The sequence below is a fragment of the Phragmites australis genome, chromosome 18 (genome assembly GCF_958298935.1).
Source record: "Phragmites australis chromosome 18, lpPhrAust1.1, whole genome shotgun sequence".
In the NCBI taxonomy this organism is placed as follows: domain Eukaryota; kingdom Viridiplantae; phylum Streptophyta; class Magnoliopsida; order Poales; family Poaceae; genus Phragmites; species Phragmites australis.
This window is the reverse complement of record NC_084938.1, coordinates 13,676,577-13,748,665: the sequence shown is the minus strand read 5'-3', so window position 1 is coordinate 13,748,665 and position 72,089 is coordinate 13,676,577. Positions and strand designations below refer to the sequence as shown.

The window sequence follows — 72,089 nt, the reverse complement described above, 5'->3', positions numbered from 1 at the left end:
CTTAGCCATCTCAGTCAATAGAAGTTTAGGTCCGGAGGGTGCTGGTAGACGAAGGCAGTTCGGCGGACCTTCTCTTCATACACGCCTTCAACCAACTCCGCATTTCGTGGAGCTAGCTTTCCCTAGCCCACAGGTCCCTGCAGGGGTTCAACGGGACCCCTCTTGATGCCCTAAGCCAAACAGAATTTCTGGTAATCTTCAGCGAAGGCTCCACAGGTGCGGCTTAATCATGAAAAATGTGTATTCAACACCAAAGCCGGCAAGCTGCTGCAATACCTTGTCTCCCGGAGGGGCATCGAGGCCAATCCTAGCAAGATCCACACCATCACAGAGATGTCACCCTCCACTAATGCGAATGGGGCCTGTCGGTGTATCAGGAACTGGGGGTCCCTGAGTTCCGTGGCCAGGCCAGCCGTCCGCCACGTGTCACCATCCCACGAGGTCCCTCCTGCGGGGTGAGGAAAGTCCAAGTTCCGGGAGAAGGTGCTCGGGGCCACAGTCCCTGGTCCCTGAGCACCCCAGTTCCCCGATGATCCGCAGAATCTAAGTACCGGGAAGAAAGTGCTCGGGGAGGTGCCCGGTCACCCCTGAGCACCCTAGTCCCCCGACGATTAGAAGAGCTAAGTTCCGGGAGAGGGTGCTCGGGGACTGCGGGCGGTAGTCCCCGAACGCACGGTTCCCCGAGGGTCAGTATGAAAGTGCTCAGGAGAGAGTGCTCGGGGCTGCACGTGGCAGCCCCCGAGTTCTCGGTTCCCCGAAAGATCTATGCAAGAGTGCTCGGAAGAGAGTGCTCGGGGCGGCACGTGGCAGCCCCCGAGCGCTCGGTTCCCCGAAGGTTCGTGCAAGAGTGCTCGGGGAGGTAAACAGTGCCCCCGAGCACCCGGTACCCCGAGGGCAAGGATAGGCATTCTCGGCAGAGAGTGCTCGGGGAGGTGAACAGCACCCCCGAGCACTCGGTGCCCCGACGACCCAAAAAGGCCCCCGAGGGGCCCGCCGATGAGGTGTCAATCAGTCAGAGGTCCGAGGCCGCATTTAATGAGCGTGCGTGGCCTGACAACCCCAACTGCTCCCACCGCAGTGTCAGTTCCTGCCATGCTTTGGCAGAGAGGCGTGGGGCCATTAATTGCACGGGTCCCGTCCCGTATCATCCGGTGTGTCTCGGGATAACGTCGCCAGGATCAAGGCGTTCCGCCTGCCGCCCTGCCGTGGCAGAGGAACAAGACAGGGGGAGCACGCCGGGTTGCTCTGTGGCTGCCCGGTGGGCCCTCTCTACGGCGCCCGTTGCCAGGGCGTTTATGGTGACAGGTGACCGGGCGTGCACCGCGTTTTCCACCCCCCGGTCACTTCACCCAGAAGAAAATGATGACGCCTTTCCTAGTCATGGCGTCTTGGAACTTGTGCCCCCCTCCTTCCCATTTGGGGCATGTCGCAACCGGCGAGTGCTTAAAAGGGCCGGCAGCACAGAAGAGAAAGGGAGATCGATCCGAGAGAGATCCGAGACACATCCGGGATACATCCAGCAATCATCCGAAATACATCCAGCAAAACCACCAATCGAGCAAGGGATCGCAGGCATCGAACACAGAAGCACCAAGAATCGAACCATAGACCAACCAACTCAAGGCATAGTCCCTGCCCAAGAACAAGGAGCCTCAAGCTCTGAGTTAGACAAATATTCTTGTAACCAGCAACATCCTTGAGGGACTTCCTCAGGACAGTTACTACATCCCTACAGGAGTAGGGTATTACGCCCCCGTGCGGCCCGAACCTGTCTAAATTTCTGGTGCATTTACTCCTCTTTGCACTAGATCATCAATCCCACCACCGGCTGTTGCATTTACTCTCATTCATTTCTCCGATGAACTTATTCAGGATCATCCCCCCGGCCGAATCTCTAAAAAGGGGTCTCTCGGGATCCCTGCGACAGGAGTTAATCCTCCGACAGCTGGCGCGCCAGGTAGGGGGGAATATCCCTGAATCTGTCTGTTTGTTTTCTTCAACAGGAAAGAATGGCCGGTGGACACCGCCTCCAGCGTTCCGGCTCCAGTTCCAGTGAGGAAATGCAGCCCCTCGCACAGGAGGTCCTAGCCGCTGCTGCGTCCTAGCAGCAGCCGCAATCTGCACGTGCGGCTTTCCTCTCCCAAGGGGACCAAGGCGCTGGGCCCAGCAGGGCCGCCGTCGGTGCACCTTCCGACCCCCATCAGGTGGCCAAAACTTCGGCCGCTCGGTCCGCCTCTGGACAGCGCTGGGTGCCACTCCGGCGTAGACTCGCTTTCAGCGAGGCCGGCCCCGGGAGCGCGCTGCTTGCGGTGCACGCTCTCCTCAGGCATCCGCCTGTCCAGGCGACTCCGGAAACCCCGGAGGGTCGCTGGATCCAAGAAGTCGCTACCCTGGTCGGCACTGCTCGCCACCAGGTACTGGCCGGCAATTCTCGCGCCACCACCCAGCGTGGTGCCACCCGAACCGACCCATCAACGGGCAACGTTCGCACAGGCTGGGGGGCCTCCAGGCAGAGCGCCACCCCCCTGGCCGCGTCCGAAGCCCAGGACCTCCGCTTGCATCTCAACGAGCGGAGGGGCCACGAAGATGCGCGCGTCGAGCGCCAGCGGGAGACCCGACAGGAGGCCGAGGCTGAGGACCAAGCTTCCTCTTTTCCGGCCCACGATCGCCAGGATTCCGTAGCTCACTAGCGTTCACCGCCAAGGAGCGCCGCCCGCGCTACGGGGTACGGCACCGGCTGCCGTGCTTTCTCTAGTGAGCTCCGATGGGTCAAATGGCCCTCCAAGTTCCGCCCTGAGCTGCTGGAGAAGTACGACGGGTCCATCGACCCCGTCGAGTTCCTCCAAATATACACTACGGCCGTCTAGGCGGCCGGAGGCAGTGAAAAGATGATGGCAAATTATTTCCATGTTGCCTTGAGGGGCTCTGCCCGTTCTTGGCTCATGAACTTACCCCCAGGATCTATTAGCTCCTGGGATGACCTATGCCACCAGTTTGTGGCTAATTTTCAGGGCACATTCACGTGCCCCGGCCTGGAGTGCGACCTCCACGCCGTCAAGCAACAGGAGAGGGAGACGCTGCGGTGCTTTATTCAGCGTTTCAGCCAGGTCCGCAACACCATCCCGCGGATAGCCCCCCACGTTGTCATCGTCGCCTTTCGACAGGGCGTCCGCGACGAGCGGATGCTCGAAAAGCTTGGTACGCACAAAATTGAGACCACTGCGGAACAGTTCGCACTGGCCGACAAGTGCGCCAAGGCGGCGGAGGCCCGGGCGTGGCATGCTCCGCGCCCCGGCCTTCGCCGCCCAGCCAAGTTCTGCGCGCTCTGACAGGCGGGAAAAGAAAAAGAGAAGAAAGCGCGAGGCCGCTCCTGTCAAACCGGCCCAGGGCCCCGCCCATAGGCCAGCCCAAGAGCCCGACCACCGGCAAGAACGCCGGGCGGCCGCCGATAGACAGCCCGTGCCTGCGAGGGCCCCGGCCAGGGCCCCTCCTCGGGCCCGGCTCCCGCAAGGGCCCCGGCACCTGCAAAGGCACCAGCTCCCGCAAGAGCCCCGGCTCCCGCCCGGGCTCCTGCTCCAGCGAGGGCCCCCGCTCCCGCGGGGCCCGAGCCAGGCAAATGGTGCCCCATCCACCAGACCAGATGGCACGATCTCACGGAGTGTCTTACGGTCAAAGGCCTCATCGAGCAGCACCAGCGGGAGCGCGACGAGTCCCGCGAGGGAGGCGACGCTGAGGCCACCCCCGGCAACGCCGAGCTCAGCTTCCAGGAGCCCGAGCATACCGTCGCCTTCATCGACGGAGGCGCTTACACGCCTTCCTCGCGGCGTGGCATCAAGACCATGCGGCGCGAGGTGTGCTCGGTAACCCCGAGCGAAGAGGCCGCCAGGCCCCTGAAGTGGTCGGACGCTCCGATCACATTCAGCATAGCCGATCATCCCGCCAATACTGCAGCCGTGGGGCGACTACCCCTGGTGGTGTCCCCCACCATCTGCAATGTTAAGGTCGGCAGAGTGCTAATCGATGGGGGTGTAGGCCTCAACCTCCTCTCCAAGGAGGCCTTCGAAAAGCTGCAGGTGTCCTCCAGGCGCTTAAAGCCGTCGCTTCCATTCTGCGGAGTGACGCCCGAGCACTCCCTGCCCCTTGGGCAGGTCGAGCTACCCGTAACCTTCGGGAGTCGGGACAACTTCCGCACGGAAAACGTCCTCTTCGACGTCGCGGAGCTCCCCCTCCCCTACAACGCCATTCTCGGGCATCCGGCGCTCGCCAAATTCATGATGGCCGCGCATTATGCATATCTCACGGTTAAGATGCCGGGCCCAGCAGGCCCCATCTCCGTGACCGCCGACTCCGGCGGCGCTGTCTCCTACGCCGAGCAGTCGTACATGGCTTTGGTCTTAGCCCAGGCTGAGGTCGAAGGCTGCACAGGGGGCCCGGGACCCTCTTCATCTAAACACCGACTCGTCGCCGATGCCTCTGTTCCTACGAAGGAGGTCGTGGTGGGCGAAGGCGCTTCCCAGGTTGTCCGAATCGGCGGTGACCTGGGCAGCAAATAGGAAAGCGCGCTCGTCACCTTCCTCCAAGCTAACGCCGACGTGTTTGCCTGGCAACCGTCCGACATGCCCGGGATCCCTAGGGAGGTGATTGAGCACCACTTGGCTGGACGCCCGGACGCGCGCCCGGTGAAGCAGAAAGTACGGCGGCAGGCGCCCGAGCGCCAGGAATTCATCTGGGAGCAGGTCAGCAACCTCCTTGATGCCGGATTTATTCGAGAGGTCCTCCACCCAGACTGGCTGGTAAATCCAGTTATCGTCCCGAAGGCCAACGGCAAGCTCCGCATGTGTGTGGATTACACCGACCTAAATAAGGCTTGCCCTAAAGATCATTTTCCCTTGCCCCGCATAGATCAAATTGTAGATGCAACTGCAGGATGTGATCTTTTATGTTTTTTAGATGCAAACTCTGGGTATCACCAGATTCGCATGGCCGTAGAGGACGAAGAAAAAACTACTTTTACCACCCCAGTGGGGACTTATTGTTATATGTCTATGCCTTTTGGTTTACGCAATGCTGGGTCTTCTTTCCAGCGCGCCATTCGCATTACCCTTGATTCGCAGGTTGGCCGCAACGTCGAGGCCTACATCGATGATCTCGTGGTCAAGACCCGAGACCGCGCCACCCTGCTCGACGACCTTGCCGAGACTTTCAACAGTCTCCGCACTACCCTCCTAAAGCTCAACCCCGAGAAGTGTGTCTTCGGGGTACCCGCGGGTAAGCTCCTCAGTTTCTTGGTCTCCAGCCGAGGAATCGAGGCCAATCCAAAGAAGATCCGGGCCATCGAGCAGATGCGACCCCCGGCTCGACTCAAGGAGGTCCAGCGTCTCGCCGGCTGCATGGCGGCCCTCGGGCGCTTCATCTCCAAACTTGGAGAGCGGGGGCTCCCCCTCTTCAAGCTCCTGAAGAAGACCGGTTGTTTCGACTGGACGCCGGAGGCCGAGCAGGCCTTCCGCGATTTGAAGAAGTACCTCACTTCACCGCCCATGCTGGTGGCTCCATCCGAAGGCGAGCCACTACTACTCTACGTATCGGCCACTCCTCAGGTCGTAAGCATGGTGTTGGTGGTGGAGCGCGACGAGTGCGCGGGGCCAGGTGCTGGGTCCCAGCTCCCGGCCGCCCCCGGGCACTCCCCAGTCCTCGCGGCTCCCCCTGAGCAGGGGGTCGAGCCCGAACACTCGGTTCCTCCCAACCAGGGAGTCAAGCCCGAGCACCTGGTCAGCCCCGACCACATCGCCGAGCCTGGGGGCTGTGATAGCCCCTCCAGTGAGGTCGCGGTCCGGGCCCGCCGGGTACAGCGACCGGTATACTTCGTCAGTGAAGTCCTCCGGGAGGCCAAAACAAGGTACCCCCAGGCTCAAAAGCTGCTCTACACCGTGTTCATCGCTTCCCGGAAGTTGCGCCACTACTTTCAAGTGCACAAAATCTCGGTGGTTACCACGTATCCACTGGGACCCATCCTCCGGAACCGAGAAGGCACCGGGCGTGTTGTCAAGTGGGCGGTGGAGCTGGCGGAATTCGACCTGCACTTTGTCAGTCGCCAGGTGATCAAAAGCCAGGCGCTCTTCAACTTCGTGGCAGAATGGACACCCGTCCCCGAGGTCGTCCCAGATGAGATTTCTGCGTGTCCCGGGCACGACGCGCCCGGGTACTAGGTCATGCACTTCGACGGTTCCCTCTCACTGAAAGGAGTGGGGGCCGGAGTGGTTCTCACCTCCCCAACAGGTGAAGAGCTCCGGTACATCGTACAGCTGCAGTTCCGCGCATCCAACAACATGGCGGAATATCCAAAGCGCGGTGGGCCTCGGGATTCGTCGCCTACTGGTCAAAGGGGACTCCCAGCTGGTGATCAACCAGGTATCCAAAGAGTACCAGTGCACGGATCCTCAAATGGCGGCGTACATGGCAGCAGTCAGGAAGCTAGAGAGGCGCTTCAATGGCCTGGAGTTGCGGTACATCCCTCGCCGCGATAACACTCTGGCCGACGAGCTCTCCCACCTGGCCTCCTCCCGTGCGCGCGTCCCTGCCGGAGTCTTTGAAGAAAGACTCACACGGCTTCTGTCCTGCCTGTCGAACAAAACGAAGGGGAAACCTCAAACTCAATTCAGGGGACCCCGGCGGTGCCCTCAGTGGGAAGCCCCGTCAGGGTGCCACCGTCCGGCGAGTGCGCTGCACTTGCTGAATGTTCTCAAGATGCCTCGTGGATGGACGACATCCGAGGGTACTTGAAGGAAAAGTTCCTTCCCGGGGATGAGGCGTTTGCCGAAAGAGTTGCTCGGCAGTCCAAACGTTATGCCATAGTAGATGGGGATCTCTACCGGCGTAGCGCAGGAGGCATCCTCCTGAAATGCATCTCCCGGGCAGAAGGCGGCGAGCTCCTCGCTGAGATCCACGAGGGCGAGTGCGGTGGCCATTCATCGTTCCGCACGCTGGTCGGGAAGGCTTTTCGGCAAGGTTTCTACTGGCCTACAGCCCTCCAGGATGCTTCCGAGCTGGTTTGGCGCTGCAGGACATGCCAGTTTCACGCAAAGCAGATTCACCAGCCAGCTCAGGCTCTCCACACCATCCCCCTGTCATGGCCTTTCGCGGTCTGGGGGTTGGACATTCTGGGTCCATTCCCCCGAGCAATCGGGGACTATGAGTACCTCTACGTCGTCATCGACAAGTTCACTAAGTGGCCGGAGGCGGTCCCAGTCATCAAGGTGACCAAGAACACGGCGCTCCAGTTTATCCGCGACATCACCAGTCGCTTTGGTGTCCCGAACCGGATCATCACCGACAATGGAACCCAGTTCACGAGTGCCCAGTTCGGGGACTACTGCGAAGACCTCGGCATCAAGCTCTGCTTCGCCTCCGTCGCTCATCCTCGGAGTAACTGGCAAGTTGAGCGCGCCAACGCGGAGATACTGAGGGGCCTCAAAACCCGAACCTATGACGTGCTCGCAAAGCACGGGAAGGGATGGGTGGACGAGCTGCCCGCCGTGCTATGGGCTAATCGGACCACGCCAAGCCGCGCCACCGGGGAGACTCCATTCTTCCTCGTGTACGGCGTTGAGGCGGTCCTCCCATCCGAGCTCACCCTAGGCTCCCCTCGGGTGCATGCCTATTCTGAAGGCGAACAGGAACAGCAGAGGCGCGACGACGTCGACTACTTGGAAGAGCGCCGACGGCGTGCCGCTGTCTGGGCAGCTCAGTACCAACAAAGTCTGCGGCGCTACCATCAGTGCCACGTCCAGGCACGGTCCTTTGAGGTGGGGGATCTAGTTCTCCGACGCGTCCAGTCGCGCGAAGGAAAGAATAAGCTATCCCCTATGTGGGAGGGTTCCTTCACCGTGATCGGGGTCCCGCGAGAAGGTTCTTTCAGGTTGGCGGCAGAAGACGGGCAACCGCTCCCCAACCCGTGGAACATCGAGCACCTGCGCAGGTTCTACCCGTAGATGGCCATGCTCGTGGCTCAGGTCAACCAGGCCGGGGGCTTCCCCCGCCCCCCCCCCCCCCCGCCCCCCCAAGTTGATCGGGGGCTACCACTAGCTGGGTAAGTCACCCAACCTTGTAAAAATTGTCAATTCAGTATAAATGTTAATGTGCAATCATGTGTAAAATTTCGTTTTTCTGGATTCCATATGTTTAATCTGTCTGGTGAGGTGCTCGATTGTGCGAGAAAAGTTCGCTCTCTCTTTTTCCCCGCTGATAAAAGAATCCCGATCGGTATGCGCATGGGCAGCTGCCGCTGACTTACATCCGGTGTGGTAGGCTGTGGTGTTCGGTGTCGTGGCAGATCTCCGGGCACTACCGAGTCCCTGGGTGCTCTAGGTAATCCTATCGTCCGAGCCGCTCGAGTAGTCTGGAGCCCAGGCCCCAGGGGCGGGCTGTCGGTGCTCGGTCTGGTCTGTCATACCCGGGCGCCACCGAACCATAGGACCTCTGGGTTATGCCTCTGCCCGCTCTTGTCCGCCGGTCTGGGTATTCGAGAGGTCTCAGGTCGAAAACGAGAGCAGTCTATAACAAGTACCGCACTAACAGAGCGCACCAAACAAGGATTTTCTCCTCTCTCTCTTAAGTCACAGATCGGCAATCGAAGCAAAGGCAGCTCGACCGCGAGGGCCTCGATGCCTAGGTCGCTGGCCCCAAGGGTCCTCGGGTGGTCCTACCGCTTAAGCATGAGTGGTCGAGATCACCCGACCCCGGGCTCCTCGTGTGCCCCTTGATGCTCGGGCGCCCCGGCTGCGGGAACCAAGTCCCCGGGCACCCCGAGCTCGGAGCACACGCCCCTCCTGGATCGGTTGGCCAAAAGGCCGACAGCTGTCTGGTGAGTGGTTAAATTCAGGCGGATTTACATTCAATAATATTTTGTTCCCGAGTCATCATCGGGGGCCCTCGCATTCTAATCTGCCCGGTGAGATGGTCTCCTCGCGCACAAAACCCTACCGCGTGTCCACTTTTTCCTAGAACGACAGAACGGTCCGCAGAAAGGTGCACCATGCGTGCGGTAATGTCTGATCGAAGTCTTTCATGGTGGTCAAGGTGTTCGGTCCGCTTTTAAGGGCCCCGAGCACTACCGAGTCCCTGGGCGCCCCGGGTAATCCTATCGCTCGAGCCACTCGAGTAGTCCGGAGCCTAGGCCTCAGGGGCGGGCTGTCGGTGCTCGGTTCGGTCCGTCTTAAGCCCGGGCACCACCGAACCATGGGGACTCTTGATCGCATTTCCACCCGCACATGTCTCCGGTCTGCTGATTGAGTGGTCGCAAGGTGAAAAAGTGTTCACCGGCCATGGCGTGCTCCGTGCTGGATCGACCTATTTCCCGAGCAAGGAAGTTTGTGTCTTTGTCTTTTGACTTAGCCGATGCGGACTCGCTAGGGCTCGGGGGCTGAACGCGCCGAGAAGGATGATCGGGACGACTTCGTTCTCTGGGACGGATAGGTCGAGGTCGAACCGACTAAGTACTTCCCGGGGCATCAAGGCAAAACATCAGAAAAAGCACTAAGTACTCGAGAATATCGGAGTTGCGAGCCCGAAGAAAAGCTTCCATTATATTTACAAGGGGAATACAAGCATTTCTGAGGGATCACTCCCGTATTTACATCAAGACAAAAATAAAAGAAGAGGAAACTACTACAAAAGCCTAATCGGAGGCAGAGTTGGCGTCGGAGTCGTCTCGGCCATCCCCGGGGGCTGGCGGCGGCGGCACTTCCCGCCTGAAGCCGGCCACCACCTCGGCAGTGGTGCCCCAAACCGCTTCCAGGGCGGCCTCTCACTCGGCTTCGACTACTCCTTCCCGCGCTGGCTCCAGCGGAAAGTTCGAGTCTCTGCTCCGGTAGCAGGCCAGAACGTGCTCGGCCACCGCTTGGGCCAAACCGCGTCCTTCCCGGGCGGCAAGCTCCTGGACGGCCCAGGGCAGCGCCTCGAGGTGCTCGCAGACTTGCTGGACCATCACTTTACCAGTAAAATCTAAATCAAAAGTAATCTAGTCTTTGAAAGACCCATCGCAGAATTCAAAAGAAAGATATCATATATGCCAATAGACTAGAAATAACCGAGTTTAGGAGGACTAACCTATCACCCGATAGTAGATGCTTATCCAACTGCTCGACTTCTTATCAAACTTTTCTTTAACTCATTTCCGCTCTGCATTTTTCAACTTACGATAATAGATTATAATACCCAAATAATGGTAACTCGCCCAATACACATTAAAAAATTTGGCCATACTGTGGTATGACTCCCATATATATTTCTACTGCTACGACTCAATTCTCGAAAGTAACTCATGCGGTGAGTGTTGACCACTTGAGATTAATGATGATACTCCATGCAAGCGTGTAAACTGCTCGAAGCCCGAGAGATTCCAAGAATTTTTATCGTGGACACTTTCTCAAGTTGCCTGGTCATGTCCTTCCGCAGAAACTAGCCGGTGTCACGCACCAGCTGTTGCAACACATTAGTCAGGGAATCGTTTTCCTTCACTAATATAGCAGCATTATGGGGTTAATTACTCTCTCTAATTATAAATATATATTATTTTAAAAATATTCAATTAAATTTTTAAAATGTCAATTAATAATAGCTTTTAAAATATTTAATTTAAAAATTTTAAAATTATATATATGTAGATTTGTCTTGAAAAATAATATCATAATATCACAAATTCAATAGATTTTATAGATATATTTTAATAGAAAATAGTGATCAAACCTATGCATAGGATACCGTGTCTTATAAAAACATATGTATTTATGGCTAGAGGGAGTATAATTTATTTGTTCAATAATTAAAGAGATGCATTGTTATTTAATATGGAAGTGTTAAATTAATAAAATGAATATTTAATTAGGTGCATAGTTAGGAAGAAGAGGATACAATACCTCGAACCAGGTTCTTGAGCAGATTAGGTGCACAGTTAAGAAGAGAATTGACAACCCACTCTTGCGCAGATGAAATAGAAAGGAAAGCACGACAGGTTCTTTGTTCACCAACAGGAAGAAGAAGAGTAACAACCCGAACAGTCTCTTATCTGAAATCTGAGTCATCTGTTTGGTTCTCGTCTTCTCTGTACATCCGTTGGCATTTTCTAACCGTTAGTGTAACTGTACAAACGGATCAGAATAATACAAAATTCAGAAAAGCTCTCTTTTGCACTACTTGCGTTGGCGACCGGCCAAATCCCATATCGGCACTCGGCAGCATCCTAACAACACAGAGACAGAGATTGGCCTTTATCAAAAAAAAAAAAAAAAAAAACCATAGAGATTGGCATCTCAGGAAGCTTCTGCTTGTCAACCAGCTCTAATAATTCATTAATCGTAGCAAAGTGTACCTATCTATCCACCTCTGATCATCTGGTCATGTCGGACCGGCGACAAAGCACGTGATGGGGCACGAATCGGTCTGCTCTGCTCCGTCCCCGGTAACCACCTGACCTCACCGACCCTCTGCTTTTTCGAACACGGGGACTGACTGGCTGGTCGAGGTTGGAGAAGCCGTGAAGGGGTCCGCGTGGCCTGACATTAGACTGTTAGCAAATTTAAAGTTTGTAATTGAGTATAAGTTTATCTTGATTTTTTAAAAGATTTGATTCTATCTTTTTAAAGTTTTTATACTATATATACAAAACAGAACCTCTTATTATAAACACAGATAAATAAAGAATAAACAGTTTTTTCTCTACATTATCAGCACGAGGCTCTGCTGAAGATCAAACTAGGGAATCTAATCGTCTCGTTTTCGCAAGGATTGAAAGCTACGAGATCGTTCGTTACATTTTTCTCGCTGCTATTGCTTTTGCGTCTAAATAGATATGTGAATCGCATAAACAATAGCACGTATTATATGAACAATAGTATGTATGTATGAAGAGTACATCGTAGCATGAACAGTAGCATAAAATAGATATGTACGGCGTAGTACATCTGGTGGGGCTCGCAACCACCATCACGCCACCAACCACCCTCAAGCATAAACGCGGTGGCTCAAAGGCCACCGCCACATATCGAAAAAGGAAAGAGAAAAAAAGGAGGAAGCCGGTGGCCTTCCTGCCGGTGCTCGTCATGCCGCCCACAACCTCTATAGGGTCGTGCCGCAGCCCACAAGTGGTCAAGCCGCCTCCTTCAGTGCGTACGAAGCTGCCATGAAGCCGCCATGGGTCGGCAGCGCTGCTCCGCACTGACCACGCTGCATCCGCGGGTTGACCACATCATCCTGGCCGCCTCCGCACGTTGCCGCCCTTGTCGCATCGCCACATCACCACCCAAAGCATGCCCCGCTGCCCTAGTCATGCATCGACCGATGGCATCGCCGGCACCGCCCTGCACCAGTCACACCACCACAAGCCACCCGAAGCGGCGCCGCCCTGCGTCTACATTCACCAGCCAGAAGCCGCTGTCACGCACTCGCTTCCCCGCGTGCTGTGCCCTACACCGCCTGTATGCGGCAGGGCCACCGCTAACTGCGTGTTGTGTCTCGCGCTAGGACACCGTGTGGCGGCCGTCGCTGGTCTGAATGAAACCCTAGCCGCCCCTTGTATAGGAGGCGTGTAGGCCTAATGGGCTGGGTCAGCCCAGTATGGGATGAAATCCAGTGGACTGTGTGGCGGCCGCCGCTGGTCTGAATGGCGGCTAGGGTTTCTAAACCCTAGCCGCCCCTTGTATAGGAGGCGTGTAGACCTAATGGGCTGAGCCGACCTAGTATGGGATGAAATCTAGTGGAAAACAAAGAAAAATCTAATTTTTTGCTTTTAGGCCCCTGGTTTTTTCTTTAATTGAGTGAAGCAATTGTATTTTTGTGTTTAGGACCCTAGTTGTTCTTAAATTTATCCAGATACTCTGTGTTACATAGAAGTACCTCTAGAATTCAAATTTTGTATATGTTTTAGCAATTATGCAGTACTTAATTATGTTATTATTGTTTATATGCTATTAATTATTATTTTTACTGTTTAAATTGTCTGTTATGCATTTAAATTTAGTAAAATTTGAATAATAGCATAGAAAATGTCGAAAAAATTTGTAGTAACCCTATTTAGCAACATGATACAACTTTACTAGTAGTAATGCTTGCATTATTAAATATGTAGATGGCTGGTATCACGAAAAGGAGTTCGTTGAGCTTAGTGCTGATGGCCGCAACTATCTCACTTGGGCGTCGGATGTTCGGATTATACTTGGAGCGAAAAGGCTTTGCGCTGCTATTGGCTAAGGAACAAGTAGTGTAATAGTTACCATGGAAGATGAGAATAATCAAGCACTTCATTTTCTTTGCCACCATCTCTCTCTCACTTTAAAAGATGAGTACATGGCAATGACCAGCGCCAAGGCACTATAGGACACCCTGCTAGAGCATTTTGAGCGTCTTAATTACACCATCAAGTCTCTTGCAGAGCAAGAATGGGTCCGACTCCATTTCTGTGACTTCAAGCATGTCAGAGAGTACAACTCCACATTGCACCACATTTGCACACTTCTGTGTCTCTGTGGGAAAGAGATCATAGAAGAGGGGAAAATTGAGAAGACTTTCTCACTTTCCACCCGAATACAGTAGAATCGTACGCAATCACCGTCAATCAAAATAGAAGAAGTATTCTGAATTGATCGATGTGTTGTAGCTTCATAAAGTTCATGACAAAGTCATAAATAAGAACTTCTTATCCAAGCCGTAAGGAAAGAGAAGTGGTCTAGAAGTCAATCACAGCTCTTTCAAAGCAAGCAAAAGCCGTAATAAGGAGCAGGGGAAGGGAGGAAGGAAAGTAGTAGCAGACAAAGTCAAGCCTGATGATGATAATGGAAAGACAAAGAAAGAAGTCAAGCCATATGGTAAGCAGAACCAGACATGCTATAAGTACGGTGTTTGGGGCCATTAGTCCCGAATCTACAAAGCACCAAAGCATGTTATGGAAGCATACCAGAAGAAGAAGAAAGAGCAGTCATAAGCACACCTCACCATTGCAGTAGGGATGGAGGTGGACAAAGCTAACACAGTTGAAGGGGAAACATTTCACATGGAAGTTGATGACGCTCCCGCACTGGCAGTAAATGACCTCCTAATGAAGGATGCATATATCTCTACTTTGCCCTTCTCCACTACCATAGAAGATGCCATGAAGGACGAAGTAGAAAAGAAAGACATAGAAGATGAAGTGACCGGATATTTCACAGACTCTCTCTAGAATTAGAGTGATTAGCTATTTACTTAGTTGCTGAATTTAGGAGGATTAAATGAATAAATGTAAGCTCTAGAAGAGCATCTTAGCTACAAACAATATTTTTCAATAGTTAATAAAACATTTAGTCTTGTTGCTACTTCCTCGCATGTGAATGATTGAATATTTTATTTATAGAATATGTGTGGCACTCGCATGGAGGAAGTGTATATTGTGGATAAAACACCATCTTAAGAGAAAAGATGTATTTTAGTTTAATAGAAATAGCTCTGGAAAAGTGATGAGTGTCACTAGTAGTAATAAATGTATAGTAGGTTCTGGTAGAACCACAATCATACTACCTATGTGAACTACTTTGCACATCGAAGAAGCATTTTTGTATCCTGAATCTACAAGAAATCTCTTAAGTTTTAAAGAATTCGCGGTAACAATTTCCATATAGAAACCAGTAAAGAAGATGGTAAGGAGCACCTACTCATCAAAATGTGTGATAGTGAAATGAGAATACTATAAAAACTTCCCTCCATGAGTAGTGGCTTGTACTACACTAGCATTAAAGCACCTAAAGTATTCACTACCTTGAAGATTATGTTTCGTAGGACAGAATTACTCTCCCTATACCATGATAGATTAGGTCACCATGTTCTTAGAATGATGAGGAACATAATTACTAACTCACAAGGTCATGGCATAAATGTGAAGAATTTCCCGAATTATGAAGATTTTGTATGCCCTGCATGTGCTAACGGGAAATTAATTATAAGATTGTCTACCTTGAAGATACAAGATGAAATCCCTGCATTCCTGGACCGAATCCAGGGGATATTTGTTGTCGTATTCGGCCGCTTTCTGGCCTGTTTCAATACTTTATGGTATTGATAGACGCCTCGAAGTTATCGCATGTATGTCTATTATGTAACCGCAACCGCGCCTTTGTAAAGTTGATCTCGCAGATCATACAAAACAGAAATAATTTTTTGGATCATCACATGAAATTCATTAGAATGGACAACGCTGGAGAATTTACTTCTAAAGCATTCAGTGATTACTGCACTAGTATGGGAATTAAAGTTGAACATTTTGTATCGCACGTCCATACTCTGAATGGACTAGCCAAAGCACTGATAAAAAGAATAAAATTCATTTCTAGACCTTTGTTGTAGCACTGTAATTTGCTTGCTACATATTGGGGACATACAGTCTTACATGCTGCAACTCTCATTAATTATAAACCATTCTCATATAACATCCATTCACTTATGCAACTAGTGTAAGTGGTAATTCCAAAGATTTCCTATGTACGCAAATTTGGATGCATGGTTTATGTGCCAATACCGCAACCACAACGAACCACTATGGACCTTTGCAAAAAGTTGGAATAGATTTCAGTTATAAGACTACATCCATAATCCGATACTTAGAACCAACAAGTGGAAATCTACACATGGCCCGCTTCGCTGACTGTATTTTTGATGAAAATAATTTTCCATCATTAGGGGTAGGAAATATACCCTTGGATGAAAAATACTGGGAAATTATTTTACAGACCGAAGGAATTGTGGTACATGATCCTCACAATAGTAAAACAAATGATGAAGTATAGAAAATTATTGATTTGTAGAAATTAGTAAACGTGCTGCCTAATCATTTTTGTGAATTGAAGAGCGTGACTAAGTCACATGTGCCTGCACGCAATGCACTGGAGAGGCTAGAAGCACCAAAAGAAGGTGCCCCTCATGTTGCCCTAGGAGCTCTGAAAAATAATAAAAGGATAAAAAATTTGGTTCCTCAAGTCCCAAGTAACCAGAGACGTCTGGCGAAAGTGGAGAATGAAAGCTTACCATAGCCAATCACAAAAATACCTCAAAGAAAGAAGAAGGGGAGCCAATTGAGACCTGGCGATAGTTGGAACCTTAGGAAGTAGGCATACCGGATTTGAATCTTCCCACGCAGGAAGAAACTAGTGAAAATGCATGTGCTGAAATTGACGCTGGTAAACTAAATAACTTTGCTCCAACAGTAAGAAATTATGAAGAGCAAGATGTAGAAGCACTTAAAAGTGCAACCCATGATGAAATAGCAATAAACTATGTGAATTTAGGGGAATCTTGAAATAAAGCAATCACAATAGTTGACTCATACTTTGCAAATAAAATTGCCACAGATATAGATCATGACCCTGAGCCTACATCGCTCACTGAATGTAGAATGAGCTCACATTGGGAAGACTGGTAGAAGGCAACAATAGCTAAACTGTTATCTATGAACAAAAGAGATATTTTTGAGCTAGTACGCCGCATACCTCCTCGCATCAAACCAGTAGGATACAAGTAAGTTTTTGTTCATAAGAGGAATGAAATGTCACACCCAATTTTAAGATTAAAATCAAGTGTAAACTATATGTATGCCAGGATCAATTTATTCATACATATAGCGACGTCATCAGTGCATAACAGATACAGTGCTTCTTATTACAACGTTATTTATTACAAAATGACCACACACGGGTCTAAAAGAAAATACACCACAGTAGAACAGAACATAGCGCAGCTCCATGCCAACAGGCAGTCGTCCGGAAACTCCACAAGCCTAGAACTCGGCATCATCTTCAGGGAAATCTTCAAAAGCTTCACCTTCTGAAACAGCAAGCGTGAGTATTTCCAATACTCAACAAGTGGGGAAAAACTATGATATGGTGGCTTGAACCAAGATTTCCTATTCTCTAGGGTTTTATTTGCATAATAGCCTATTTTTATCCCTAAACTATGGAAAAGCAATTTTATTTTAAAAAAGAAAAGATGTACAAAAGATTTTCATTAGCCTCCAAGAATCCAACCAATTCTCAACCATATAAGACATCCACCCGACTAATCATGTGAGGGTCCATGCCGCTCATAACCGCACGACTGAATATTCAGTTTGACACTCTGCAGAGTTTGTACACTTTACCCACGAGTCGTGATCTTCTCTGTTGCCAGTACCTGTCGGTACCTTACACACTTTCGGGGTGTGCGCCAAGAGATCACTACGAGGCTTTTTGAAAGAGTCTCCCGGTATGCACTTGCCCACTGAGATTTCACCGCCGTACATAAGTGGAGTAACCCTCCACCCCAGAAGCCCCCTCTTGTGCTAGGTAGAATCGGGAAGTGATCCTTCCTTATCTACACATCCAATTGGCTCATACAACACTGGGAGAACATCTAATTACTAGGCCAAACCGTACCATATTGGTCTCGTGGTTGTTCTGTTACCATGGATGGTCGTTCCATGAACCGGTCCTTAAAAAGGTCTAGGAAAGACCGCCAATAACCCCATAAGGGTAGATTACCAAACATCTCCATTCAACCAACCATGCCGAGAATAACCCTTTCTTGCCCAAAACCCCAAATATACTTGTTGTTAACTCCCTTAACAACATTAGTTTTCATGTCATACTTCCTATATCAACTTTTAGTTCATAACTCATGATTCATCACCTACATGCTACATGTTCATCTAAAAGCATGGCTAAGCATAAACATGATGTTATTTTAAGGATAAAATATCTACAACTAACACTAGTGTTTGCTATACTACCCATTTTGTAAAACATCATGCATATTTGATAAAGACTATCTTTATGTAAAAACTGGGTTCGCAACATGGTCAAGACACTTGCCTTCGTCGAAGTGATGCACAGGTCCTTCAAAATCTTCTTCCTGGAAATTCTCGAACTCTTGGACTGAATCGTCTACATGAGCACACAATCATACATAAGAACAGTACACCAAACAGTTCTTAAACTATATAAAAACCCTATAAACAGATTCTATGCGACGCTACGATCGTTTGAGCGCAAAAATCACCTAAAACGGAGCTACGAGCAAAAAGTTATGATCATTTAAAGTTTCAGGGGCTTAACTATAAATTTTAGTTAATTTTGAGAATAGAACGAATTATTTTTATACTGGAAATGTGATTTATGATGCAATAAATATTTATTGATTTATTCTTCTATTAGAAAAGGTTGTGAAATGGGTTCATGAGCCCGTGGACCAGTGCCTGAAGGCCGGTCCATGGGTCCACGGTGGACCAAACTTCAAAAACAAAGGGGTTATAATCCTGGCCGTAGAAAGGAGATCGGACGGCCGAGATTGATCTGGGTTCAGTCCGGCGGCGCGAACGGCGGCCGACGGCGGCGGGGTGGTCGGAGCGCGGCCAGAGTTAACCGAATTGGGCTCCGACAACCGGGTTGCTCCAACGAGCTGCGGAAGGGAGTGAGGAGTCCGGTGAACTTACCCCGGGCAAAAAGAAGGCCGGAGGGGCGTTAGGGTGACTGAGCGACGGTGAGGATAGCGGCAGCGGTCGGTGCTGCGGTGGAAAGGAAGCTCCGGTGACCGAATGATGACGACAACCCGTGGAACCGACTCCGGAGGGTCCTGCGAAGATGATGAACGGGTCAATTTGGCCGGAGGTGGTTCGGTCACGAAGAACGGCGTCGGTGGAGCTCCTCACCGGAGTTGGCAAAGAAGAGGCCGACGATGACGAAATCGGCAAGGAAAAAGTGTGGGAGCTAAAGCAAAATGCGAGGGACTTTGCCACGGAGAGAATGGGCGGCTTAAATAGAGGAGAGGAGGAGTAGGGTGGCTGGAATTGGAAGAGAAAGGGGGCGGCAGCCATGGATTAATGGCCTATGGTTTTTCTTGCTTTTACCGCACAATAGAGAGGGGAAATGAGGGGGAAATGGCTAGGGAAGCTTAATGGGGCTTTAGGGCTCGGATCCGGCAGTTGTTGGGAGAGGAGAGGGCGCGGGAGAAGGGAAAACAACCGGCGGCTGTTGGAGCTCGGGCGCGGCCAAAGGAAGGAGAAGAGGTGCCGGGGCGGCTCGGCTCGGCGTAGCCGGCTTGAGCCGAGCCCACCGGGCAGTGAGAGCGGCGGGGTGAGGCGGCTCGGGCCGAAGCGGAGCAGGCCGGCTAGTGGCTTTGGCTGGCACTGGGAGAAGGGACCGGCCCACGCGGGAGAGGAAAGAAGGGAGGGGGAAGGGGGTGAGCTGGGCCGGGAAAAAGAATTCGGCCCAAAAGCATTTTCTTGATTTTCAAAACCTTTTCCAATTGAATTTCAACACATTTTCAAAAGAGGTTTTAAAGCGGCGAATCCTAGCGAAATTTTGCAAACTTCTTTTTTTTTTCACCCAATAAAACCTTATTGCACCTACAACGGCATGAATGCATTCAAACATTTATCCTAGGCCAAGTTAAATTTAGAAATTAATTTCCTATTGAACTAAGTTGCAACACCTGATTAAATTTCTAGCAAAATTTTAAATTATTGCAAATATTGAATATTTGGGTGTTACATGAAAGGAATGAAATTGTGAGGTACAAAGCACGACATGTGGTACAAGGTTTCACTCAACAACCAGGTGTTGATTATGAAGAGACCTATTCCCCGATGATGGGTGGTATCTCCTTTAGATATTTAATCTCAATGGCAGTCAACCTGGATTTGAAAATGAATTTGATGGACGTTGTGACCGCATATGTTTATGGGAGCCTTAATTTGGATATTTATATAAAGGTACCTGAAGGAATACTATTGCCAAATCAGGATAGAGGAAATAGACATCTTTATAGCATACAATTGAAAAAGTCACTATATGGGTTAAAACAGTCAGGTAGAATATGGTATAATCATTTGAGTGAATTTCTCGAAAAACAAGGCTACACAAATAGCACTGATTGTCCTTGTGTATTCGTAAGAAGGTCAAAAAAATGAATCTTGCATAATATCTGTATATGTAGATGATTTGAATATCATTGGTACAGGAGAAGAAATAGAGGAAGCAAGCTCATACTTAAAGTCTGAAATTGAAATAAAAGATTTGGGTAAAACCAAATTTTGCTTGGTCCTGCAGCTAGAGCATGTGGCAGATGGAATCTTTGCATATTAGTTAAACTACACTCAGAAGGTGTTAGAGAGGCTCGGTTTTGAAAAAATCATTTCCCACTAAAATCTTCATAGTCAGAAGGTCATTGCAAGCACATCAAGATCCCTATAGACCTAGAGAAGAGGGGAGGAAGTATTGGGATCGAAATTACCATACTTAAGTGCAGTAGGTGCGTTGATGTATCTAGCTAATTGCACTAGACCAGACATAGCGTTTGCAGCCTACTTGCACGATACAGTGTAGAGCCCACTAAAAGATATTGAAAGGATTTGAAGGATATTCTGCGTTACTTGCAAGGTAACAAAGATATAGGTCTGTTCTACAGAAAGAATTAGGATTTAAGTATGATTGGATACGTAGATATTGGGTATCTGCAGACTCGCATACAACAAAATCACAAACTGGCTATGTTTTTCTATATGGTGGAACTGCAATTTCTTGAAAATCGTCAAAGCAAAGTCGTGTGTCTACTTCGACGAACCACTCAGAAATAATAGCTTTTTATGAAGCCACACGGAAATGTGCATGGCTTAGAAGAGTGATCAATCATTTTTAACAGTCATAGGGTTTGAACACTACTAACACCCCTACCATTATCTATTAAGATAATGATGGATGTGTTGCACAAGTGCAATTAGGATATGTGAAAAGAAATTTAACGAAGCATATCAACTCCAAGTTCTTTTATGCACATGAATTCTATAAGATGAATGAAATAAACGTAATACATACCAGGTCATGTAAGAATCATTTAGATTTATTCACTAAGTCTCTCCCTGCATCTAGTTTTGAAACATGTGTTCATGGCATTGGGATAATGAGGCTTAGAGAGTTGCACATTTTAGGGAGAGAATTTTCACATAATACTGATATGAAGAATTAAATCCTAGTCAAGAAGATTAAGTTCCCAAAAGTTAATCATGAAGATCATATGAAGTATTTTGGGTGGATTGTACTCTTCTTCCCTTAGATGAGTTTTCCTGACGTTTCTCATGTTAAGGTTTTAACAGGCAATTCATGTGACCATGTCACAAACTATGTACTCTTTCTCCCAATTTTTTCCACTGGGTTTTTGGGGAGTTTCAATGAGACATACATTTCGTGATAAGTGCCCAAGTGGGAGTGTTAGAAAATCTAAAGTTTACAGCTGAATGTAGGTCCATCTCGATCTCTTGAAAGATTCGATTCTATCTCTTAGGGATTTTAGCACTATATACACGGGACAGTACCCCTCATTGTAAATATATATGAATAAAGAATAAGCAGTTTATCCCCTACATTGTGTCTCCTTTGCAATTGTTCTTTCGAGGGATCATTGGACTACACCCAGTAGCAGCGGTTTCTTAACATAGACAACCGCAGAAGCGCTACATGTTGGGTCGCATTGGGATCATCTAGGGTCTTCAACCATTCAAACAGTTGCATGTCCAAGTTTGAGCTACACATGAAGAGTAAAAATGACTGTCATGTCATATGGTTATACTACAATGAACATAAAACATGTTAGAGTTATAGAGGTCCATATAATTTTAATAATTCTCAATAAATCTTAAAGACCCATATTCTGAAGAGACAGTCCATGATGAGCTCCATCATCTATTAGTATCATATTGCTAATAAAGGTGGAGGTGGAGGGTTTTCCTCCCTAAGGACACCCACCTCATTGGGGAGATAAGATATACTATTAATGAAAGTAGCCCTCAATTTGGGAACGCTCTTATTACGCGAGTCTATATAAGAATTAGGGTTTTGCCTCTTCCTCTTGATATTGCGCTACCACTATAGTCTAATACATCCCAGCATCGGCGTGTACCAACAACTGGGAGAGCAGGTCTTTGAAACCCTCACTCTTGATATCTTGCACCGGGAGAGGGCGAATAAGGTTTTTGAGAAGCGCTCCATGTGACTGCTCAATTTCTTCACCATGGCTCATCTTCCTGGTCACTTGGGCACCGCCTGCTATTATCATCAACAAATTCGGTGCCTCGTTAGCAAAATCGGTCTTGCCGTCAACACGGTGCAACCAACATCCTCAACAATCTTCACAGTGCAGGATCAATACGTAAAAACTATGTCACTCATACTTTATTTCCTACGATCCCTAATTTCGAGTATAGTAGATCTAGGTATATGTAATGCTATCATACACTTATCTAGATTATACTCTGATGATATGAACATGTTAGTTTATCAGTTTACACTCATGAATTATTTATGGATTAAATTAAACCTAAAAGTGCCTTATTTTCCAACAACCCAAAACCTTAGGCAGTTTGGTTTATCAATGGCTAGATTTGTCGATACAGTAAGGCCAGACAAGTTTTCTATTATGCACTATAAGAGATGGCAAGTCAAGGTCACTATGTGACTGACGGATATGAATGTCTACTAGGTGGCTAATGGCAAGCCAGAAGAAACCCTCACTGCTGAGCAGGAAAAGGCATTCATGGATGCTAATACACTCTTTGTAGGATGCATTCTTAGTGTTCTAGGTGACCATCTTTGTGATGTGCACATGCACATACAAAGCGCGAAGGAGCTGTGGGATATACTTAATGCTAAATTTGGTGCATCAGATGTAGGAAATGAACTGTATATCATGGAGCAGTATCATGACTACAAGATGGTTGAAAATCGCTCTATAGTAGAGCAGGCTCATGAGGTTCAGTGCATCAAGAAGGAACTCGAACTCCTCAAGATCAATGTACCCAACAAGTTTGTAGCTGGAGGCATCATTACTAAGTTACCTCCTTCGTAAAGAAACTTTGTCACTGCTCTAAAGCACAAGAGACAAGAGATTACTGTTGAGAGTTTGATCGCATCTCTTGATATTAAGGAGAAAGCTCAGGCTAAGGATGCAAAAATAGGCGAGGGACAGACTAATGCCAATATGGTGCAAAATCCCTTCTACAACAAGAACAAAGGGAAAGATAATAAGCCAAATAAAACTACCACCTTCAAGAAGAAGAAGATGAACACAAAAAAACTACCTTGCTATGTGTGTGGTGAGATTGAGCACTTCACCAAGGATCGTCCAGACCGCAAGTGAAGAAAGGCTCTATAAAAGTAGAACTCGAAGACTGCCAATGTGGTGACCATTTGTGAAGTTGGAAACGGAGCTACAGGGTATGGTAACTTACCTTCAGTGTTTTCAGTGTTCCAGTCTACTAACTGGTGGATTGATATAGGGGCCAATGTTCATGTGTGTGTCGATATCTTAATGTTCTCTTCTTATCATGTCACTTGGGATTCTTCTGTCCTAATGAGGAATGGGTCACATACTTCTGTTCCTGGTGTTGGCATAGTAGATCTGAAGTTTACTTCGGAAAAGATCATACAACATGTCCCTATAATAAACAAGAATCTAGTTAGAATCTTTCTTCTTTGTAGAGATAGGTTTAAGGTAGTGTTTGAGTCCAATAAAGTAGTAGTGTTAAAGAATGGACAATTTATTGGTAAAGGCTATGAGTGCGGAGGCTTTTTCAGTTTTTCTCTTTCTGATTTTAGCAATAAGTCCGTGAACCATATTTGTGGCAATGTTAATGATGATTCTAGTGTTTGGCATTCGCAGTTATATCATTTAAATTTTGGTTCTATGTCTCTACTTTCCAGCATGAGTTTAATTCCGAATTTTTCTATGGTCAAAGGTTTTAAATATCATAGTTGTTTGCAATGAAAACACCCTCGTAAGCCTCATAAGGCAGCTGAGGAGAGAAATTTAGCACATTTAGAACTCATATATTCAGATCTGTGTGAAATGAATGGTGTATTGACAAAGGGTGGATAGAAATACTTCATGATGTTAATTGATGATACGACTAGATTTTGCTATATATATTTGTTGAAAATGAAAGATAAAGCTCTAGATCACTTCAATATCTATAAAGCAGAAGTTGAGAATCAACTAGAGAGAAAGATTAAAAGAATTAGGTCTGATCGTGGTGGAGAGTATTTCTCTAGTGAATTCGATTTATTCTGTGAGAAACATAGGATTAATCATGAAAGAACGCCTCCCTATTCACCCCAATCAAACGAGATTGCCGAAAGGAATGATCACACATTGACTGACTTGGTTAACGCCATGTTAGACACTGCGGGATTATCTAAGACATGATGAGGGGAGGCCCTGTTGACTTCGTCTCATGTCCTAAATAGAGTTCCTCTCGAGGATAAGGAGAAAATCCTATATGAAGAATGGGAAGGGGGAATGTCATCACTTTTTTATTTGTTCACGTGGGGATGCTTGGCGAAAGTTAATGTGCTAATAACTAAAAAGCGCAAGCTTAGACCTAAACAATGGATTGTGTCATTCTGGGATATGCTCACCAGAGCATTGCTTATAGATTTTTATTTGTTAAATCTGAGGTATTTGGCGTGCACGTCGATACAATGATGAAGTTTCATGATGTAACATTTTTTGAGCAATATTTCCTATGAAAGATTTACACTGTATGTCTAGACTATCTTATGAGATAATTCATAAACCCACTCCAACTCTTGAGACTGTTGAACAAACATATGAGCAAGATCCTGAGGAGGATGATAGTGATGCTGCTAGGAGGAGTAAGAGACAAAGGAATGCAAAGTCGTTTGGTGATGATTTCACTGTGTACCTTGTGGATGACACTCCCAAGTCTGTTTTAGAAGCGTTTGCATCTCCTGATGCACACTACTGGAAGGAGGCAGTCCGCAGTGAAATGGATTCCATCCTCGCAAACAGGACTTGGGTGGTCACAGAATGACTCTATGATTGTAAACTTGTGAGTTGCAAGTGGGTGTTCAAGAAGAAGCTTATTCCTGATAGTACTATTAAAAAGTACAAGGCTCAGCTTGTGACTAAGGGTTATACCTAAAAGGAAGGCAAAGACTTATTTGACACTTATTCGCCTATTGCGAGATTGACTACTATCCAAGTGTTACCTTTTTTTGACTACCTCACATGGTCTTATCATTCATTAGATGAACGTTAAGATAGCTTTTCTTAATGGAGAGTTGGACGAGAAAATTTATATGGAACAACCTGATGGGTTTGTAGTAAAAGGTCAAGAAGGCATAATGTGTAAGTTGTTGAAGTCCTTGTATGATCTTAAACAAGCTCCTAAGCAATGGCATGAGAATTTTGACATGACTTTAACATATGTAGGCTATTCAGTCAATGAGGCAGATAAATATGTGTACTATCACCATAGTGGGGGTAAGGGAGTTATATTGTATTTGTATGTTGATAACATACTGATATTTGGGACAAATCTTAACTTAGTCAATGAGGTCAAGTCTTTCTAGTCTCAAAGCTTTGATATGAAAGATCTAGGTGAGGCTGATGTAATCTTAAACATCAAGCTAATCAAAAGAGAGAATGTGATTACTCTTACACAGTCTCATTATATTGAAAAGGACCTTATGATAACAAGCCTTCTCCAACACCTTATGACCTCAGTGTGATACTTCGAAATAATAAAAAAAGTGGTAGGGATCAACTTAGATACTCTCAGATTATTGGATCACTTATATACTTAGCTAGTGCTATAAGGCCTGACATCTCATTTGTTGTGAGCAAATTGAGCCAGTTTACTTCTAACCCAGACGATGAATATAGGCATGCGCTTGAGCAAATCATGTGCTATTTGCTTGGCACTATGAGTTATGGTCTTCACTATTCTGGGCACCCATCGATACAGGAAGGTTATAGTGATTCAAACTAGATATCTGATGCTAATGAGATTTACGCCACAAGTGGATATATATTCATTCTAGGTGGTGCTGCTGTCTTATGGAGGTCTTACAAATAGACCATCTTGATGAGATCAACTATGGAAGCAGAACTCACTATGTTAGACATAGCTATTGTTAAGGCAGAATGGTTGCGTGAGTTGTTGATGGACTTGCCTGTGGTTGAGAAATCGGTACCGGCTATCTTTATAAACTGTAATAATCAGACAGTTATTATCAAAGTAAACAGTTCTAAGGATAATGGCAAATCCACAAGGCATGTAAAGAGACGATTGAAGTCTGTGAAGAAATTGAGAAACTCTAGAGTGATAACCTTGGATTATATCTAAATAGCTAAAAACCTGGCATATCTCTTCACAAAGAGACTATCACGGAATGTGATAGAGAATGCATCGAGAGAGATGGGTATGAGACCTATGTGAGTTATACCATAGTGGTAACCCAGCCTATGTGATCGAAGATCTTGTGAATTAGGACCTGAGAAGAATAAGCTATTGGTCTAACTAAAGGAGAGTACTTTACAACCTACTCCAGTGAAGATGCAATACTCTTAGAGATCTGTAAGGCAGGTTGGCTATTGCATTAATGTGTTCTGTTGGCTTTAATAAGTAAAGATGTTGTCCTGCAGAGCATTCTTGAAAGAACACACATATATAAGCTCGACTGTTGGTCACGGTCTACGAGATTTGTGTAATCTCTATTAAGCTCATGAACAGACTAAGGAGTACGATTTATATGCTCCACCCGCGGGGTAACCTATAGGCAGCTAAGTATCAGTTATGACCTCTAGTGAAATTTGTTTGCACAAAACTTGCAATTCAAAACATAGTTCATTGTTTAAGTTGTGAATGAGTGTAGCTTGATGTTCTAGGTGGATGTTCAACTTAACAATCTCCACTAAAATACTAGTATATCAAACAACAGTGGAAAACATATAAATCTCTATGAAACTTTGAGATCTGGTAGAGGATTGTTAGAATTATATGGGCCTATATAATTTTAATAATTCTCAATAAATCTCAAAGGCCCATATTGTGAAGGCAAGCCATGATGAAGCTCACCTTGTACTAGTATCATATTGCTAATAGAAGTGGATGTGTGGGTTCTTCTCCTTATATATATCTAAGGATCTCACCTCATTGGAGATAGAAGATAGACTACTAATGAGAGTAGCCCTCAATTTAGGAACACCCTTATTACGTGAGTCTATATAAGAATCAGGGTTTTTACCTCTTCCTCTCAATGTTACATTGTTGCTGTAGCCTACTCTATCTCGGCATCGACGTGCACCGCCAAACAGAAAAGCAGATCTCTAAAACCCGCTCTTGAGATCTTGCACCAAGAGAGAACGAATAAGATTTTTTGGAAGCGTTTCGTATGGCTGCTCAAGTTATTCACCGCGACTCGTCTTTCTGGTCACTTGGGCCCCGCTCGCTGTCATCATCAACAAATCCGGTATGTCGTCAGTATGATCGATCATACTGTCAACACTGTGCAACCTACATCCTCAGCAATCTTCGTAACGCAGGATCGCTACGTAAAAACTATATCGCTCATACTTTATTTCCTATAATCCCTAATTCCGAGTATAGTAGATCTCAGCATATATAATACTACCATATACATATCTAAATTATACTATGATAATATAAATATATTAGTTTATCAGTTTACACTCATAAATTATTTATAAATTAAATTAAATCTAAACGTACCTTATTCCCCAACGAAACATGTCTAAACTATTTGTGCCAAACTGTTCTGTACATCCCTAGGATCATGTACGTGTCTATGGAACCACTGATTGATCAACCTTATTTCCGTTCTTAAGATACGAAGTTAGGATCCGATGGACCACTGAGGATCCTGTCTCTGGTCTAAAAAGACCATAACAGGCCGTTTCCCCAATTGTGAGTTCCAGAGTGGAGCGACCAATGCTAGCTACGGTGGCAGGTCTCACTGTTTAGTTTTTGTCTCAACAGGTCAAACTAAAATTTAATCGGCTAAAATTTTATTAGAGCAGAGTCAAATTTTGGTTGTCAAAATAGCGAAGGTTTGAAGTCAAGCTAAAATTTGACCCGTTAAAAATTTTGTCGGACAATTTGGTCGTCCGAGATTTACTTAAAAACGCTATAGAAAAATTTTGACCGATCAAATTTTTTCAACACACGACCAAATTATGAGCTCAAATCAAATAAATGTCAAATTTTCAAGATACCACCAAAATTTGGTACGGCTCCCTTGCCCTAACCAAACAGCCCATAAGAGCCAGATTTTATGCACCCAATATTGATTTGGCGTCATTGATTTTCTGTGGCTGAGAAATAGCCACTTATACCAGTTTGTAATGCATGAACTTTTCCTTATCCGTCTCATCGAGTTCGGAGCTATGAGTTTGCTAGATGGTTTGTTGTGGTGACATAACAACCGGACCAGAAATTAAGTTGCTAGATTCTTATCCTCCATTTATTTCTAAATGACCATCATTGGAGCCATATCCACTCCACCAAGGATCCTTAAGCCATGCATCCCACTGCCACAGTGGTCACAATGGCTACAACAGCGTAGGCCCTGGCGTTTACAGAAGAAATATGCCGAATTGCCGACATGGTTTAGGAATTCAAGAATTTCGCAGAGAGAAAACGTATGTATCTCGTGAGACTTTTTTTTTATTTTAGTCTTTTTTAAAATTAATATTTTAATAATAACCCGTCGAAACCTAAAATTTCAGAAACTAGCCTCTTTGATCACGCCAAAGTGTCTGGTGTGACTCCCCAACGTAGTCACGCCATATTCATTGGCGTGATCAAAGTAGCCACGCTGGCGAAAATCCCGCACGTGGGTTCAATGTGGCAGCCGAGTCACGCCAAATTGGTTGGCATGACTCGGATGAATAGTGTTTTCTGCGGTTTCAATTCCCTTCTTCCGCTTTCTCTATTTGAGCAGTGGGGTTACCGTACTCTAAAATTCATAAAACTTTTTTTGTATGTCCTATAATTCATGATGAATCCATTTTAAAAGGATTCACCTCAATACCCCATCTAGATTTTAAAATAAAAAACTCCAAAAATAGTTACTTTTAAAAATTCTTAAGGCCTCAAATAAATTCCCAAAAATCTGAAAAAATTCACTAATATTCCTATCATGTGGCGTAATAATTTATAAAATTATTTTTAACCCTAGGTTAGTTGGTGAAAAAGTGAGTTCCTTTGCAATGCTCCATTTATATGCATTTTTATCATTTCATACTATTTAGCCTTGTAAACGCCCTCTAAATAATTAGCAATTATGTTCGATTTTCCTCAAAATTTTGCCAGCGCTTAATGCAACATGTACAGGTCATATTTGCAAACATGCACATCCAATAGAATTGTAGAATTTGAATTATTCAATTTCGAATGTTGGTATATGTTACAATTTGTTCTATAACAATAATACTTAGGTGACTTGTGGAGCCAAAAAGAATTGCCATTTGCGGTCTAAACCATACCAAATTTATTGTATGGATAGTTCAGAATATGTTTTAGCCGAACCACACACATGATTTTTAGGAAGACTAATAAACTTTAAATAAGTAGACTAAAGAGAAAGAATAAATGAAAAAGAGTAAAGATTGGTATATAAATTACAGTAAGTTATTTTATGTAGTTATATCTGCCATCCGAAATATAGAGATATCGTATTATCTTCTTAATGCCTTTGACATAACTTGTTGTAGCAGGTTCAATAGAGACCCTTTGTCCTATTGTGTCTGTATAATGTTAGATTATATGTTATTTTATTAAAGTTATATGATGGTATTATAATAGATAAAATGTATATTAAGAATGGTAGATGTAATATATAAATGAATATATAGTTACCTGACATGTCTCTAGTGTAATCAATTTTTGTTCTTAATGTATCAAAGGATGCTAGAGTATATGTATATTTGGGGAACGTTGGAGAAGCACCATAGAATTCAATTACCTCAGTGTGACCTGTGAATTTTATCATGTATATGTGGTCAACTGCTCGATAATTATTCTTAGCTGGGAACACTTGGAAAAACTTTATGAAATATACAACTCCTTCTCTAAGATGTGGCTTGAATTGATCTATATGGCGTTGTGGCACTTGAGCTTCCATTGCATTTCCCTATACATTTGCATAGAAAATTATTGTAAATGATGTATACTCTTTTATTTTTTTCTAAAGTACCTAATGTTTGTGGATACCTCTTGATCCAATAGTATAAAATCAAGTCTATGAATCTTTTCTGGTTTGTCATCCAGAATATATTCGGATAATCTTGTCATGACAGATGTGTTGTCATTTCATGCTAAAAGCTCTGTCGTGTAATCATCATCGGATGGCTCATTCCATCCACAGTTAAACTACTAATGGATATTCAATGTAACCTAAATTGTGTATAGATTCTTGATGAACATATCTCATGGCTTAAACCTAAGAACATTAATGTTATCAATTGCCTATTTTTAACAAAATTGAAAATTATTTCCTAATTTAAATGTACGTTTCAAAATACTTAATTCACCCTGTAGTATCAAAGGCTGTGGGTAGCCATAGCACTTAGCCATGTTTGAACATGCGCAATTTAAAGTTATTAGTCTTCCTAAAAATCATGTGTGTGGTTCGGCTAAAACATATTCTGAACTATCCATACAATAAATTTGGTATGGTTTAGACCGCAAATGGCAATTCTTTTTGGCTCCACAAGTCACCTAAGTATTATTGTTATAGAACAAATTGTAACATATACCAACATTTGAAATTGATTAATTCAAATTCTACGACTCTATTAGATGTGCATGTTTGCAAATAGGACCTGTACATGTTGCATTAAGCGCTGGCAAAATTTTGAGAAAAATCGAACATAATTCCTAATTATTTAGAGGGCGTTTACAAGGCTAAATAGTATGAAATGATAAAAATATATATAAATAGAGTATTGCAAAGGAACTCACTTTTTCACCAAGTAACCTAGGGTTGGAAATAATTTTAGAAATTATTACGCCACATAAGAGGAATATTAGTGAATTTTCTTAGATTTTTAGGAATTTATTTGAGGCCTTAAAAATTACTAGAATTTCTAAAAGTAACCATTTTTGGAGTTTTTTATTTTGAAACTTAGATAGGTATTGAGGTGAATTCTTTTAAAATAGATTCATCATGAATTATAGGACATAAAAAAAGTTTTATAAATTTTAGAGTACGGTAACACCACTACTCAAATAGAGAAAGTGGAAAGAGAACAATTGAAACCGCTGAAAACAATGTTCGTCCGCGAAAGTACTGTTCATCCGAGTCACTCCAAACAATTTGGCGTGACTCAGGCTGCCACGTCGAACCCACGTGGAAAGGCGCCAGGGTTTCCACCAGCGTGGCCACTTTGGTCACGCTAATGAATATGGCGTGACTACGTTGGGGAGTCACGTCAGACACTTTGGCGTGACAAAAGGGACTAGTTCCTGAAAATTTAGGTTTCGACAGGCTATTATTATTAGTTTTAAAAAAGCTAAAATTAAAAAAAAAACGCCCTCTCGTGATTACTTTGAAGCACTCTGCCACAACATTTTAAGTCATGTTGGCTAAACACTAAAATAAATAAATTTTGCTTTCGAACACTTTCGATTCATTGTCTTAAGCAAAGTGTTAGAAACATGTCTGAAAAAATATTATTATACTGAACAAGACGCACAATGATTAAACTTGCTAGCTACCGCCCTTGCGGTTCAACAAAAGTGGCACGGCCTGCATCTACTGGCCTATATATTGATCGAATTGATATAAGCTCCTCAAAAGAACAACTATTTTGGAACCCTTGGTTTTGACGGCTTCAAAGAGTTTTATATGTGAATTGTTCTGGCCTCTCAAAAGACTAACAACAACCCATTGATACAGACGGCTTCAAAGAATTTTATTATTTCATTGGTCCGGCTTATTTGATCTGGTCTTTACGCAAAGCTTTGTGAACTCGCTAATGCAATGATGGCACCGGAGCAAAAAGGATTTGTCCTGCTTAATTTACATCAATTTCATTAGATCTTTTCTTTGGAAAAAGGAGAGAGGAGCTATCTTAATGCTTCGGTGACAGACAAATCAAATGATTAAACTGTAGAAAAAGCAGTGAATAGGATAATATCTAGTGGGCATATTAACGTTTGGCCAAACATCACACTGATCAAAAAATATTTTTGAAGCAGTCATGCTGCGCATGTTTAAAAACTTGTTTGTTTTGATACTGTTCCGAACTCGTATCATTGCATTTTGAGACCATACTTCTTGAATTATGCTCGAGCCCCTGGTGCTCCCATGGTTAATAATTATATATCTAACACCTGATATTCCGAAAAACTGTGACTTTTGAAAAAAGAAAACAAATCTAAACTAAAATATTTGGGATGGTTTTTTTTTTCTTTTTATTTCCTATTGATAGATAGGCCATAGCGGAATTTTAACGTTACCGCCCCTTAGATTTTATATATGAACTAGTAAATAGGTCCGACCATCGCGGCTGCAGCCTCTACTACTTATACACCAGCACAAGCGCTTGTGTTGACAAATCTCTATTAATGCCCGACATTAATATTTGTTGAGAGCACCCGATAATTACGTTTTTTTTATTTTATCTCTACTGTAGTAGTAATCGGTGGTCTATAATACTTCCTCCGTTTTTCAATACTTGTCACTTTTGATCATTTTATTTGTTTTTAAATATTTGTCACTTCACTTTTTTAGACGTAGTTTTTAATTTTATTCTTACAAAATAATTTTTGTCATTTCACATTTAAATTTGTACTATCTTTTATATGTCTTAATATGCGTGTTTGATCAAAAATGATAAGTATTAAAAAACGGAGGAAGTAATGCTACATGAAAGAACTCTTTTATCCAGAAGAAAATCTATATAATTCAAAGTTCCAGCAACTCGAGAGTAGGGTCCAGCTAAAGACGTGTCAAATTGTTTTGTTTGACCTAATCACTTCCAGACTCTGTGTAAAGTTGTGCAAGGATTTGGTCCCCGATTCAGCATTGAAAGCCAATGGTGCAACGTGCAATGGAGGCATGGATAGGACACAGATCAGCTGCAGCCGTGGTACTATACATTGTAACTTTGGGGGTGTGCTACTTTTAATTGGATCAGATAAATAATTCAGCAGAATAGGACTATTTCCATGTACCGTTAGAAAAGGTGTCGTATTGAATACATGTTGATACACTGATGTAACTTCAACTTGCAATGTTTTTCTGAACATTTAGGTAGGCATTATGAAAATTATATCAATTTGTCACGGAAATTTGGATAAAGGACAGCGCAGAGTTTTACGATCTAACAAGGCATTAGAATTGACTGACATGCAGGATCAAAACTAATAAGTCACCCTCAAAACTGCATATTTCCCAGTGGCACGGCTTTTATCCAATCTTTTCCATGTAACTTCTATCAAAATGAATGGGGCATAATTCACAAATCAGATGCATTTTTCTTCGCATGTACTATTCATACCAAACCGTATGTTCCGAGAAACCTTGGTGAAAAATTAAATTCTCATAAATTAGCATAACATTTTAATACTTTCGCCCACCAAATACAAATCTCAATTGCGAACGTGCCTCAGAAAGAGAAAGTGATATCAAATGTTAACATTGTTTCCCATGATGTCTATCCACGATCCTTCTGCACACTTGCATCATAAGCCTTCTGTGCTTTTACCTTTCTTTTGGTATTGGTCTCATGGTTTTTTTTTGTTTTTTTGTTTTTGAAACGCCTCCGTCACATCCAACTTTCAACGTCTCTTTCATTATTCAGTCAAACCTTGCATATTTGCACTTATGTTCACCCTATAAGGTAATTTGCAAATGACTCCGGCAGGTTTGCTTGCCGTGACATGGTCACACAACATTGAGAAAATATATATGAACCTAAGCACTCAGGAGCAGGGTTTTTTTACTGATAATTAAATAAATTTAAATAAAAGTCAAATAAAATACCGATAAACATAGTAATTTTTTTTACCAATGTTCACCAGTAAACCCGATAAATCGGATATACCGGGCAAAAAAGAAATTCGCTGCTAAGGAGTACAAAGATTGCATTCGCATCAGAGTGCTTCTTTTCAACTGAATAATACTGATCATGAAAGCTGTTTTTATTTTCTTTTGATGAGGTGATCATGTTTTACTTTTGATATATGAGTTTGACCAAAAAAATGCAATGCTATATCAAATTTAAAAATATTTTTTTATCCGTGTGTCTAAAATAAATGTCTTTTATTCAACAGTTTTGGTTTGCAAAACCTCAGTTTATCGATATAACCATTCGGTCCTGTGTAATGCTTAATTGCTTACCCGTAGAAACACCTAATTAGGTGAGTAAGTGGAATGTCCTTCAAAATTAATTCCTTGTAGGGGAAAACCTGTAAAAGTGCCCATTTATCCTATTCAATATGATCACATCTTCAGAGCAATCCTTTTCTTCTAATAAATATAGCAATCCTTTTCCAAAAAAATCGGTGATGAGGGCCAGCTGACACGGTCACAAGAAGCAGCTATCCTCCATAAAAGCCACCCACGCTCCCCTTTCACCAAATTTGCAAGAAACCAGCCACCACCGTTGCAAGAACCTAGAAATTCAATCAATCTTTCGCCATTTCATCATCAGGCGATCGAAATGGAGCTCCCAATGGAGCTTTAATCAGAGCCATCAGGCCTCCAAAATAGGGTTCAAATAGCGGGGGAGCAAGGAGCCCTGCCATTTTTAGCCGTTGCTGCAGCTGGTCGTCGCTGTTGCTGGGCTCCGAATCTGCGGCCGTCGGTGTTGCCGTCGCATCTCGGGTTCTTGCAGCTGCAGGTTCACCGACCGTTTATCCACAGGAGCAGCACCTGCCGATCTGCTCCCCTCCTTGGTTCTTGGGTAAGAAATCATCTTATCATCTTAGTGAGAAAGATCCGTGAGGGTTCTTGCTGTGGACAGGTGATTTGTTTTTTCTTCTCCTAGTTGCGTTCTTTCGAAGGAATTCTTGATTTTGCTCGCCATTTGATGTGAAATGCGACAAATTTCTGATTTATTTGAAATGGTTGTAGGGTTCACGGATCGATTTGGAAGGAACCCAAGAACGCAACATCGAGGAAGAGAGGAGAGATTTGGGAGTAGATTGTTAGATATAGTAACAACTAGATTCTTTTTAGGAAAATATTAGCAGATAGGTTTGGTGGAGATTGGAGAAGAATATGTTTGGGACGCAGACTATGGATGTGGCAGATGATTTCAACCCCAGGAGGAAGAGGACATTGTGGAACACCCCCGCCGCATCGATGCCCACCACCACCCACACCATCAAGCACAACACAGCCAAGGGCCTGTTCAACGCGCACCTCTTGTCGGTAAAGTTCGAGGACTTGTACGGGTTCATGGTGGAGGGCAATGTGGACGATGCTAATGTGCTGAACGAGGTGAGGGAGAGGATCAGGGAGCAAGGGAGGGTGTGGTGGGCGCTGGAGGCGAGCAAGGGCGCAAATTGGTACCTCCAACCGAGGATATCCTCCAATGAGGGGGTCATTAGCGTCACATCGCTCAAGCTATCGGTGCTCACGAATACGATTACGCTGAGGAGGTTGATCAGGAAAGGCGTGCCGCCGGTGCTGAGGCCAAAGGTGTGGTTGTCAGTGTCGGGGGCAGCCAAGAAGCAGTCAACAGTGCCGGAGACGTACTACGATGAGCTGATCCGGGCCACAGAAGGGAAGATCACACCAGCCACAAGGCAAATCGACCATGTGAGTTTTGTGAAGCTTATACAGATTGATTGCTTATCTTTCTGGTTATAGAACCATATCTCTCCAGAGTGAAGGTGAATAATTAGATAAATATCTTATACACACTAATTCAGATTGTATTTTATGTTGGTAAATCTTATACGTTATCACTACTTTACTCTATTCTGCCGGGAAAAAAAAAACTCTTAACCTGAAAGAGACTGCACTAGCATAAATTTAACCATAGTAATAAATGTGTGGTTTTCACTACATTATTTTCCTTTCTCGTAAAATGGGGTAGCGAACAATACTAATGACGATGGGGATTTTACAGGATCTTCCTCGTACTTTCCCTTGCCATCCTTGGTTGGACAGTGAGGAAGGCCAGGCATCTCTTCGACGAGTACTTGTGGGGTACTCATTCCGTGATTCAGAAGTTGGATATTGCCAGGTTAGCATAGTGCCAATTCCTTAAAATCTGATTATATCATTGAGCACCACCATTACTAACTGCATCTACTGCAGGGTCTAAACTATGTAGCTGCACTCTTGTTGCTCGTTATGAAGACAGAGGAAGATGCATTTTGGATGCTTGCTGTACTCCTGGAAAATGTACTTGTCAGTGATTGCTATACTGACAATCTTTCTGGATGCCATGTTGAGCAGAGAGTGTTCAAAGATCTCCTAGCTAAGAAATGCCCAAGGTATTTCTTTCCCTTTATGCTAATGATAAGTCATCAATCACCAACAAAGGAACCAAGCAGAAAACATCATGCTGTGATTGCTAACTATACTGTATTGGTCCATTGTAGGATTGCTGCTCATCTTGAAGCAATGGGGTTTGATGTTTCACTTGTTGCTACAGAATGGTTCTTGTGCCTCTTCTCAAAGAGCTTGCCTTCAGAGGTTAGACAGTAGTTTCGTCAGTATCAATGTTTACCTAGTTCATGTATGAGTTGCTCAAACTTATTTGAAGTTTTTCACACTTGTCATTGCTGTGAGCAGACAACCCTTCGCGTGTGGGATGTTTTATTCAATGAAGGAGCAAAGGTTTTGTTCCATGTTGCTCTGGCAATTTTCAAGGTATATGCTTGGGAAGTCTCCCATACTAGATGCATTCAGAGTGTTTAAAACCCTAGCCTATATTGGTGAAAGAATAACTTCTGTTCTTTCAAATTAATTTGTTTTTCTTATGTTCTCAAATTTGCAGATGCGAGAAGATGATCTACTACGCATCCAACATATTGGTGATGTGATTGATATTTTGCAAACAACCACTCATCATCTATATGACCCTGATGAACTTCTCACGGTAAATATTCCCTCTTCCCTTTGCGGGTGTATTCATAATCTTTTTTATTATTGTACCAACATATTAGGCGGGTAGTGGTAAATATTGCTTACTAGTCTGTGCAAATATCTTGTCATAGTAGTTAAAATATTTGAAAAGAACAGAGAGAAGATGGGTTCCTGGGAAAACCACAGTAAAGTTAAAATCTGTAACTCAAGAAATGTCTTGTATAATTTATCTTGCAGATGTTGTTGCATAGCACTCTTGTGCCAAACATTGGTTGATTTGTTTACTCTTCCTTTTCTAGTTTGCATTTGATAAGATTGGTTCGATGACGACAAACACAATCACGAAGGAAAGGAAAAAGCAGGAGACAGTTGTCATGGCTGAGCTTGATCAAAGAATCAGACGGCTTAGTTCACTCAAGATGGATGGATAGTGTGTAAAATATGAGATGGGAAGTTGTAGTCTCGTAGGTTTGAGAAGGCGAATGATACAGTGAGTCGGCATTTGACACCTGATCAGTCAGCGCTTCAATGAGCAAAATCATGGATTACCAAAACTGTGGGAAGATGCAAAACTGCAATATTGTGTGTTTTTGTGCGTTCTTCTATCTTCAATTCATATTAGCAAGAAACGGGCCATGGTGCCGTGGGTGCGGTTGAAACTTGTAGAGTTTTGACGCTGAAGTTGTTTTGGCAATGAGCCCAACAAGGGGTGTTTTTCAAGGGTGCTTACTGCATTTCCTTTACTTGTAAATTTCTACAGATATGAAATGGAGCTCTTGAAGTCTTCTTTTAGATGTCTTCAAATCTAGTTTCACATGGTACCAATTAGATGCATTTCCTTTACGTGATAAATGATTTTCACACGGTATGACACAATTCAGCAACACAAGAAAGAACTCGTGAAGAGACGCGGTCTGATGCATTAGGAACCTTGTGAAAAATAACGCATAATGGCAATTTTGTTCTTCCTGACATGACGAAGTCCGATACCATTGTGGTTGTCTCCGTAGGGGACGACGTTGTTTCAGTGTTCTCATCACTGAAGATACCTTGGGTGCACTAGGACAATACCATAGTAATCACCGAAATACTGAAATCTAAATAAAAAAGTCATCCTTCTACATTAGTGCCACGCGCCCCGATCAACGTTGCTTTGTGATGCTGATTTGTAGCATCGTGGTGCAATGGTGGTTGTGTACTTGTGTTAGCGAGCTGGGACATGCCTTATAGTTGCACATAGAACCAATATTCTGTTTCCAAGTTGTCATTGTTGCACTACACCCCCATTGCTGAATCAAAACAAAATAGACAATAACGACAATGTTTTCGTATGTGCATTATTATTTTTGTACAAAATCACATTGACGCAAGTTAAATAATGATTCGATATCTAAATCAAGATGGAATAGTTTAATTGAGTATTTCATCACATCCAGTTTTATCTTGACTTTTTCTCCATTGACAGAGTAGTGGTTCTGCACCAGTACGTTGTGCTATCCACCACTTCTAAAATTGATTTAACCGTTCTCTTTCCTTACCGTCAATCTGCTTCGGAAATCGGAAAGAGAAGAAATGAACAGATTATAAAATTAACATAGTACGAACATTCAAATATGTACGTGACGTTCAGTTTACACATTCAGGTGCAGAAAAAAAAAATTAACAGTAGCACGAGCCTTCAAATATGTACATGATATTCAGTTGAGACGTTCAAATTTTGTATCACTTTTAGTTTTTAACAATCTATAATATACAACTCCTTTAGTTTTTTTTTTTTCAGACAGAACCTCATTTAGTATTATTTTACTATCTTGCATTAACAAATTTACTTGTTTTACTCAACCATGATAAATGAAAATGAACTCAATATGATGCAAACATACTACTGGGGCCCATGTAAAGTTCCCAGTGCGGCTATAATCCGGGAATCGCCCCAGATAACTTAAAACGGAACGGGGATGGGAAAGCACCAAAGCATTTTCACGAGAATAATGGTACCAACAATACACTGAGCAATCAGTTGAGTTGTTGCAAGCCTGCTAAGGGCGCACATCAATTGTTAACACGTCAAACATATTCCATGCACCTGTTCACGATAAAATTATATTTGCAAGAGAAAATAGTATGGACAACCAGCCCTAGTAAGTTTATTCCATTGGATAAGATCAAGATCACAACAACAAACCGCGAATGGAATAACTAATCAACCTCATCATTCATATACATAGTAACCATTTAATTTAAACATCCTTGGGGTTCTCTTATATCTTCATGCTATATTACATCTGTCGAGACCAAAGTACCAAGTTAGATCATGATCCTATGGAATTTTCAAAGGTTCAGTTACTAACTAAGCCAGCCACCAGAAGCGCCAGGAGGCGGGTATGGATACTGCTGCTGAGAAGCAAAGTTCAAAGGATCAGGCGTCATATCCCTTCTATTGTCAGGAACATTGTATGGGCCTGTTGCATAGTTTGTTTCATGAAGCTGGGGAGCATACTTATCTATCGCGAACCTCCCTGTTGAACCCAAAGACGAAATTCCATATGAGGAAGTTAAAGCAGACTGAGCGTCTGAAGATCCATAGTATCCACTTGTATGTGTACTCTGTCGTCCATACATCCTTATTTGCGATCGAATATCAGCGGCAGGAGGGTTCATGGCAGTTCGGGGATGATCATCCCCTATGTGTCCACCGTACATTCTTATCTGTGCTCGAATATCAGTGGTAGCTGTCGCTGATAGGGCATGATCGTCCCTGATGTGTCCACCATACATTCTCGCATCCTCCACATGTCTACCAGCAACTGCATTCCTTTGAGCAGAGCCAGTATTTTCCATGCTGTAATCCATAGAGCAATCTTCTAAGTTCTGGCTCCGGTAAATGCTGCCACCAGTTCCACCAGATGCTGCACTGTATAAACTACTGTTTCGAACCCCAACATAGCCCAGTTCTTCAAGATCAGGACTGTGCATCCTCAAGCCAGCACCAACATTATCAGTGGAAAAAGCAAGGCGCTTTTCTACAGATGCAACTCCATATTCGACAACATTTCTAATATAGTCCTCATAGGGTACCCTCTCAAGGTGAGATGTGCAGGGCTCCGGTAGAGGATCATTGAAATAACTATCATGACGTGCCATCCTCTCAGAAGGATATTCACTTGGCATTGGGGAATCATTCCTTGATTTGTACTGAGAATTCCTGGAGTCTGAGGGTGAGATGCTCATGTCTGAATCTGCTTTTGAAGCATCACCTGTTTTCTCCGATTTCCTTATCCTTCTGGAGCAATTTGAGACTATTTTTTCTCCGCAGTCATTGTAACAACCGGTTTTGAAGCCAGAATGAGCATCTCTCTCTTCAAAATGAACACCACTTTGATTTGATCGGCATGTATCACTTTTTTTGGAAGCAACCTTTGTTTCCTCATATGCAACCTCTACTTGCTTTTCTGGAGGGAATCCATTAACTTGTTCTGGTTTCCCAACAACGAAGTTTGTGTTTTCAATCATGTAGGTTTCATTCCCATTTCCAGATCTGTCATTCTGCTCACAACGGACCTCATTATGATTCTCTCTAGGGAAATCAGCTAAAAGACAATCCACTTCTTTGGCATGGGAAACAACCTTCAATGTAGTGTGACCATGCTCCTCAGCTATTCTCCTGTGGTTCTGTGTCCAATCAGGACGGCTCCACAAATAGAGTGGGGGTGGGGATATATTCCATTGGTCAATTTGTTTGTCAGTCACATCCAACGAACCGGGCAAATAGAATGACTGCAACACATAAATAAGTCAACCAATTTGACAAGGAGGAGTGGTTGTTCCATGTATGAATTCCATACCTTCCCAGAAAGACTTCCAGCATCCTCCCAAACCAAATCATAAGGTTGTCGCTTTTGATCCAACCTGATAATGTTCAGCATACAGGTGAAATAAAGTGACAATATAATTGTACAAATATGTCTATACGCTATATTTTCCAAGGAACATATCCATTACCTTTCAGTTTCCTTTGGGACAATTAGTATAATGAGCTTCGGCTTGAAGGTCAGCGCCTTGTCAATGAATTTGTTCGCAAGCATTGCTTTTAATCCAAAAGGAGGATTAAGGCCCATGATCTAGACAATATAATTTACATGACAATTTGTTAAATATATGGCATGCACATTTCTTAAAGTAAATAATTGTTTTTTAAAAAAAAAACATTTCAGTGGTGCTATACATCCCAAAAAGATATTGCAGTAGGCTTCCTCCAAAGGCCCCATGTAATCAAACAAAAAAATGTAGCCTCTTTTGGATATATTTTGAAGCTCACACAATCTGAACTCATTAACAGGATCACTTTTGGAGCATTTTTCATCCAGATCAAACTGTTCTATTGAAATACTTTCTATTCACACATCTAGAATCAAGAGATGTGCAAGACTGAAGCAACAACAAGATCTATTAATAAACACATCGATCACTGTACTGGTAGTCCTGTACTAGCGCAGCACTTAGCTCGTGGATGCATGATAGCTAATCACATTGCCAGTTAGTTACTGTTGCCAGTGTTTCAAAAAACATCCCAGGCGGTGCCTAGGTGCTAAACGGTGCCTTGCTGCCCAGCATGTCTAGGCGATCTCCCGCTTAGACGGCACCCAGGAGGTCCAAGGTTGTCCAAATCTACCATGCCATCCAGAGGACATTCGGCCACCTAAGTGGTGCCTAGGCGCTGCCAACCTGGCTAGGCAAAAAGCTCTTGCTGCGAGCACACTAAAAAGGACTGTTGTTGGCAATAGTGAAACAATGAATGAGCCAAGATCTACGGGCCAGAAAGAAGCAATATAAACTTCGGTTGGTATGTTTGCGAAAAAGAACAAAACCTTTCCTGGAAGTGCCACTAAATTGCAAAACCTGTCATAAAAAATGACTTTGGTTTGTGAAACTTTCCGTGAAAATGCCACTAAAAATTACATTGAAAATACAAATTAGTGGAACAAGACCAATTAGCCAAAACAGAAAGTGGCACAAACTGAATGAGTGAATGCACAAATCAATCAGTAAGAAATTAATTTAGCGAAGGGTCAGTAAGAAATTAATTTAGCCAACTGATATGACTAAAGCACATAGGTTAACCATATTTGGCAGCAATCAAAGCAATTGCCAAATTTGGGACTAACAAAATTATAGCAAGCTTGGTTAGACAACTAGTAATCCACAATTGGCACAAAAGTTATGAACTCATTGGCCTCTCAAAAATTCATCCAACATGGGAGGTGGGAAGTTGGTAGGCCTGGGCGCCTGGCTGATGATGTATGCACACTCATCTCAGAATAAATCATTTTTCTTTTTTATTTAAGTGCGATAAAAATTCAAATTCTGAGATCCAAGCAACACTGCCCAGAATTTGACTCCTATGCACTAAACAGAGTATTATCACCGTCAACAATCTACAAGAACATCATACTTGTGTCTTCTTAGTAGCAACTAGAACTGAATGATGTTTTCATGTTAGCTGTCGTGGTAGGTCAGGATCATAGTACTGAGCAACACTGCAAGCTATACAATTTGGTATTATCCATAGCTTTAGTTAGGGCGGAAAGATCCATACTAGTTTAGATCCATGTGGCAGTTCCTTCGGACGCACAGTCATCCAGTCCCTCTTTTCAAAACAGAAAGAATTCTGCAAAATGCCATACTATGTCAGATCCAATGTAGAATTTTTTAATCAAAAAATATGCTATGTAGAAAATGCAATTAGGAATGAGAGGAACAATTGCTCTGAGTAAGCATGGAAATAAATCATGAAAAGAGATAATAAGAGAAGTCCAGAAAGGGCAGTCATCCCAGGATATCACGAGTTGCAATGTGCACATAAATCAGCGTAGACACAAGTGATGCAACACGGTTGAAATGAACCCACTAAATTTTGTAGTTAGTACCCCCTACGGATGTAGATTTAATATATTTATCAAACTAAAAAAAATTAAAAGGAATGACCGTGTTAATTTGAAGATCTAACAATGAGGAACTTTTGAACAAATAAAGAAGCCAAAATTTAGGAGTTAGGCTAGGTAATAAGTTGAAACCGTACTGAATCCAGCCTATAGTCTCAACTCTCAAACATTACAGCTTAGCACCAAAACATATACTTATTCTATAGTCTAACCCAATCCAAATTACAGAATACCATTAAAGCATTTCAACCTGAGCACAAGTCTCTACTGGGTTCAACCAATTCCAATTTGCGCTAAGCGGCATACATTTTATTACTGGGTTTGACACATTTTGGACCAGAGATAATACTGTTGGCTTAGTCGGACTTACTCTACCAAACTATCATAAGTTCAAAACATGAAGAAACATTGCTACTGGATCACGGTTTTCTTAACCCATTATTAAGCCACCAACATATCTAAACCTCTCACTGGCTCTAGTAGTGTAGTTGCAAAAAAAAAAAAAAAAAAAAAATATATATAAGTGAATTTTCAAAGGGTTCTTTAGTAAAGCAAGATAATATATAAAATATATAAAGGACATAGTTACCAATTTTACCTTTGGTCGAATAACATCATAATTCTTGAAGTTGCATTTTATGCCAACTTTATCAAGCTTTTCTTTCATAAATTGACTGAAGTCATTTAGACCACAAGAGAAATCCACAATCTGGTACAATAGAAGTTGAAGTACCGAGTCAACAACAACAAAAGCCTTTATGTCCCAAGCAAATTACTCAGCTGAAGTACTGAGTAACAAATGAAAAAAATAATAATCAGAAACCAAAGATGCCTATGCTATTACAATAGTCTACATATAAATGAAGTGAACCCTGCAAGTTTAACAAGACAATGTACTGGCTGAGGGTCCGTTGCTAATAGTAATCAGTAGGTTTTCATCAATTTCTGAAAAAGTGGCTACATGTTACACTGCTTTACATTTCTGAATTACAGACTACCTACTTTAGTTAATGATTTACAACAAGTCAATGCAAGTATGTGTGCCTTAAGGGCTGCAAAATGAACATACCGTGTCACCAGGTCGAACATACCAATGAAGTTTATCAACAATCTGCATCAAGAAAGGCAGAAATTCGTGACATCGAACAACATGCAAGTGTGAAGCAGGTTAAGACAACAAAAAGACATTATGAAAGTCTAAAATTAAAAGACTCAGAACAAATTATTCTGTTTGTTTCAATGATAATGGTAGGAAATTTCTTTAAGGTGCATCTTCAGGAGAAGAGATATCGTTGTTAAACCACAGCTCAATTCTGTTTTACCTTGTACCTACAGAACCCACTAGAGCCTAAATACATCCAAGCAACTGTTATTAAACATGCATAGATGCATTTGCATGTGCCAACACTTTCAACTAAAACATGCATAGATGCTGGGAGGATTATTAGCAATGAGATGTGTAAGTGGAGTTTGTACAAGCCACACAAAATTCTAAACTTTAAACCGAAATGCAATTTCCACGAAAACATTTATACTCAATCCAAACGTCTTTGACATGGATGTGTGAAACCCTAACCAAACGAACTAAAAGTGCTTGTATTGAATGCACGCATTTACTTGTAAAAAAATCATTGAATGCCATTTGCAAATTGGTGTCTTATGGTCAATTATTCCATTGTTTACCGCCATGCCAGTAGTCCCTTGTTAGCGCAGACCTCAAGGCTATGTGACATGAGGCGGGGAGGGCAAGATCAATGTACAAACCAACATATATTTGAGAATCAAAGTGTAAAAAGGTCCCCACTTATTATGCAATATCAATATAAGCTTCGAATATAAATATACCTCAATGAGCTTCTCCTTCTTTGTAAAATGCCGGCCAAAAGAAGTGTAGCGCATGCCATAAATGAAAGGTGCAAGGTACACTCTGAGCTTATTCTGGTAAGAGAACGTTATAACCGATTAGAATATTTGATCAGCACAATAGGTAGCTACAGTTACAATATGTTGTAACTCATGACACTTACACTAGCCAGCTACTGTTATGCTGTCTCTTTCTTTTCAAGGTACCCAGGAGACAACTGTGACTATCAGTTCTTATCACAACATATTTTTATAAGTATTTTAAAAATATTATGAAATTATTGCTTATGACAGCTATTATATTATTACGACATAACCAATCTAAATACTTTTATTATATTTTCTGATCAAAGGTCAAAAGAAGTTTCACCACATGCTTTCATATGAGAATAGGCCTTTTACACCCGTATAACAGTTTCTGGGCAGGGGAGTACACCTACTTCAAATGCTTGATGGTAAATGTCACGGTAACTCATTGTTTGCTCCATGTAATGACTAAATCCACCAAAAAATTATCTGGACACCAAAATTATGCTTAGCAACTAAAAAATGTGAACACAATCCCATTATTGCCTTACTCTTTCGTACGTTATTTCATTAAATGATGGAAATGGATGAATAAAAAAGCTATATATGATCCAAAAAGGAAAAAAAAAAGATCATAGAGAAAATACTACAAACAACTATTATCAAAAGATATATAAAGTGCTTAGTATCTACATACATTCCACCTAGTTAACTGCCTCAAAACTTCAGCATCACATACTGCTTTAGCATCATCAACGGTGCCTCCATTTTCCAGTTTTCGTAAAGCAGCTTGTACAGCCTACAAAAGTCATAGATCGATACACGAGGAATTACTATAAATCGATATTCTGGCTAGCAGTCTGCTTGAAACTTTGGGAGCACCTGAACAGAACGCTCAAGCTTGCCACGTGCAATGATTTTGTCAATCTGCCTGCCAGAGGATGCATAAGTTGAAGGAATGGCACATCGTCGAGAGATATCATCCAATGTCAAGGAAGAGGCCTCCTTTTCTACCAAAGCTATCACCCTATCATATAATAACAAAATATCATGACCAACACCAGGAGTCTGAAATGTTTAATTATAGATTATATCAATGTGAATATCTCATTCTAATCATTGTAATTGCAATGATCACATGTTACATCGCAAATGTTTAGTACTGAATACTCTACCGCGAACTTCTCTTCACACTCATAATTCCAATTAAAACAGTAATAGATTCAGAAGTCAAAAAAGGGAAAACTCTGATATTTTAATGCATGAGAGAAAAGTGAGTTGACAGTTTCCACTTTAGGAAAGACAACATTTTCCCACTTTATTTCATGCATATACCATTGTAGCCAACGAATCCTAGATCAGAGGTGTTAATGAGATAATCCAAACAATTAATATGTGCAAATGGTATATTGTGAAAAAATATAAGCACACATAGGAATCCACTATACTTGGGAACCATTAAAAAAAGATAAAGCATCTGAAAAATAAGCCAACCACAGATACTTTCTCACTTATTTTTCCATCATATGGTGATTGTATAGTAGATCTGAGCAAAATAGGCTCAGTCTAACACAAACTGAAAGGGTTAGCACTATATGTACGATGGTAGGACCGAGCCTGGGTAGAAATATCAAACTCTGAATTACTCTCAATTTTACTTGGTGTTAAGGGGAGGCAGCCTAAACTTAGTAGCCTATCGGAGCAAATTTGTGGACTGGACAAATCCAAAAGCTTTTCTGCTGATACACAGAAGCAGAGGCTCAAATTGTTGGATTATGTCAACTACAGGATTTTTCGCAAGCTAGCCATCTCAACAATTTGACCAACATATTCTCTTGCAAAAGGAAAAGCATATTCTGATGCCTCACTATGATAATTTCTTTTTACAATAAACGGTGGACCCAAAGTTACCCACCTCTTCTCAATTTCACTATCAACAACAGGAAATGAGCTCTGGGGTGTTTTCCCTGTTGCCAGTGAAGACATAGTCCCCAACTCTTGTTCATGTTCTTTCACAAGTTGTTTTAGACTGTTCACAACAGCAGCAAACTCAACCAGAGACTCTTGAGGCTGTATCATCGCTTTGAGACACTTTGCTTTTTTCTTCTCAGGTTCAAAAACAGGTTGTTCAAATGAACTCTTTGTAGCAACCCTTCTTGAAGATTTCTGCATAGGTTCATCAACATACAAGTCATCAAAAGTCCGCCTTTTCTTCTCGACTAGTTCCTTGACTTTCTTCTTTGCAGAATCCACTGGTTTCGCAATATGAGGAAATTTTAAATGGCCTCTGGATGCAGTTCCAATATCAAGGTCCATATCATGGTCTCTGTTACAGTAAATTATAAGTTAGTTTTTATGAACTAAAATGAGCACAGCTATTCATACAACCTAATTGTACAACTCCTGTACAACCAGGAGATCAAATGGATCAAATCACTTGGGTGGTGGCTCACTGGCTCAAATCACTTGGGTGGTGGCTCACTTATGAATCAAAGGGCCCAAAACACCAGGTTGTAATGGAGTTGTACAAATGGGTTGTATGTGAAGCATTTTGCCAACTAATATGGCACTATGGCAGAAATTTGATGAGAAAGCAGTTATGGTAGAAATTATGGGAGTTATGTGCAATTATGGCAGAAATTTGACAAAGAAAGCAATTTTCATGTGCAATTAGAACAGAAAATTTGACGAGAATGTTTACATACAAGCAGTAGATCAAAATTCTCTTTGAAAGTTCCCAAGCCCGGGTTATGATGCCCTCCTCATCAATTTCTTCAAAGGAGATTTCCCTGTGAAATAATTTCAACTATCAGATGGACAAGATCGTTCTATGTTACTAAATAATAAATTGAGCCATAGAACAAACAATACAAATAACACCTTGGCAAACATTTTCTGTGGTAGGATCTTGGGCAACGTCTGCAGACAGCAAATTGCAGAGGCTCCTGAGTCCTGTCCTCTAGGCCTTTACATTGAAAGCACCAATGCACAGGGCATGTAAATGAAAACCCAGTAACAATATTTTTCTCCAATTCCGAGGCTTCATTTCTATTGTTAGGGTGAAGCAGTTGTGCGACACACTTGGGGTGGTAAAAGTGTCCACACGTTGCATTATTACAAAGAAACACCTAAAGAACAATGCAAGTGTCAGCAGATTAAAACAGAATTTGAATGCACTAAGATACACAGAATAAAGGACCTACGTGAAAACATATTGGCATATCATCAGATTGCACGTTCCTCTCCAAGCTACGACAATTCTATTACGCAGCACCATTTAGCATGTGAAACTTGTCAAAAAATTTAAAGCAAATACTTCTCATTTTATAAAATGTAAAGGTGTTGTGCCCTGATCCACTTAAAGAAGAAGTCAGCAACAAATGTCATGGTACATACTAAATAGACATAAGACAATCGAAAATTAATGATTCACCGCCTGAGAGCAGGTGAGCATCAACACCAATATGCCTAGTAAACTAATGATTCACCGTCAAAACTCAAAAGCAATGCTGATAGCACTTGTGTTGTCCGGCATTAGGGTATTTGGACCCTAAATAGTAACACTAAGGATAGCAAGGAACGACAGCCCATCACAACTAGGTAATCTCAGCAGCCACAATGCCATATCAACTCAGCCTCAGCAGCCACCAATGCAATATCAAATAAGCTTCAGCAGTCTAACGGGATACAGCCATCTGCTTCCTAGGCTTCCAAGCAAGAAGAAGGGAACTAAGGAAAACAAAAGATAGAAAGAGGTTGACAGTCCATGCGTCAACTAGCCAAGATAGCGTCAAATATGCCGAAAACTGCAGGAAACTAAAGCAAGGAAAGAAGAGATGGCAAGATGCTTCCATGCGGATAGTTAAAGGACTTTAAGAAGCTGAATAGTGAACAGGTAACTAAAAGATTATGGATGTGAATGAGGAAAGAAGAGATGGCAAGGTGCAGCGACGAACTGACTTATGGATGTGAATGGGTAACTAAAAGGTTGCGACTAAACACCAAAGGCTATAACCAGATTAAATGGTATGAAAACGCATGTGCTTGGTTAGCACTTATTAATGACAACTAACCTTATCGACTTAATTAAATATTCAATTAAGGATGTGAACAAGCTAAATATGTTCCTGGTTAATGCTTTTGTGATGACAATTTCCCTTTTTGACTTCCAAGGAAGACTCACTGGACGCAGTATTTTGGCAAGGCAAAAGATAGTTGTAGTACATTCATAACACCTTTTGTTTCATGATGCTAAGTACCTTCGCATTTGGTCCATCTGAAGGCTCCAACTCTCCACAGACAAAGCACTGGTGCTGCTTATACTTGCAATTCTTGCACAGGAAATTTTTTATTGCCTACAACGAATTGCAAATAGATATTTGAAAAACAGGGGGCAGAAAAGAAACAATGGAGTTTGATTGCTCTTTACCAGCCAAAATTCAAAATTACCTTAACTTCTGCCTTTGTGTACCCTAAGGTTGCACAATAAGAATCTTCACCGTCTCCTATTTTTGCATGGAAGGATCTCATGCACGCACCTTCACAGCTGCAACAAATAGAAATATGGTGCAAGTCAGAGAAGATTAGAAAACTATGGCAAATATTGTCAAGTTCTCACTCGGGAAATGTGAACATTACATATAACTGTTGAAATACAGGGAAGAAAGATAACAATGCTTCATGTTCATGTCATCTGATAAAAGCCCCCTTAGTATCAGGGGATAAAGAAGAAATCGCACATATAATATTTTACATAATCAACAACTGCAACATTTTTTTAGCTTGTTCAATCTCACTATCATGTCAACCAAACCCTAAACCCTAAATAACATGACAGCTGAATGCAAATGAACTACAATCTACAATTATAAAGTGATTAATAAGCAAAAGCTCAAGTATGAACAGAATGATCCCAGACTGCTGTATAATGGAGGATTCGGCGCTACTCGATAAACATTAAAGATAAAATTACTTAAAAACCATGACATCCTGGCCAACAGAAAGCATAGGGCAAATAAACATGAAATAGAACCACAAATGCAATTCTATAGGCAAGGTTGGTACAGCCGAAAGAAGCATTATATTAATATATAGGGAAAATCCAAACATATGCACGTTGATTAACAAATTCCGATGCGGTATTCTCAAACTGGAAAGCCTACTAATGCTGGAAGTGCAATAAACTCAACTGTGCAAAAGTAGAAACCTAATTCAATTAAAATGAACATTTGGTACAGCTGATAACAGTTGTACCAAATGTTTGTCTTTTTACAGCTAATCATAACAAATCCTGAACAGAAAGCGTGGATGCCCTATTTGTCACCCATAACACTAATGCTTCGAATTTGTAGTGCCAGCTTGATCCTGACTAACTGATCCTTTTCTCACTTTATAAGAACAGAAGGACTCTTCCTACACACAACTCATGGGGGAGAATTTATTTACAATCTTTCATTTTGGGTTAAGCAGAACTGAGCAATATTGGCAACTGTTATTATTAATGATGTTATGCATCTTTGACCTACAATCATGCATATGACCATCAACTCAGGGAAGTCAAATAGTTGATGTATGCAGGCATTGTATGTACGCAACCATAAGCTTCGAGGAACTATGTTCCTCTCACGGAAGCCTGCAAGATCATGAAGTGCATCAAGTTATTAATAGTTTTGCACAAAATACATCTGGTTACTACTAGTATGGTTGAAACAAGCCTGTCAGTACCTCATTAACCTCCACATCCACAAAGTTCTCTTTAGAGGAGAATATAAATACAAAATACTTCTGCCAGAATATAAAAGTGCTTACCATAAGAGCTCCCCTCCGTTGTCACAGATAGCACAAACTGAATCAAACAAATCTTCATCTTCCTCATCCTCTTCATCATCATCGACACTGGACTCATGCTTACAGTCATCTTCAACCAGCTCCTTTCTTTCCTTATCATCAGCAATGAACAGATGTTTAACCTCCAGATCATCTGAACCAACCTAATTGAAATTTTAAATTACAAAGAAACAAAGGTGAAATGCATGGTTTCAACTTAGAAATATCAACAAGGACATAATCTGAGTTACCTCGTTGATCTTCTCCATAGTTTTCCCTTTAATGAATAGTTGCAAAGTCTGTCAAAATTCAAAATTTTAAGTCGTCATGAAACTAGGCTAAGATTACAAAATTGGTAAATGTTGCAATAAAGACATGTTTTTTTTTCCTGCAAATCAAATAATTCAATCTTAGATAATTATAAAACAAAGGTTAAGATCGTGTCTTAAGCCGGTATTACTCTTTCTCATAACAATTAAATCATCAATACAAAACAAAAAATTTATCTTTCGAGTAATGGCAAGCTAAACAGATTCAAGAGTTCAGGTATGCAACCAAACAACATCTAAAAAGAATGCAAAAAAAGATTAGAATAGAGGAGAAGTGATAAAATACAACAGCACGCCTAACAAGTGCAAAGGGGCATTCACCGTGATCTTGAGATAAGACCTATTATGATGGTAAAGCAAAGTGTAATTCCGACAACATGTATTACCTCTATAACACTGAATCCTTTTTATTCAAGATAACAGTACTTTTTTTACCGGACAAGATAACACTACTTTGCAATCGTATCAGAATTTTCCTGTCCTGTATACAAGTGTACAAGAATTTACCATTACATATTCAGGACTACAAACACTGAAAGTTGTAGACAACCCCACTAGTCCCTACTAGCCTATAACAAGAATAAGAACATCATACCTGTGACTTTGCTATAGCCGAGTCTCTCTCAGCAAGCAATTTTATTAGCCGTACATGATTCCTAAAGTCATCCTCCGAGGGCCTAACCTCATATTTACTGTGGCACAAAAAACAACACTTTTAGAATCTTAATCGACTTTATAATGACCAAGAGAATAAAACAAGGCAAAGAAAACAAAAGATGTTTTTAGTACGTACTCAAAAACTCCACGGAGATGATCCCACATGTCCTCGTCGGAGACCGTGGGGCTCCGCCTGACAAAGTGAAGCATCTCCACAGTGATCAGCACAGACCGGACAGTCTCCTCGTAGCTCGGCCTCGGCTTCAGCAGGACGATCCAGGTCCCCTCCGTGGAGAGCACCGTGATCACGGGTGACTCGCTGTCGAGGCCGAGCTTCCATGCCACCACCTGCTTGTAGACCTTCTGGAGGCCGCCGTCAGCGAGCCCACGCAGGTACACGTCCTTCTTGAAGGAGGGGACCTCCTCGGCCGCGTCGAACTGGAACGGCAGGACATCAAAGGAGACGGGCGCATCATCGTCGTCGACAAAGAAGTAGTTCTCCACCGCCTTCAGCCGGGGCTCCTCGTCATCCTCGTCCGAGGATACCATTGCCGCCGTACTCTCCCAATCTGAAATCGGAAAACAAAAGACATCAGGTGCATGGTAAGAGCTAAAGAGTAGAGATTAGATCGCCGGGGGAAATTCCCCAAATAGAAGGGGGGAAGTCGGCAAGAACAGTCCCCAACTGAAATGCAACTCGACCAGACAGCAATCAGTCGGGAAATTCGCCGGGAATGAGCAACAACGCAAGAATTACACATAGAGATTATCACGAACTGAATTCCAACCCTGAAAAAAATGCAAACCTTATCCCTGAATTCGCAGCAAACCCACAAAAAATCCCCCCAAAAATGGAGCAAGAACAGCGCGCCAGAGAAGGGATCGAGCTTAATCTGAGGGGAGCAGGTGGCAAGAGGATGGAAATCGCGAGAACTGGACGAACCCTAGGGAGGCGGAAGCGCTTCTCGCCGTGGCTCTCGAGGACGCCGCTCCTCCTCCCCTTTGGTTCCCCAGCGGCCGCTGCTTCTCCGCTCCGCCCTTGTTGCCGTCTCCGTCCCGTCGGAGAGGCTCGTTAGCGTTGGAAGTGCGCCGGCGAGCGTCTTGGAGGCGGCGAGGGAGCGCTGCGACGGTGAACAGATACGAAGGCGACGGTGTTGCTCGCAGGCCGCAGGGAGTTGGGCCGTCGCGGGGTGTTGTTAGGCCTTCTCCAACGGACACCGGAAAACACAGCCCGTATTACTGTGCCGCTCTACGTACCGTTTCCCACGGGCAAAAATACGATTTTGTACAACATACGTGACCGTATTTGCTAAAATGAATAATTATTTTTTGTATTTACGAATTTAGCATATGTATTCGGCATACGGTGTGCCGAAAGCGAATTTTCGGAACACGGTGTATCAAAAAAGGTATTTTCGGTACACCGTGCGCTGAATACAGTTGTGCCGAAAATGACCTGTATTCGGCACACCGTATGCCGAAATATGCTTTTGCGTCACGTCATGTCGCGTCGCGCTTTACTTTTTCTTTTTCTTTTCGCTTTTCCTTTTAACTTTTCCCTTTTCGCTTTTTGCTGTCTCCCGCATGGCAGGCCGTCCCGCATGCTGCTGCTCTGGCCGACTCGTTGAGCTATAAAAGGCAGCGCAGAGGAGAGCAGCGGAGAGCAAAACGGCTTGCGCTAATCTGCGTTTGGAGCTACGAGCAGAGGAGAGCAGGGAGGAGAGCACGACGGCAAGCAGAGCAGCAGATTAGCACGAGCGCGAGCAGTCGAGCACAAGGAGCTGTGGTGCAGCAAGACAGCCTTCCTTAGTAGTAAGTACTTATATTTATGAAGTTGATAAAATATAGTAGGTATAATATTTGTATATTTTATGATGTCGTAACAGAATCAGCTAGTTATTTGAATCATAGATTATGTATGTACTTATATTTAGATTAAAAAAATATAATTATAGCATGTAGATATTAAGTTGCTAAAATAGAGTAGGTGTAAGATTTGCATATTGTATGATCTCGTAATAGATGGTACTATAGTGTAATAGTAATCGTAATATTTAGATTAGAAAATGTAATTAGAGCAAGTAGAGTATTTATTCCGTTCGAATAAATTGGATAAATGATATTAAGTTAGTAAAATAGAGTAGGTATAATATTTGTATATTCTATTATCTCGCAACAGAAGCAACTATAGTGTAACATTAACTGTAATACTTAGAATAAAAAAATATAATTAGAGTAAGTATAGTATTTATTCTGTTGGAATATATTGGATAAATGATATTAAGTTGGAAAAACAGAGTAGGTACCATATTTGCATATTTTATGATCGCACAACAAAAGCAACTATAGTGTAATAGTAATCGTAATATTTAGATTAGAAAATGTAATTAGAGCTAGTAGAATATTTATTCCGTTCGAATAAATTGGATAAATGATATTAAGTTGGTAAAATAGAGTAGGTATACTATTTGCATATTCTATTATCTCACAATAGAAGCAACTATAGTGTAACATTAACTGTAATATTTAGAATAAAAATTGTAATTAGAGCAAGTATAGTATTTATTCTGTTCGAATACATTGGGTAAATGATATTAAATTGGAAAAAGAGAGTAGGTACAATATTTGCATATTTTATGATCCCACAATAAAAACAACTATAGTGTAATATTAATCGTAATATTTAGATTAGAAAATATAATTAGAGCAAGTAGAGTATTTATTCCGTTCGAATAAATTGGATAAATGATATTAAGTTGGTAAATAGAGTAGGTATAATATTTGCATATTCTATTATCTCGCAACAGAAGCAACTATAGTGTAACATTAACTGTAATACTTAGAATAATAAATGTAATTAGAGCAAATATAGTATTTATTCTGTTCGAATACATTGGATAAATGATATTAAGTTGGAAAAAGAGAGTAGGTACAATATTTGAATATTTTATGATCACAAAACAAAAGCAACTATAGTGTAATATTAATCGTAATATTTAGATTAGAAAATGTAATTAGAGCAAGTATAGTATTTATTCCGTGCTAATACATTGGTTAAAATAGAGTACGTATGTAACATACATCTAATTAGTTATTTGGTCATTTACGTTTGTTTAGCAAAGACGCTATGACTATCCATATTTATTATGGAGAACGTCCCACTGTTTTGTATGGGAGACTCGTGTCCATTCAGAACTGCTAGCACGTAGAGAGTACAGTTGAGCAACCAATTGATCTAGAAGGCTTACAAACACATGTTATGAGCATTTTGCGTCTAAACCAACAGTCCTACAATGTTATCCTAGAGGGTGTTAGGCCACGACCTGTACCAAACAGCTCGCTCATTGTCCATACGTTGTTCAATTTGAGAAGGAACAACACTTGGGCCTTGTACTCACGTAAGGCATTAGAGGAGAACTTTGAAATGGGAGTGTACGTAAACATAGTATCACGACCGGTGCATGGTGAAGAGGTGGCTACCGTGGAAGGATTAGACCATAATGTGATGTATGATGAGGTAGGAGAGAATGTCGGGGAGGGCACTTCGGGTACGGATGGACCCGAAGTGGACCATGGTGAGGTAGATGCACAATGCATGGATGATGAAGCCGGTGGCAGTGGCGACGAAGAAGGTGCTGACAATGATGACCTGGTGCCGGCGATCCAGTACTTTCATGGTGCTGGGCTGCTAAATTGTACCATCAGTGAGTATAACACCCTATCTAATTGGGGATATCAGAATAGCGACATCCAGGTGGGGCAACGGTTTCGGAACAGGGAAGAGGTCATCCACTTTATCAGCAACTATGCTGTAATCATAAGAATGGACCACAAGTGTGCCCGATCTAACCATACGGAGTATGAGGTCAGGTGTACGAAGCACCCGACTTGTCCTTACTTCGTATGAGCCCATAAGCCAAAGCACGAGAACTATTTTGTGCTGAGTAGACACACCCCACATACATGCAGCGAAGAGGCTATTAGGAATGCGAGCCACGCGGTTGATGCGAGGTTCATAGCCCAACTACTCATCACCCTTGTTGGCACAAACATATGTTTGTCGCCAAAATCCATTATGTAGGAGGTGCAGACTAAGACGGGTATGCTGATCAATTACCACACCGCGTGGCGAGCGAAGCAGAAGGCATTGAAGATGTTGTTTGGAAGTTTCGAAGACTCGTACCACTACGCACCGAGGCTGATGCAAAAGATTACCATGACCAACCCCGGGACCCAGTGGGCCATGGTGGATGAGCCGATCAGGCTGGATCATGGGTCATACAGCAACACTGATCGATACCTCATTAGGTTTTTCTGGTCCTTTGGCCAATGCATCGAAGCTTTCAGGCATTGTAAGCCAGTGGTATGTGTGGATGTCACATTTCTTAGCGGCAAGTACCATGGTAACCTAATGACAGCGATGGCGGCGGATGCAAACAATCAGATAATTCCTCTCGCGTATGCATTGGTTGAGAGTGAGAACAATGATAGTTGGTTGTGGTTCCTCACCTTGGTGAGGACACGTGTCGTCGGCAATAGGGAACGAGTCTGCATCATATCAGACCGCAATAAGGGCCTCTTGCATGCATTGGATGTGCTGCATGACAGCACAAACCCCTCCATTGCTTGGCCTGATGTGGAGAGAAGGTGGTGCATGCGACACTTAGGTGCGTACCTTTACTCAAGGTATCACAATAAGGGTCTTGTGAAGAGGTTCAAAGGGTTATGTCTTCAGAACCAGCAGGCGAAGTTCAACGAGATATGGCGAGAGTTAAATGAGACCACTCGTAAGATGATGGCACAGCAAGAAGCACAGGAGGACCATTTACGGACGCAAATGGTGGGGGGCCAAACCATCATTAGTCGTTCACGTGGTACGTTTAGCTAGTGGATAGCGGGAAAGCCGGCGGAGCGTTGGGCCCTATTCTATGATACTCACAGTTCCAGGTGAGAACATAACATTTGAAAGATCGTATTTTCCTTTTGGTTATGAAAATATTGTATCTAAAATTGTTGTGTCTTATAATAGGTATACGATCATGACAACGAACATAGCTGAGGCGTTCAACAATGTCCTAAAGGGTGTATGCGGCCTCCCATTGTGTGCCATAATTGAGCTCACATTCTATAGGACGGCTGACTACTTTCGAGACGCTGGTCAGGCGCACGAGTAAGTGTGTTATTGTATGTACTATTTTTATGTTACGAAATTTTAACTATTTATGTCACATACAGGAGGAGTGCCAAGGAAACGCAAGCACACACGACTGGTCGGAGATTAATGCAGAACACATAACCCGGTGGATAGAGTCTGGCCCAGTGGATGTCGTCGTTCCTGCGGGACAGTACGACGATAGCACATACTGGGAATACCTTGCGTGGTATCAATCACGAACGCATCCCACCTTACTCAGCGGCAGCGTACCGCCAGCCCCCAGACCCTTCCCGGAAGATCATGCCCAGCTTCTTCATGTGGTGGTAAGTGATGTTGTACTTATAACGATTTTCATTAGTTTCTCATCCGTATTACTGACATAACCCTCAACAACAACAGACCGAAGCGGGGTACGAAATGCATAGGCATGCGGAGCATGAATGTGGGGAAGCGAGTGGGTCAGCCATGCGAAGGGATAGGCACCCTTTCCGGGAATACATGAGGATGAGAGGGTCTCGCCTTTAGTCCGCGATACGTGGATTAGGTGGTTGCGCCCCACGTTATAGGGGATACGACGTACCCACCATGGACCCGTCCCGTGCCTCCCACAGCAGGCGCTCATCCAGTGCTCATGAGGCACATTCACGGGAGGCCCCTTCGTCTACGGCACATCATGGGACACGTTCTTGTGTTGGAGCTGATGAGGTGATACCTGAAGCTCCCGCTCCTGAGGAGTGCATACTGGGTTCCCAGCCCCCTCCGTTCACAGAACCTACTCAGGCTACGCAAACAACTCCACCAGGATTATCAACTCATCACGAGGATGTCATTGACTGCACACAACAGACTCCCACCTGGAGTGGCACTCAAGATTTTGACTGGGCTGCTGTATTGCAAGCGAGCAGCTTCACCGAGCTACTGAGCGGCCAATACCCCCAATATCCTGATGCACCAGGGGGTTCACACTGGTACCAGGAAGCTGAGACTTTATCATTTCGGACTCCCACCGAGCACGTACTACCGGCAGGCACACTCCCGCATGACGATCCTATAGCGTGGTATATGCAGGACCAAGTTAGCGGTTCTGAATACACATTCGGTGGAGTTGGAACACAGCATGAAGACGAAGATGAGGACCAAGGGCACACGTGGCAGGGGGCCAGCTCAGGCGGTTGGGATGAGGGCCACACACCCGCCAGACGCTTACACTCCTGGGGATTGCTTGCGGCGTCGGCGTCGTTAAAGAGCTAGTGCAATATATTGTGTACTCATCTATTTTGTGTACTCATCTGTACTAAGTGGTATTCACTATATTATGTACTCATTTGTACTATGGCATACACTTCAGTGTTCAAGTAATTACATTTAATTTACATAATCTTTTTCAACTAATTAGGACACATAACTTATTTATCAGTAACTTATTAAGCATTTGTATATATCATTTTCGACATTTCATACATGTTTAATGTTTATTAAATAACCAGCGATTCGTGCTTTGGTGCAGAGCAAAAAAGTTGCAGGGAAATCTCAATATGGTGAGAAATTCTAGTACTGACTTCCCATGGACATATACAACGATCGATATAGCATTAACTGCCTGCTTGCAGGTTGTGCGTGGAGGGAAAGATGATCCCTTCAAAGAGAGCAACCCAATCCAAGCTTGTCTAAATTGAATACAAGACCGCCATGTTCTGCGTTCACCGTTCCACTTCTACATGTAACAACCGATGACCTTAGGGCCCTATTACATGAGCGCCGCCGAATATACCTCAGGGTTTGCGAACTAGCCGACCATCCTTCTTTACTGGGTTTCTGTATGAGGCAACGAAGGATGGCGATGTTGCCCGACCAGTATGCATCCCACATACAGGTTCATCATTTTCTATTTCATCACCATAGTTGTCTTATTGTTATTGATTCGAATACCCATTTTCTGCTTTAGGTATTCCCAGAAGACGCGGAGTTAATCAACAAAGAAATACCACACCTCTTGGCAATGCAAATGCTCTTCGGCGGGGGTGTGCTGCCTGGTTCGCGTCGAAGACGACGAAGATCAATGAACCCAAGGGGTACAAGAGCTGATGACAATTTGATGCCACTAATGCCTCGGCGTTCCACCAGCCACACAGGAGAAGGTTCAACTCTTACTACAAGAGCACGTCCTACTATCGTGATACCTGAAGACGACGACGACGACGATTTCATGCCACCAATGCCTCGGCGTTCCACCAGCCACACAGGAGAAGGTTCAACGAACAATACAAGAGCACGTGCTCGAACCGTGATACCTCTGGACGACGACGACTACGATTTCATGCCACCTATGCCTCGACGTTCCACCAGCCACAGCCACACGGTACAAGGTTCAATGAACAATACAAGAGCACGTGCTCGAACCGTGATACCTTCAAACGATGATGACGACGATTTCATGCCACCAATGCCTCGACGATTTCGTTAATCTACATCATCACTTTCCATCGCCATTTTAAGATGATCACTGATACCTTGTTAATGTGGTGCATGTTCGAATATACCCTGTTAAGACTATCAGTCGCCTTGAAGACTGTTTTTTTACTCATGCATTTTAAAATGTCTTAGATTAGCAACAAATTTTTAATTTTGTTACATAAAATACACAATGAAATCACATGAATGCGGGGGAGCATGAAGAAAACTTGTATTTCAGCACACGGTGTGCCAAATACAGTTGGTATTCGGCACACCTTGTGCCGAAATACGCTTTTTGTTGTATTCGACACACGGTGTGCCGAATACAGGTCATTTTTGGCACACCATGTGCCGAATACATGGTGTGCCGAAAATGACTTTTTCGGTACACCGTGTTCCGAAAATTCGTTTTCGGCACACCATACGCCGAATACATGTGCTAAATTCATAAATACGGAAAATAGTTGTTCATTTCAGCAAATACAGTCACGTATGTTGTACAAAATCGTATTTTTGCCTTTCCCACTCCAACAGAGACTTTAAAGCTGATTTGTCGCTCGCTACAGAGAAGCAGGATTCAGCTTTTAGCGGCAAAGTTGCAGTTGGATATAGGAGTCCTATCCCTGTTCTGTGCGTATGTATGGGTTTGAGAGGAAGATGAGAGTAATGAAAGGTAAGAAATAGGGTAACTTAGAGATAAAAAAATAGAGGATGCTGTAATAATATTATGGGATGCTGTAATAGTATTATAAAGGATAGATTTTTAGAGTTTTTGTTAGAGATGGTCTTAGCCCACGTATCTAGGCCCGTGCTGAAAGGTTAAGGGGTGAGCATGCGGACAAGCGCTATCGCGCAACACAAGCGCAGCGTAATAGGCCCCCCCGGGGGACACGGGAGGGGTCGTGTGGTCAGCCACCGCTTTTTGAGGTGGTGTGAAAGCGAGAGCTCGGGTTCGAATGACGTGGCGGCATTCCTTTTGGGAGCGCTTTTCGATAGATCAACAATTCTACAACGGGTTGAACACAGATTTTTTTATATATTTTGAAAATATAAAGTTATAAAAATAGACGGAATAGTCTAATATTTTTTTTAGAATTTTTTATAATAATTTTGATAGTATTTTGAATTTTGATAGTAATTGAATGAAGTATTTTTTTTATTTTTAAATATGTCGTCCTTTCAAAGAGTGACAATAGTCTAGTTCCACAATTTTTCAAAAGGAAACCAATTTTTATAATTTTTTATTGATCACATACGGGGTTGGAGTGGTGTTAATGACAAGATTTAGTCTTTATATTGGCCATTGTGGTAGAATAAGGTCAATACATATGATTAATGAACAATACCTTTGACACGTGATCAGTACCTGCGACTATGAATAGTACCTTTGACCATGAACAGTGCCTTTGACCAATGAACAATACATCCGACTAGCGACCAGGAGACATGGACAGATGTTTGGATCGAGAACATAGTCGAATCGAAAAAGACTGATACATAGTTATAGAAAATTTGAGATCATAAAGTATAGTTGAATCATATGTATAAGTTTTATTCGGTTTGTATTAGGAGTCATGTGAAGGTGATATATTCTAGAGGCAATAATAGAGATGATTGTATCATGTATATATTTATGCACTTTTGAATAATGTGTTATTTCAAAAATGACTATATTTATGTACTTTTGAATAATGTGTTATTTCAAAAATGACTATCATTTACATTGATTGGTAAATATGTGACTTTTTCGTGGAACTCTTTGTTTGTATCATGATGTTATTCTAAATTAATCCCTGGTCACATATCATTGTGATGATTTATAAGGCCAGCACATGTATTGATTGATGATCACATTTCACAGATCATAGGTACAGAAATACGAGATCAATAACGTGAACATTATTTTGGAGAACATGATGTTGGATAAACCCATCTTGAGATATTGTTAGGATTGTTATTTATGATGTGTCATTAGTTGTTATCTCAGACGGTGTGCCTGCAAGATCCTAAGACTTGAGATCGTCCTTGATTCCTAAAATGTGTAGTGACATACTTTATGGCTGTCAAACGCTATTCCATAACTGGGTAGTCATAAAAGTAGTTTTCAAATTTGTCATGAAACATGTCGTAGGGTGTGAGCGATCAAGATGTAATTTGTCCCTCTTTGATAACGGAAGAGATATCTCTATGCCCCTCGAGGTAGTTAGATTGATAAAGTGCATAGCCATACCAATATGATTAAAGAGTTACTTATGATAAATCTTAATCGAGTGCATGGTCGAGCTATCACAAGGATAGCACGTATCGCACCATGAGCTTGATTGGTATCATGAGACGAAAGGATCGATGCATGTGTATATCAAGGTTCAGCTGATATGATCTTTGTGTATACTCGGGAGTCAACATGTCATGCAATGGACTGCTATTGATTCCGGTTTGGAAAGGATATCCGAGTCGTTGCCATTTGTACATTAATCTAATGGGTCACACCCTTAATGGGTTGGAACAAAACATACGAATTGGATTCGTATATGGGTTTGACTGGATTGTGATCCATGAGGTGTTAGTCTTAAAGGGCTTCCAATGTGGGAGCCCATTAGCTAGCTCTATATAAGGAGAGGCGTGAGGTGGGACGTGAAAAGGTGAGCCACTTTGAAACCCTAGCTGTAACCCTCTACACGATCTCCTAAAACCCTAGTCGCGTGCGTGGTGCTAGCATATTGCGTTTGGTGATCCTGCCCAGTACGTGTGGATACCGTAGAGGTGTTGCTGCTATTACGATGCTGATCTCCTCAGCGTGAAGATTGTGATGCTTCTATCTGGCTGGTAGAGGACCTACTCGGTTGGTCGACATACCTGCTCGCTTGGTCTCGGAGCACGACGTGACCACTCAGAGCTGGTTGAGGACGCGACAGACCTACTTGAGGAATTGGTAGAGAAGCATGACCGCCTACTCGGAGCTGGTCGAGGAGCGTGACCACATGCGCAGGGCTGGTCACAGATCTGATCGAGGAGTTTGACGCGTACAACATTGGATTGATCTACTCCAACTCTTCTTCTGCTACACTGTGTGTCAAGTGGTAACGATCTATGATCTCCTACTTGTACGATTTTCTAGGTGAATGCGGTAGAAATTTTTTGTTTTTAGGTTAGCGTAGCCAACCTGTTCCCCAATATTATGATCTTATACGACTAAGACATGCCACACTTTAAATATGAGAGGGTCATGGCCAATTGAAATCATCAACCAATCGATCAAATATAATTTACAATACCTTTTGTCTTTTGCCTAGCTCTTGTAGTCCCTTTCTTTTTACCTATATATATTGCTACCCATTCTTGATTTCGACGATTAAGGACAAGTCGCCGGCCATCCACGCTCTGATGGGGTCCCTCTCGAGTGTGGGTGATGACGAAGATCTGATAACGTAGCACCACAACCAGGGTATCCTGGGTGCTACTTGCCAGATATTGCACATGAGGTGCTTAGTGTTTAGCGCGACATCTTTTCACGTCAACACATTTTTTTGTGACTCCGCTAGGGACGATGTTTTTCGACTATTTCTTGGCTGAATTCTAAAACCCTAAGACATGGCTATTTCAGAAATCGATAAAGATAACATTATCATGGCATATTACGATGAGTTGCCAGAGCTAACTTGGAGCAACATCGATAACAACTGCTCTCACGCTACGTGAAGACTCAGCAAGGCGTATTCAAGAAAGAAGATTCTCCACCGCCTATTGATCAAAGCCCTAAGGTACTAACCAATGTGAGTACTCAACTCTCTCTCTCTCTCTCATCAAGAGGTTACTAGTATGATTGATCAATCTGTTGGTGCAATCATGCCTAATAGTGTTCAAAAGTTGGTTGAGGACACAATGATTGATAAACTTCGGCCTTTAGTTTTACAAATACATGAGGAGCACAATTTGAAAACGTCTTTTGCTAGTAATATTAATGCTTCAATTCCTCCTACTATCGTTAATACATCTGCTTACCTTAATAATCCTCATGATAGCTGAAATTACATGGTTAGTGTTGCACCTAATCATGTTCCTTCTTATGCTATTAACTTCGGCTCAAAGAGCCGAAAGTTATCCCAATATACAAACACCTTACTATCAGACCGTAGCATATAGTGTTTCACCTATACTGTCGCAAGGATCGGAGGTCCCTTATGGGTCGATACCTGAACAAAACTTCGCCAAACCACCTCCTATCATGTCTTATGTGCTCGAATGTGCCTACACCGCACCTTGAACCAGTAGTTAACCCTACTCGGACCGTAGCCGATTATGCTAAAATTATGCGAGAGCAAGTAGCTACTATGCTTAGAGAACAATTTAGCTGGGAGCTTAGAAGAAAAGATTGTGCATACCAAAAGTCATATCCCGAGCATTATGATTGTTGGGGGTCGTTGCTAAGGACCACCCTTGGCTTAACCAGCCCGGCCTCCCGAAGGCTCAGCCTCCCAAAGGCTTGGTCTCCCGAAGCATCGGCCTTCCGAAGCCCCAGACTTCTGAAGTCCTGCCTCCTGAAGGCTCAGCCTCCCAAAGGCTCAGTCTCCTGAAGCCTCGGCCTCCCGCTGCTCGAGCCGACTTCCTGGAGGCTACTAAGTGAGTCATCAGGCCTCAGAAAAGATCTGCTAGAGGAGGAGCACCGGTCCTACTTTTCCTGCAAGAAGGTGACCGCATTAAATACCTAGGCTAGTGGACGCCGCTCTGACACCCCGACATAATGGAGGCTATCCTGACACCCCTGACAATGCGACGCCAGGCCGTAGTTGGCGATTTGCTTGCCCCCTTCAGGGGGCAGGTACCACGATAATTACCATGGTAGATATTTTTCTCCTAGATAGGGTAGAAAGCAGTTATCTAGGATAAGGCTCAGTAAATCGGTTAGTCCCAGATATTTGTACATTATGATAATTTGTACGTCAATTTACGCACAGCCTTATAAATAGGAGCCTTGGTCTCCTGGGCTAACGGACGGGCAAGACAGCGAAAAAGACACAGAGGTGAAAACACACCAAGTCATGCTATGATACTCCTCTCAGAGCGATCTATTTTTTCTACCATCAACACATTCGTGGTATTCCTTCCTCTTAAACTTCGTCTCAAAGCTTGAGTCTCCTCCTTAGAAGAAACTCTCTCCGTACTTGCTAGGGCAAGACGAACTCTTTCTCCAACAATGATATAATCACATACCCCCGTGGTTTTAAGGTTCTTAATTTTGTGAAGTTTACCGGGGAGGATAATAGGACAACTAGGGAGCATGTGGCTCAATTTCTAGCACAATTGGGTGAGGCTAGTTCCAATGATGTGCTGATTAGACAAAAATACAATGAACATGTGGCTGATTACATTAGGATGTTTAGAGATATAAAGAACCGATATTTTAATTTGACACTTTGTGAAAAAGATTTAGCTGAATTAGGTTATGCATGTTTGTTGTCTCATCTTAAGGAAAAGCTAGAATGTTATGATCTGTAGGATCTTAGTCAAGTCTTACAAAAAGCTCTGACACAAAAAAGACAAGCTAAAGAGTCTAGAAATTTTTAGAAATCAAGTGATAAATTGAGAGTTGATCTTCCTAATGTTCACATGTTTGAATATGAATCTGAAAATTAATGATGACATTGATATATGTGCAGCCAAATAATGTCACACCCGGTTTTAAGACCAAAACCAGATGTAAACTATATGTATGCCAGGATCAGTTATTCATACATATAGCGACTTCATTAGTATAACAGACACAATGCTTCTTATTACAACGCTAAATTATTACAAAATGACCACACACGGGTCTAAAGAAAAGAACACCACAGCGGAAAAAAGGAACGGCGCAGCTCCAAGCCAACAGGCAGCCGACCGAGAGTTCCACAAGCCTAGAACTCGGTATCATCCTCGGGGAAGTCATCCTCAGGAAATTCTTCAAAGGTTTCACCTTCTGAAACAGCAAGCGTGAGTATTTCCAATACTCAACAAGTGGGGGAAAAAATGAATTTGATATGGTGGCTTGAGACAAGATTTTCTATTCTAGGGTTTCATTTGCATAAAAGCCGATTTTTAGTCCTGAACTATGGAAAACAAATTTTTATTTTAACCGGGAAAAGATGTACCAAAGATTTTCTTTAACCTCCGGGAATTCAACCCAATTCCCAAAGATCTTCTTTAACCTCCGGGAATTCAACCCAATTCCCAAACCAAGAGAAACACCCACCCGACTAATCATGTGAGGGTCCATGCTGCTCATAATCGTGAGCACGGCTGAATATTCAAATTGACACTCTGCAGAATTTGTACACTTTACCCACGAATCGTGATCTTCTCTGTTGCCGGCACCTGATGGTACCTTACACACCTTCGGGGTGTGCGCCAAGAGATCACTACGAGGCTTTTCTAGAGAGTCTCCCAGTATGCACTCGCCCACTGAGGTTTCACCGCCGTACATAAGTGGAGTAACCCTCCACCCCAGAAGCCCCCTCTTGTGCCTGGTAGAATCGGGAAGTAACCCTTCCTTATCTACACATCCGATTGGCTCATACAACACTAGGAGAACATCTAATTACTAGGCTAAGCCGTACCATATTAGTCTCGCAGTTGCTCTGTTTGCCATGGATGTTCGCTCCACGAACCGGTCCTTAAAATGGTCTGGGCAAGACCTCCAATAATCCCATAAGGGTATATTACCAAACAACCAACCATGCTAGGAAAAGTACCCCTTTCTTGCCCAAAACCCCAATTATCTCTGTTGTTAACTCCCTTAACAACATCAGTTTTCATGATATTCTTCCTATATCAATTTTTAGTTTACAACTCAAGATTCATCATCCTACACGCTACATGTTCATCTAAAGCATGGCTAAGCATAAACATGATGATCTTGTATGGATAAAGCACCTATACCTAACACTAGTATTTGCTATACTACCCATTTGTAAAACAGCATGCATATTTGACAAAGACTCGCTTTATGTAAAAACTGGGTTAGCAACATGGTCAAGACACTTGCCTTCGTCGAAGTGTTGCACAGGTCCTTCAAAATCTTCCTCTTGAAAGTTGCCGAACTCCTGTACTGAATCGTCTACACGAGCACACAATCTAACATAAGAAAAGTACACCAAACATTCCTAAAACTATATGAAAACCCTATAAATAGATTCTACGCGACGCTACGATCGTTTGAGCGCGAAAATCGCCTAAATCGGAGCTACGAACAAAAAGTTATGATTATTTGAAGTTCCAGGGGTGTTTCTGCAAAATTTCTTCATTATCAGAGAAAATCCGAATTGTTTTTATACTGAAAATTGGATTTATGATGTCATAAAGCAAAACAGATTTAATTCTTAAAAGGAAAAGGCGTGGAAAAGGTTCACGGGGCTTGTGGACCACAGAGGACACACCGGTCCACCGGTCCATGGTGGACCGAAGGGGTATGCCCCTGGCCGGTCTAATCCGAGCCGTAGATCGGAGATCCGATGGCCGGGGTTTGAAACAGCGGTGCCGGCGGCTTCCAACGGAGGGGGCGCCGGCTGGCAGCGGCAGGGGCGGCGGCGAGCTCGCTGGTGATGCGCCAAACGGCGCATCCGGCCATGATACTCAACGGTGAGCGGCAGAAAAGAGAAAGGGAGAGAAAGGGAATCTCACCACGGGTTCGACGGCAGCAGAGGAGTACCGGAGATGGTTGGCGATGGTGAGGGAGGCCGACGGCGCTTCGGTCTTCGGCGGAAGTGGAGTCCGGTCACGAGAGACACTCCAAAAAGCGCCGAGGGACGAAGATCGAGACCCTACGGAACCGTTTGAGCGAAGAACAAGGTTAAATGAGGCTCGGCCATGGAGGAAACGGGAGGCGGCCGAGCTTCTTACCGTCAACAATGGTGGTCTCGGCGGAGGGCTTAAACCCGAGCGCAAATCGAGGGGAAAAAGGATGGTTTGGGTGGGGAATGATGCAATGATGCCGATGGAGGGCTTAAATAGCCGAAAGGGGAAGGGAGGCGGCCGGATTCGAGAGGATTGGCCGGCAGCCCCAAATTTTATTCCAACTACGGTTTCCATGCAAGGGGAAGGGGAAACGAAGGGGAAACGATCGGAATCAAGAGTGGGGAGGGGGAGGATCACGGCCATGCGATTGATTTCGCGATTCAATGCGCGGGGCGGCTTCGATTTGAAACGACGGCGGCAAAAGAGAGCTCGGCGTCGGGTGTCGGGAGGAGGAAGAAGGCGAGCCGATGGCTTCGAGGCTCGGCGCGTGGCTTCGGCTCGGGTTCGGCGGGTCCACACGTCAGCAAGAGAGGGGCGACGGGGCCGGCTGGAGCGGGAGGCGGGTCCACGCGGGGGGGAAGAAGGGAGGGGGAGAGGGGAAAACTGGGCCGGAAAAAGGATTCGGCCCAAACGAATTTCTTTATTTTCAAAACCTTTTTCCAATTGAATTTCAGCATATTTCCAATGAGGTTTTAAAGCGACGAAACGTAGCGAAATTTTGCAAACTTTTTCCACCCAATAAAACCTTATTGCATCTACAACGGCATGAATGCATTCAAACAATTATCCTAGGACAAATTAATTTTAGAAATTAATTTCCTATTGAGCTAAGTTGCAACACTTGAGTTAATTTCTAGGAAAATTTTAAATTATAGCAAATATTGAAATTTGGGTGTTACAAACCTACCCCCCTTAGGATGAATCTCGCCCTCGAGATTTGGGTTGATCTTCAAACAACTGCGGGAATTCTGCCTTCAGATCATCTTCTCGCTCCCAGGTTGCCTCATCTTCCGAGTGATGACTCCATTGAACTTTGCACATTCTAATAGCCTTTTTTCTCGTCGTTCACTCTGCAATGACTAGAATTCTGATAGGATATTCTGCATAGGTCAGATCTTCTTTTGGGTCCACTTCTTCCAGGAGCAACTGTTCTTCTGGCATTCTTAAACATTTTTTTAATTGAGATACATGAAATACATCATGCACGTCAGCCAGTGTAGATGGCAGTTCCAGCTGATAGGCTACCTCTCCACGTCTAGCGATTATCCTGAATGGTCCAATGTACCTGGGTGCCAATTTTCCTTTAACCTTGAACCTGCGAAGACCTCTGATAGGTGAGACTTTCAAATACACCATATCCCCCACTTCAAAGGTCAATCCTCTCCGTCGATTATCCGCATAACTCTTTTGTCGGGATTGTGCGGCCTTCAAGTTTTCCCGTATGGCCTGAACCTGCTCTTCTGCTCTTTCTAAGAACTTCTGGCCCAAACACTTGGCTTTCTCCAGTTTCGTTCCAATACAGCGGAGTTCTGCACTTTCTACCATACAAAGCTTCATATGGAGACATTTTGAGGCTGGCTTGATAGCTGTTATTGTAAAAAAACTCTGCATATGGTAAACTTCTATCGCAACTCTGCTTGTACTTCAACGTGCAGGCTCTTAACATGTCTTCCAATACTTGGTTGGTCCTCTCTGTCTGTCCATTGGTTTGGGGGTGATATGCGGAACTGAAGTTCAGTTTAGTGTCCAAGGATTCGTGTAGTTTCTACCAGAAGCGAGAGGTAAATTGGGTACCTCTGTCCGACACGATCTTTTTGGGTACCCCATGTAGACACACAATCCTTGACATATACAACTCGGTAAGTTTCGCACTTGAATATGTTGTCTTGATTGGGATAAAATGCGCAACTTTCGTTAAGCGATCCACCACTACCCAGATAGAATCGTAGCCTACTTGAGTGCGGGGTAACCCGACGATGAAATCCATACCAATTTCTTCCCACTTCCACTCTGGAACTTTCAAGGGTTGCAATAATCCTACTGGCCATTGATGTTCTGCCTTTACTCTCTAACAAGCAACATCTCTCTTCATACCATACCATCAATAATACTCTTTCATATCCTGATACATCTTAGTGCTCCCGGGGTGAATGGAATGTGCAGAATCGTGTGCTTCTCGCAAAATCAAATCCTTCAAAACTTTCTGGTTGGGCACACAAATCCTTTTCCCAAACCACACTGTTCCTTGATTATCTTCCGAGAATCCCGGTGCCTTATTTGTTTTTATGAGTTCTTTGATCTCCTTTATTTTCTCATCTTCCCATTGTTCTTTTCAGATGTTTTGTTCCAATTGTGACTTCATTTCTATTACTATTGCATCCATGTCAGTAATAAAACCTAAATTTAATCTCTCAAACTCCTTGCATAACTATTTACTGTTGCATCTATCTGCCAAACATTTGCTTTCCCAGGGTGGTAATGTATTCCCACATCGTAATCCTTGATTAGTTCCAACCATCTACGTTGCCGCAGATTAAGATCCGGTTGGGTGAAAATATATTTTAGGCTTTTATGATCCGTATATATTTCACATCGGTTGCCAATGAGGTAGTGCCTCCAAATCTTTAGGGCGTGAACCACTGCAGCTAATTCCAAATCGTGGGTCGGATAATTTTCCTCGTGTTTTCTTAACTGCCTAGATGCATATGCTACCACATGACCTTCCTGCATAAGCACACATCCCAACCCTTATCGAGACGCGTCACAATACACAGAGAACGATTTCTAGGTGTCTGGCATGATAAGAACTGGCGCAGTGGTCAACTTTTTCTTCAATTCGTTGAAGCTGGCTTCTCGAGCGGCTGTCCATTTGAATTCTGCTCCTTTTCCTAGTAGTTCTGTCATTGGTTTCGCTATCTTGGAAAAACCTTCTATAAATCGGCGGTAATACCCTGCTAAACCCAAGAGACTGCGGATCTCCGAAACATTCTGCGGGGTTTTCCAGTTTAGTACATCCCTTACTTTGGATGGATCTACGGACACACCTCCTGATGAAATAATATGACCAAGGAAGGGTACTTCCGTCAACCAGAACTCACACTTACTCAATTTGGCATAAAGCTGGTTCTCTCTGAGTTTCTGTAATACTATCCTTAAGTGTTCCTTGTATTCTTCCTTGTCCTTGGAGAAGACCAAGATATCATCAATAAACATTACGACAAACTTGTCTAGAAACTCCATGAAGACCTTATTCATTAGGTACATGAAGTATGCTGGCGCATTTGTCAAGCCAAAAGACATTACCGTGAACTCATAAAGGCCATATCGGGTGACGAACGCGGTCTTTGGAATATCCGAAGCGCGAATCTTCAACTGGTGGTATCCGGACCAAAGATCAATCTTGGAGAAAATACACGCTCCTTTCAACTGATCAAACAGACCATCAATGTGAGGCAGTGGGTATTTGTTCTTGATAGTCACTTCGTTGAGAGCCCGATAGTCTATGCACATCCTTTGCGTTCCATCTTTCTTGGGTACAAAGATGACCGGAGCTCCCCAGGGTGAAGAACTAGGGCGGATAAACCCTTTGTCTAATAGCTCTTGGATTTGCTCCTTGAGCTCTGCCAGCTGATTGGCATCCATTCTATAAGGTCTCTTATATATAGGTGCAGTTCCTGGCACTAACTCAATCACAAATTCTATTTCACGATCTGGCGGCATACCTGGCAGATCATCGGGGAAAACGTCCGGGAACTCGTTCACCACATTGATCTCTTCTATAGGAATACCCTTCATTTGATTTAATGAGCTTTCCTTTGTCGAGGGTATAGCTGCAACAAACTTGACATGCGTGCCTTCTCTGTTAGTCAGTTGAACTGCTCTTCTGGCACAGTCTATGATTCCCTTATATTTCGCCAGCTAATCCATACCCAAAATGACATCAATTCTATTGGATTCCAGAACTACAAGGTTGGCTAAGAAATCTACCCCCCTTATATAAAGGCTTAGCTTTGAGCATATATACTTTGCCCTCATCTCTCCTCCAGGAGAGCTAATAATCATTTGCTGCTTCATATGTACAATTGGCAGATTATACTTTGCAACATATCTTGTAGTGATGAATGAATGCGATACTCCTGAATCAAATAAAACTGATGCTGGGTTTGAGTTGACAAGGAACATACTAAGCACCACGTCTTGCGCTTCTTGGACTTCTTCAGCAGTGACATGGTTGATTCGCCCACGCGCGTAATTCTGTTGAGCCTGGTTGGTTGGAGTTGGTGCCGGGTTCCCATTGCGGCCCGGAGCTTGATGCTGTCCTTGCTTTGGAGCATTCCCATTGCCATACTGCACGGGAGAGTTGTTGGGTTTCTTTCTTGGGCATTTATTGGCATAATGCCCTACTTCACCACAGACGAAACATGCCTTTCCCGTGGAAGGTGCCTGATCACCAAACTTCTGTTGAGGCGTTGGGGGTTGGGTCTGACGAGGGGCTTGGAAGTTTGAGCGCTGAGCTTGCATCTGTAGCTTGTTCTGATTCTGATTTTGATGCTGGTTCTGTTGGTGGAACACGGGTCCTTGTTGAGGTGGGTTATAGCGGGGTCGGGAGTGACTGCTTGAGCCTTGACCTTGAGAAGACATCTTTCTCTTATGATCCATCTGGCGGCATTTGTGTTCCACCACCAGGGCTTTATTTACCATAGCCTGGAAGCTTGCGAAATCTTGGGGAAGCAATGCATATTGGATACCATCATTCTGGCCCTCTAGGAAGTGCTCCTACTTTTTCTCATCTGTATCGACATCCTCGGGGGCATACCTTGATAGTTGTGTGAACTTTGCCACATACTCACTTACAGACATAGCTCCCTGCTTAAGCTCATGAAATTCCTTCTTTTTGAGTTTCATTGCCCCAGCTGGTATATGGTGAGTGCGGAAACTGGTTTGAAACTCCGCCCATGTAATGGCTTGTGCGTCTTCATGGGCATTGACGTATGCGTCCCACCAATCTGCCGCGGGCCCAGAAAGCTGATGTGAAGCAAACAAGACGTTTTCCCTGTCATTGCACAGAGCTATCCGGAGTTTCTTCTCCGTGGCTTTCAACCAGTCGTCAGCATCCTTTGGTTCCACAGCCTGTGAGAACACTGGGGGTTTG

The 72,089-nt window shown here is 43.2% G+C and overlaps 2 protein-coding genes across 4 annotated transcripts; one reads left to right on the top strand and one right to left on the bottom strand.

The window, feature by feature from the left end:
* The first annotated feature begins 34,386 nt into the window (after positions 1-34,386).
* Positions 34,387-37,708, top strand: LOC133899184 (uncharacterized). 2 transcript variants are annotated; one of them, XM_062340150.1, is made up of 8 exons: positions 34,387-34,776; positions 34,947-35,636; positions 35,950-36,066; positions 36,141-36,319; positions 36,428-36,521; positions 36,621-36,698; positions 36,826-36,927; positions 37,214-37,708. In XM_062340150.1, exons 2-8 carry the CDS (start codon positions 35,094-35,096, stop codon positions 37,343-37,345), a joined length of 1,245 nt encoding a protein of 414 aa, XP_062196134.1. In that variant the 5' UTR covers positions 34,387-34,776; positions 34,947-35,093; the 3' UTR covers positions 37,346-37,708. The 2 variants fall into 2 exon arrangements, with proteins under 2 accessions (XP_062196134.1, XP_062196135.1); XM_062340151.1 differs by having other exon boundaries at positions 34,387-34,836.
* A 1,326-nt stretch (positions 37,709-39,034) lies between these two features.
* Positions 39,035-52,760, bottom strand: LOC133899437 (protein ENHANCED DOWNY MILDEW 2-like). Of its 2 annotated transcripts, none has more exons than XM_062340425.1 (19): positions 52,502-52,760; positions 51,695-52,127; positions 51,497-51,593; positions 50,824-50,871; positions 50,555-50,685; positions 49,196-49,292; positions 49,006-49,101; positions 47,627-47,874; positions 47,452-47,535; positions 46,662-47,072; positions 45,629-45,773; positions 45,444-45,545; positions 44,702-44,794; positions 43,926-43,967; positions 43,455-43,565; positions 42,511-42,582; positions 40,917-41,035; positions 40,760-40,823; positions 39,035-40,691 (listed from the first exon to the last, which is right to left on the bottom strand). In XM_062340425.1, the coding sequence occupies exons 2-19, from the start codon at positions 52,105-52,107 to the stop codon at positions 39,261-39,263; spliced, it is 3,804 nt and encodes a 1,267-aa protein (XP_062196409.1). In that variant the 5' UTR covers positions 52,108-52,127; positions 52,502-52,760; the 3' UTR covers positions 39,035-39,260. The 2 variants fall into 2 exon arrangements, with proteins under 2 accessions (XP_062196409.1, XP_062196408.1); XM_062340424.1 differs by having other exon boundaries at positions 50,555-50,736; positions 52,502-52,759.
* Positions 52,761-72,089: the final 19,329 nt, after the last annotated feature.

Coding starts and splice junctions, on each gene's coding strand:
- LOC133899437 (XM_062340424.1), bottom strand. CDS start 52,107: ATGGTATCCTCGGACGAGGATGACGAGGAGCCCCGGCTGAAGGCGGTG. Junction 43,968..44,701: donor AGAAGGAGAAGCTCATTGAG/GTATATTTATAT, acceptor TTCTTGATGCAG/ATTGTTGATAAACTTCATTG. Junction 43,566..43,925: donor ATGTTCGACCTGGTGACACG/GTATGTTCATTT, acceptor CTATTGTACCAG/ATTGTGGATTTCTCTTGTGG.
- LOC133899184 (XM_062340150.1), top strand. CDS start 35,094: ATGTTTGGGACGCAGACTATGGATGTGGCAGATGATTTCAACCCCAGG. Junction 36,067..36,140: donor CAGAAGTTGGATATTGCCAG/GTTAGCATAGTG, acceptor CATCTACTGCAG/GGTCTAAACTATGTAGCTGC. Junction 36,699..36,825: donor TTGCTCTGGCAATTTTCAAG/GTATATGCTTGG, acceptor TCAAATTTGCAG/ATGCGAGAAGATGATCTACT.